This window comes from Gossypium hirsutum, chromosome D03 (assembly GCF_007990345.1).
Source record: "Gossypium hirsutum isolate 1008001.06 chromosome D03, Gossypium_hirsutum_v2.1, whole genome shotgun sequence".
Classification (NCBI taxonomy): Eukaryota; Viridiplantae; Streptophyta; class Magnoliopsida; order Malvales; family Malvaceae; genus Gossypium; species Gossypium hirsutum.
In genome coordinates this window covers 45,340,188-45,412,276 of record NC_053439.1, presented here as the reverse complement: position 1 = coordinate 45,412,276, position 72,089 = coordinate 45,340,188, and the positions used below count along the sequence as shown (strand labels likewise).

The following is a 72,089-nucleotide window of genomic DNA, read 5'->3' as shown; positions in this document are numbered from 1 at the left end:
GCTCGAGAAGAGGTATCCTCCCCTGATGTGATTACGGGTACATTTTCTCTCTATGATACTAATGGTATTGCTTTAATTGATCCAGGTTCGACTCATTCCTATGTTTGTATGAGATTGATGCCTAGTATGAACATGCCTATAAAATCCACTGAATTTGTAATTAAAGTATCAAATTCATTAAGCCAGTATGTGTTAGTAGATAAAGTATGTAAGAGTTGCCCTTTGATGATTAGATGTCACTGTTTTTCGGCCGATCTCATGCTATTGTCATTTGACGAGTTTGATGTGATTCTTGGTATGGATTGGTTGACTGCCCATGATGTGATGGTGAATTGCAGAAAGAAATACATTGAGTTGAAATGTGAAAATTGTGATATTATTCGGATTGATTCAGATGAGTCAGATGGTTCTCTCTCTATGATTTCTGTTACGTCTGCTCAGAAATGTTTAAGAAAACGGTGTGAAGCCTATCTTGCTTTTGTATTGAACACTAAAGATCCAGAGTTGAAAATTGAATCAGTGCCAGTGGTACGTGAGTATTTAGATGTGTTCCCGGAAGAATTGGCAAGTTTGCCTCCTGTTAGAGAAGTTGAATTTGGTATTAAGTTGGTTCTAGGTACAACTCCCATTTCTATTGCTCCTTATAGAATGGCCCCGTTGGAATTGAAAGAATTGAAAGCTCAGTTGCAGGAATTAACTGATAAATGTTTTGTAAGGCCTAGTTATTCTCCGTGGGGTGCACCAGTGCTTTTTGTGAAAAAGAAAGACGGTTCGATGAGGTTGTGTACAGATTATCGGAAGCTTAACAAAGTAACAATAAGGAATAAATATCCACTGCCTAGAATTGATGTTTTGATTGACCAATTGAAATGAGCCACTGGGTTCTCCAATATAGGTTTGAGATTCGGTTACTATCAGTTGCGGGTTAAAGAGTTAGATGTTCCGAAGACTGCTTTCCGGACTAGGTATGGTCACTATGAGTTTCTTGTGATGCCATTTGGTTTGACTAATGCTCCTACCATATTCATGGATTTAATGAACTGAATTTTTCGACTGTACTTGGATAAGTTTGTAGTAGTTTTCATTGATGATATTTTAGTATATTCTCGAGGTGAAAATGAGCATGCAGAACATTTGAGAATAGTGTTGCAAATTTTGCGTGAAAAGAAGCTTTATGCTAAATTTAGTAAATGTGAATTTTGGCTTTGAGATGTGGGTTTCCTCAGACATATTGTATCTACAGAAGGCATCAGGGTAGATCTAAGTAAAATCTCAGCTATTGTCAATTGGAGTCCACCGAAGAATGTATCTGAAGTTAGAAGTTTCTTGGGTTTAGCTGGCTATTATTGGAGATTTGTACAGGGGTTTTCTATGATAGCTTCTACGATGACCCGTTTATTATAGAAAGATGTTAAATTTGAATGGACAGATAAATGTCAGCAAAGTTTTGACCGATTGAAGAAATTGTTGACGGAAGCACCTGTGTTGGTACAGCCTGAATCGGGTAAGGAATTTATTATTTATAGTGATGCATCATTAAATGGTTTGGGTTGTGTCTTGATGCAAGAAGATAAAGTAATAGCCTATGCTTCAAGACAACTTAAGCCATATGAAAGAAACTACCCGGTACATGATCCTGAATTAGCTGCTATTGTATTTGCATTGAAAATATGGCGGCATTATTTGTATGGTGAAAAGTGTCATATTTATACTGATCATAAAAGCTTGAAGTATTTGATGACACAGAAAGATTTGAATTTGAGACAACGCAGATGGCTAGAATTGATAAAAGATTATGAATTGGTTATTGATTATCATCTGGTAAGGCTAATGTTGTAGCTAATGCTTTGAGCCAAAAATCTCTGTTTGCTTTACGAGCTATGAATACCCGGTTGTTACTGACTGATGATAGTTCAATCATAACTGAAATGAAGGCTAAATCGATGTTTCGTCAACAAATATGTGAGGCTCAGAAAAATGATGAGAAGTTACATGCTAAACGGGTACATTGTGAATCAGGTAATGATTCAGAATTCCAGATTGGGAGTGATGGTTGTTTATTATTCAGAGGTAGAGTATGTGTACCGAAGGGTACAGAGCTCATACAGAAGATTTTACACGAGGCCCACAGCGGTACTATATTTGTACATCCGGGGAGTAATAAAATGTACAATTATCTGAAAAAGATGTATTGGTGGCCGGGTATGAAACGTGATATCTCTGAGTTTGTGTCAAGGTGTTTGGTATGTCAACAGGTTAAAGCTGAACATCAAGTGTCTTTGGGATTACTTCAACCAATCACTATACCGGAATGGAAATGAGAAAGAATCACTATGGATTTTGTATCTAGGTTACCGATGTCTCCGAAGAAGAAAGATGCCATTTGGGTAATTGTCGACCAATTGACAAAGTCCGCACACTTTATTCCGGTATGTATGGATTATTATTTAAATAAATTGGCTGAATTGTACATATCTGAGATTGTCAGACTACATGGAGTGCCAGTCTCCATTATATCAGATAGAGATCCCCGATTTACGTCTCGTTTCTGGGACAAATTGCAAGAAGCTTTGGGTACTCAGTTGCGTTTCAGCACTGCATTTCATCCTCAGACAGATGGCCAATCTGAGCGTGTAATTCAGGTATTGGCAGATATGCTCCGATGTTGTATATTAGAGTTTGAAGGTAATTGGGAAAGGTATCTACCTTTGATTGAATTTACTTATAATAACAGTTACCAGTCCAGTATTAAAATGGCTCCATATGAAGCTTTATATGGTAGAAAATGTAGAACACCGTTATATTGGACAGAGCTCAGTGAAAAGAAGATACATGGGGTTGATTTGATCCGGGAAACAGAAGAAAAAGTAAGGCTGATTCGGGATAGTCTAAAAGCAGCTTTAGATCGTCAAAAGTCATATACTGATCTTAAACGAAAAGAGATTGAAGTTCAGGTGGGTGATAAAGTATTATTAAAAGTGTCTCCTTGGAAGAAAGTTCTCTGGTTCGGTCGAAAAGGTAAATTGAGTTTAAGATTTATCGGACCATATGAAATCATAGAAAGAATTGGACCGGTTGCTTATCAATTGGCATTACCACCGGAACTCGATAGGATTCATAATGTTTTTCATGTATCTATGCTACGACGGTATCGATTAGATCCTTCACATTTTATTACTCCGACAGAAGTGGAGATTCAACCGGATATGACTTATAGTGAAGAACCGGTTAAGATATTAGCACGGGAAACAAAGGAGCTTAGAAACAAAAAGATAAAATTGGTTAAAGTATTATGGCAAAAGCACGGGATTAAGAAAGCGACATGGGAACCGGAAGAGAAAATGAGGAAACAATACCCGAATCTCTTTACTAGTAAGATTTTCGAGGATGAAAATCCTTAAAGGGGGGAGAGTTGTAATGGCCCAAATTTAAGGTTATCGGAACAGTGGTTTCAGGACCACAAATCTGATGAGGAAAAATTTATTTTTATTATATTTCTATGGCCTACAATTTCACAGAAAGATTTTGTGAAAATTTCGTTCAAAAATTTTGACGTTTGGGCACTCAATTTAGTCAAAAGGACTAAATTGTAAAAAGTGCAAAAGTTGAGTTCTATATGTTAAAGGTGTCCAATTGTTATGAAATTTTAAAATGGAGGTCTTTATATGGTAATTAGACCATTGGTTAAGTTGGTGGACAAAAATGGACATGGTTAGGCATGTTTCCAAATTTTTTCATTAAGGGCATTTTAGTCATTTAAAATTAAAATGAAGTAAAAACAAAATTAAAAGCCAATTTTTGATCATCTTTTTCATTAGGCCGAATTTAGCAAGGGGAGAAGACATATTTAGGGTTTTCAAGCTTCCAAGCTCCATATATTGTAAAGCTACTTTCGGGAACTTAAAGACATCGGAGATCGTCCACACTATCAACGATAACAACTCGGTATTTTATGATGAACCATGTTTAGGTTATGGCATGTATAGGGACTTAGTTATTTTGAATGTTTGTATTTATGATTTTGCTAAAGAATGATATGTAAGTATTTGATGATGAATGGTTGTTAAAATGGCTAAGTATGAAGGTGTTTGTTGTTACAAATGTTTAGGTGATGAACCATGCATAGAAATCATGAAAGAGTAAAATTTGTAAAGAAATAGATTTCAAGCAGCAACAGTGACGTGACTTTGAAAAATCACCTAGGATAGTATAAAATGAATTAGAAGGTGAATGATATATAGAACTAAAGCTTATTGAGTCTACTTTCATAGAAAAATAATGGTGTAGCAAAATAAATTTTATATTTTAAGATATGTGAATTTTAGTGAGACAGTGTCAGAACTATTTTTGGAGTCCTCTGTTATGAGTTTAGAAAATTATTAAAAATTGTACAAAAATGGTTATGAGTTGTAGTTTATATTTATAGATTCCTTGTTGAGTCTATTTTCTGTATAAACAAGTGAGAACCCATATGAAAATCATACAATGAGAAAGCTTATTTTTAGTGACAAGAGGTCAGGATAGTCGAGTGGTGAAACAAGGGATATTTAACTAATAAATTGTACTAATTGGATAAACCAAAAATTCTGAAAAATTTATGGTAAGAAGAAATGTGAGTCTAGTTTCAGGAAAAATTTACGGATTTAAATTTTGAATTTCGTAACTCGAGTTATAACTAAATTAGTAACTGCTGCGCAGGTGGACAGCTTTGTTGTGAATAGTGAAATTAATTTTAAAAGTAAAATTTTATGCCCTGAATTTTTAAGTTAAGTAAAGTAATGCCTCGAGCTCGACTCTGGAAATGGTCTCGGGTAAGGGGTGTTACACTCTTCAAGGATCCTAAGTTTATAAAAGAAATCTGAGAAACTTGAGAGTCTAATCCATGCCTTCACAACACTCGGATAAGGTTGCATCAGATTAAAGTCCGTAGTCCAAGACTGCACTATAAGGTATTCCCGTAAATGATCCATGGACCTTGAGATAAAACTTTCTCAAAATCATCCTTATTCTAGAATTTCACTAGAAAATATCTATTTTCTATATCCATTAACTGAAATGGAGATGGGGGTCGCTAAAGACTATTGATTTTGTTTTGTAGGGTTGTATATTCGATGGATCGTCCTAAGAGCTTGAAGACCACCGTGGTGGCCATGTCTTTAATCAACAATTGATTAAATCTTTCAGAAAAGTTAATCGCATGAATTCCATTCACCATAGATCCCGTCCTACAATTCGATCTCTTCATCATCTCCAAAATCATAATGATTCTCTGACGCCTAGCTCCACTTGCTAAACCACCTAACAATTTGTCTTTTTAGGAAAGTGTTGACTTGGGTTCCAAATCCACTGCCATATCGATGGCCCCATCTGTATTCGATTCATTGAATCTCACTTTTTTGGTTGATCGATGATACGCCCCGGCCTCGGTGATGAGAGTCGAGTCGTTGATGTGCCCGATCGTGAATTGGAGTAATATCAAGGTTTGTCGAAGATAGGTTAAGAAAGAAGGGATAAAGGCTCAAATTTAGTTCAAAAGGGGTTATGAAGTGTATTGAGGATGATAGGTGAATGAAAACCAAGTATTCAAGTTGAACCAACATAATATAAGTGTGTTAACCCGGGACTTATACGAATACTTAGGAAAGGTTAAATGTTGTATGGATGGAAAACGAATAAAATGGAACCTTGACCCACTATCAAAGATGATAGGAACCTCGGTATAACTTGAACGCCACACTTTGGATGCAAAGTGATAAGTTCGGATAAGAAGAATGGGTTGACGCCACAAGGGTTACTTGATAAGTCAAACGAGTCTTTGGAGAACAATGAGAGTTGTAAACAATCTCACAAAATGTAAAAACATTAATTCAGGGTTCTTTTCCCTTTTCACAATGAAATTTAACACATATTTATAGGCAAAACAAAAGGGTAGCCGAATGGGTAAAATTGGAAGCCAAATTCGGCCATGGTGCTTCCTCAATTTGTTCCTTAAATTATGCATGATGTTGGCCAAATGCTTCCTTAAATTCTTCCATGAATTATGCATGATGTTGGTCAAATGCTTCCTCAAATTCTTCCATGAATTATGCATGATGTTGGTCAAGTGCTTCCTTAATTTGTTCCATAAATTATGCATTATGTTGGTCAAATACTTCCTTAATTTCATGCCGTTCACCTCCACATTAATTCGGCTTTTATGCTTGTTGCAGTCCACCTCTTCTTTGCCGTCCATGTACATTGTCCTAGCAAATTCAACAAATTTACTTAGCTTAAATCGCACACATTAAATAATTGTAATAAGGCAAACGCATTTATGCTAGGTAATAATTAAAACAATTTAAACATGCAATAAACAAACATAATTAAAATGTCCAGATTTCTTAATTAAACACTTAGTAATTATTTGAGCTAAAATAACTAACTCAACTAATTAATTTATTCCGGCAAATTTAATTAAAAGAGCTAAAGAGCTAATAACGAGCTCAACGAGTTAAATTGAGCTTGAATGAGCTGACTTGAGCACGAATGAGCTAACTTGAGCTCGAATGAGTTGAACCACACGAAAAGAAATTCAAATGAGCTAAAAATTAGCTTCATTTTGCACTTGGGGCCCTCGTGTTTAGGCCAATCTCGACGGCGTTGGGTTGTGACATTACATGATGCGATCAGGATCGCATCATACCCTCCCTCTTGAAGACGATTTGTCCTCAAATCGGGCCACTTGCTCAAAAATTTTTTTTCAAGATCTCGAACCCTTTTGTTCATGACCCGAATAGAATCATTTCCAAAACTTTGAAAATCACGAATGGTTCGAGAAAATTTTGAATTATTTCCACGCCCTCCCTCTTTTGGAGGGAACCATTCTGAAGTGTCACCTACACAAGAAAGAGATAGGTTAGTGACACTAGAAATCATAAACTCAAAAGAATTTTTAAAGATCTTATTCAACAAGTGAACATATGAGTCAATACCGGGATCAAAAGTAGAAGTTGGTCTTACCTTATCAAAATGAATTAAAAAATTCATTGATTGCAACAAACCTGGGTCACAAGGCACTTGATAGCTATAATTTTTGAAGTCAACTTCCCATAGTTCGAATCCTTTTGACAACAATTTAAAATGATATGCACCGGGGTCAAAAACAAAGTTTCCTCTTGCCATTCCAATTTGATATGACAATTTCAAAATCGGTATCATAAAAAGGAAACGATGTAATTTTAAGTAATGATTATGCAAAACATGTTCAAACCTTTTAAACCACGACATGGAGCAATTTTCAGAATCACAATTTAGATAATTCACATGATCAACAGAAGCAAACAGATTTGATGTCAACTTTTCATCACACAATCCCAAATTTTGTTTGTGTTGTTTTAATCTGGTTTCATCATCAAACTTGTAAACATCAGAAATATCATGAGGAAAACTTTTCAATCCATCATCCCAATCAAAGTCATTACCAATCAAAAATTGATACTTAGACATATCAGGATAGGAAAGTCTTCTACTAACTAATTCTTCAGCAATCTCAACATTATCATGCATATGAATTTGTTGAAGTTCGACTAACATAGAACCCTTACCATGCTTACCTTTAGGCGCTGGTGGAATAGAGTCATCTATGATTTTACCTTTCTCAACTAATCGAAATTGTCTCTCCTCAGAAAAGTATTGAAGTTGAAATTGATCGATGGGATTTCGAGAAACCTGAAAAGTAGAAACAAAACAAGGAAAATTCATAGGATGGTTAGTAACAACACTCCTTTCTTGTTCACTTTCATCTTTTCGCTTATTTCTTTTTCCAACTCATTTTCAAATCCTCTTTCCTTTACCATATCACTCATTTATTTTGCACTCTCATTTCTTCCTTCAATCTCACTCTCTTTTTCAGTTTTCTTTTCTTTTTCACACTCGTTTTTATTCTCAATCTCATTTTCAATTTTCTTTTCTATCTCACACTCATCTTCTTTTCTTTCATTTCTTTTTCATTTTCATTTTCTCGCTCGCGCTCTTTTTCTTTTTCACATGCTATTTCAATTCCATTACAAAAGTAGAAATCATCAAAATGAGAATCCTTTTGTTGAGAATAAGAAAAGGATTCTTCATACAAATGACAATCATCTCTTTGTAATAAATATTCCGTAGCCGAGTACTTTGACACTCTTGAAACACGTTCGCCTATTCGTAAATAATCCTTCGTAGATGAATAAATTGAGGCACTTGTAGAGACATGTTTACCTTTTCGTTTATTATCTCGAAAGGACTCAAACTCGGAGTTTGCTTCTCTTGGTCTCGAACGCATTGTTGAATAGAAGTCTTGATAAGAGTCTCTTGTTGAGTAGTGTCGTCGAGATGATCTTAACTCCGTCTCTTGACTCGATGAAATTTGCTTTCGTTGGGCTCTTTTTTCTATTCGATCCAATCGATTATGCAATTTATCAAATTTTGATTTCACCATTCTACGCACTTCTTGCATCAAATATTGGAATTCTGACTCGGAAAATTCTTCTTGAGACATTTTTTTTGCTAAAAAGAATAAGTGTTTAAAATAGAAAGTAAATACCTCACCACAAAACCTCGCAAGACACTCGGAAAGAAAATTTTCACTCCACTCGCGTTTACGCTCGCTTTTGGCTTTTCTTCTCTCGAATGAACTCACACCAATCACTCTTGCCTTTTTCCACTCGATTTTTTTTACCTCTCGAAGTTCTTCGCAAACTAAATAGACGAATCAATACCGTTTGTCGTCGGCTTACAAAATTGAGTTGGCTTGGTGGGCAATGATGTCGGAAATGGTAGGCTATCAAACAAAACTTAAAATGAATTTCAATCACTTTTTTTTTTAATTCCGAATTTTTTTTGTTTTTTTTTGAATTTCTCTTTTTTTTTACGGATCTTTTACGTTCTTTTCGTCCGCACCAAGACCGTAGGCAAAATTTTTTTTTTGATTTTTTTTGATTTTTTTACGGATCTTTCACGTTCTTTTCGTCCGCGCCTAGACTGTAGGCAAATTTTTTTTTGATTTTTTTACGGATCTTTCACGTTCTTTTCGTCCGCGCCTAGACCGTAGGCAAATTTTTTTTTTTGATTTTTTTTTACAAAACAATAATATCAAAGATGATGATTCTTACTCCGATTCGGCTAGCTCTGATACCAGATGATACGCCCCGGCCTCGGTGATGAGAGTCGAGTCGTTGATGTGCCCGATCGTGAATTGGAGTAATATCAAGGTTTGTCGAAGATAGGTTAAGAAAGAAGGGATAAAGGCTCAAATTTAGTTCAAAAGGGGTTATGAAGTGTATTGAGGATGATAGGTGAGTGAAAACCAAGTATTCAAGTTGAACCAACATAATATAAGTGTGTTAACCCGGGACTTATACGAATACTTAGGAAAGGTTAAATGTTGTATGGATGGAAAACGAATAAAATGGAACCTTGACCCACTATCAAAGATGATAGGAACCTCGGTATAACTTGAACGCCACACTTTGGATGCAAAGTGATAAGTTCGGATAAGAAGAATGGGTTGACGCCACAAGGGTTACTTGATAAGTCAAACGAGTCTTTGGAGAACAATGAGAGTTGTAAACAATCTCACAAAATGTAAAAACATTAATTCAAGGTTCTTTTCCCTTTTCACAATGAAATTTAACACATATTTATAGGCAAAACAAAAGGGTAGCCGAATGGGTAAAATTGGAAGCCAAATTCGGCCATGGTGCTTCCTCAATTTGTTCCTTAAATTATGCATGATGTTGGCCAAATGCTTCCTTAAATTCTTCCATGAATTATGCATGATGTTGGTCAAATGCTTCCTCAAATTCTTCCATGAATTATGCATGATGTTGGTCAAGTGCTTCCTTAATTTGTTCCATAAATTATGCATTATGTTGGTCAAATACTTCCTTAATTTCATGCCGTTCACCTCCACATTAATTTGGCTTTTATGCTTGTTGCAGTCCACCTCTTCTTTGCCGTCCATGTACATTGTCCTAGCAAATTCAACAAATTTACTTAGCTTAAATCGCACACATTAAATAATTGTAATAAGGCAAACGCATTTATGCTAGGTAATAATTAAAACAATTTAAACATGCAATAAACAAACATAATTAAAATGTCCAGATTTCTTAATTAAACACTTAGTAATTATTTGAGCTAAAATAACTAACTCAACTAATTAATTTATTCCGGCAAATTTAATTAAAAGAGCTAAAGAGCTAATAACGAGCTCAACGAGTTAAATTGAGCTTGAATGAGCTGACTTGAGCACGAATGAGCTAACTTGAGCTCGAATGAGTTGAACCACACGAAAAGAAATTCAAATGAGCTAAAAATTAGCTTCATTTTGCACTTGGGGCCCTCGTGTTTAGGCCAATCTCGACGGCGTTGGGTTGTGACATTACATGATGCGATCAGGATCACATCAATCGATCTTTAGAGAATTCAAAATTTTCACCACTCGCCTTGATCGGTAACGAACGTCTTTATACAATTTGAAGACTTTTTCCAGATTGTTGCTAAATTCACTTCACTTTTAGTGTACAATATTTGATGTGTAGTTTCTCTATATGATGAAATTTGAACCTAAGTTAATTAAATTAGTAAAACCTTAAATTTATCATTCAATCAAAACTTCATTTTTATACTTTTACAAAATTTTATTTTAATATGTACAATTTATTATCTTCACCAATTAAGAATAATGCAATTGATTAAGTTGGTGTTACGAGTCAACTCATCACCAACTCATTCAAAGAAATCACTTTAATGCCATTTTTAAAAAAGGATGGAATATATTAATATAATGGTATTTTCGTCTTTTACTATTTCTATATTAAATGTTTACACAAATGAACTAAAAATACCGTATTTAAGATTTGAACCTAAATTTTAGAAAAGTATTCATTTTGCCTAAAACTCAATTGTTGTTATTCTTCTTTTGGTTTTTTTAAAAATATAATTTTAATATTAAAATTTATTTTCACCCACATCTATAAAATTTAATATTTAATTATTGGCTCTTACTTGCATGTATTTTTGTTGATTAGAAAATGAGAAGTTGGAAAATTTTTGGCTACACCAAAATGTATTATTGCCGCCATAGTTCCAAAAAACTATCCAGAACCTAAGCAAAAGTTAAATTGAATCTTGTGCCTGTTAAATTAGATTGTTTTTACATTTCTATTAATTAATATTAATGAATTAAAAAATATTATTATTTTTTAACATTAATCTTAGTATAGATTTTTAATCATATCTGCATTTTTTTATACAATACCTAAAACTACCCATAATCACTCCTCAACTCTTAAATAAGAGAATAATGCACTTCAGCACACTTGAACTCACGTTCTTCTACACTGACAACAATATTGATGTAAGAATCGTCAAATTACATCCGTGATAATATATATATCATTTACTTTGAGAGTGAAAGTCATTTTTATAAATTTACCCTTTAAAAAATATACGTCATGAGAAAAATGTTAACTTTGTTTCCCCTCTTTTTAACGCTTTAAACAATCATTGTATCAACAATGGTATTATTTATAAGAATTTGTTCTAGATCTATTTAATCCTCGATAAAATATATCCACTCTTATATCTAGTAAGGTTAGTGTTGGGAAGGGAAAGAGACCATCCACATCAACTAACTAATAATTAGATTGTGGCACATAAAAAATTATTTTAAAAAATGATTTTCTCTAAAACAAACCATTCTTAACAAAGAAGGTTTACAACTAATACAACACAATTGTGTCTAATACCTTACTTAAGTGCCCTCTACTTGCCGAAATTTGAGATTCCTTGAATTCATTTTACTATTATTATTCGATTATACAATTAAAATTCATATGAAGTTAATTGTGTTTTAGCTCGATTGGTATGGGTATTGTTGTCAAAGCAGGAGGATGTGGGTTAGATTACGCTGAAGCATATTATCCTCCTATTTATGAATTGAGGAGGGACTATGAGTAATTCTAAGAATGGTATCAAAAAAAATAGATATAAGATATTGCAAAAAAGAAAAAAACCACCTGAAAATCTAAAGAAAATTACAAATTACTCATAAAAGGATGCACGCACAATAGCCCATTATTTGGGAAAGACAAGATAGCCCAAATTAAAGCCCATAAAACCGTAAAAAATCCAAAGCTAAGGCCCTACTGTAACCAAGCGTGTGGCTACCAATCAGTTCCAAACATGAGGTCGCCGCTCAATCTGAATCACACGTCACAAACTTCTATGAAATCCTCCAAACACCAAGGGTTAATTCCATCAAATATCCTCAAACTATTGCTCAAAATCTAAATTTGATCTTCAAATTTCAAAATATTCTAATTGAGTCTTTAAAGGATAAATATTATATAATCAAAGCATTTTTTTAGCCTAACCATTAATTTAGGCGTTAAATACTAATTCAGCTTCGATATAGAGTATCTTAAAACATATGGATCGAATTGAAAAATTATGCACCTATCACATTTAATCAAAATTGTCAATGCATTAGATGCACACATGTTAATAAAATTTAAGAAGACTACGCATTTATTTTTTAAATTATCAAATAAAAATTTTATAAATATATTTATAATTTGATTTACTTATTTTAAATATGATATACTCATATTCATATTGGAATTTAATGCCAAAATTGATGTGTATAGTAACTAAAAGTCATAATTGATAAAATATTAATACTTCAAGAACACAAATAAAGGATTTTAAAATTCAAGGACAAATTTAAAATTTAGATAGTAATTTAAGGACGTTTGGTGCAGTTAATCCCCTAATCTTTGTCCCTTTTGCTCCTGATGAAACGAAGACTCGATGATTTTTCTCTAATCCAACGGCTCAAATTCTCCCATAATAATATCTTTCGCTAATGCTCTATTATCGTGTCTCTATCTCTACGAATTTCTGCAGATAAAAAACGCTAACTAAAACGAACATATAAATGATCCTATTTTTAATTTATATTTTGAAAAAAAGATTGTTCCTGATTTTTTTAGGTTTCCGGCAATGTCATCTACTGAATTTCTACGACCGGCGACGATAACATTCCACGGTAAATTCAGCACAAATTCTTACTCTAATCTTCTTTATCTACATGGATTAAACTTCAAAGCCATTCGGTTTAGGGTTTTGCAACAAAAAACGAACCGTTTCTTCCCCAATTCTATCACTTCCACCCTAAAGAACGTCGCTGTTGTGGGAAACCACGAGAGATTAAAGCTTTATGGAAGAGGTAAATTAAGGTTCAAAGAGAGCAAAATTTTGGCTAATTGTACGGACAGCAGCGATTCGAAGGCGAGCTCCGGCGAGAAAAATGAAAGCGAAGGTGGGCAAGGAGTGACGCAGAAACAGAGTCCGTCAAATTCGGGGGGTTCGACCAATCAGAGAGGAGAAAAGGGTGGAAGAAGCGGGTTGTGGAGGTCCAAAGGAAAGAAATGGCAGTGGCAACCGATAGTTCAAGCTCAAGAAATTGGTGTTTTGCTTTTACAGTTGGGTGTTGTTATGTTCGTTATGCGACTGCTCCGACCCGGGATTCCGTTGCCCGGGTCCGAGCCTAGGACCCCGACGACTTTTGTCAGCGTTCCTTACAGCGAGTTTTTGAATAAGATTAATAGTAATCAGGTTCAAAAGGTGGAGGTTGATGGAGTTCATGTAATGTTCAAATTGAAGAACGAAGGGAGCGTTCAAGAGAGTGAAATTGGTAAGTTTCAGGAGTCGGAGTCCTTGTTGAGGAGTATGGCGCCTACAAAGCGAATTGTATATACAACAACTCGGCCCAGTGATATTAAGACTCCATATGAGAAGATGCTGGAAAACGATGTGGAGTTCGGGTCTCCCGATAAGCGATCTGGTGGATTCTTCAACTCTGCATTGGTAAGTTGTGTTTTTTGTTTGTTGTCATGATTTGAATGAAACTAGCTTAATTGCTTCTTTTAAAAAAAAAAAAAGAAGAAGAAGAAGCTTTTCTTAGAGTTCTTAATGAGTTAACCGGTTAAGTGGTAATGGTTTTGTTGGGGGTAGCAGTTTTTTTGTGGTAGGCTGCCTGATTGAAGTATGTAATCTAGAAGAGGAGAGGATCTTCTCTCGCCTTCTTTGGACTAGGAATCTCAAAGAGTGATCTGATGGGCCCTCTATTATTGGGTAATCTATTTCCTCTTCAGGTGGCAGGAATGTAGAGGTTGTAGTTGGTGGACTATGATTGGTTATAATTTGGGACAAGAATACCTTCAGTTACTCCGTTCACTTGGTTCTTTCTAAATCATGTGTTTGTATACGTCTGTGGAATTTTATCGATTTGACTTCCTCTCTTTTGCAGATAGCTTTGTTCTATGTTGCTGTTCTTGCGGGACTTCTCCATCGGTTCCCTGTGAATTTTTCTCAGGTTTGAATTTGCTTGTAAGCTCTTTGAGTACATTAATGTTTTTGTAGTACTGATACGTTCTGATTTAATCATGCATGTATGCAGCATACAGCTGGTCAGATTAGGAATCGCAAGGCAAGGAGTTCTGGGGGTTCAAAAGTCTCTGAACAAGGTGAAACAATAGCTTTCGCTGACGTGGCTGGTGTTGATGAGGCAAAGGAGGAGCTTGAAGAAATTGTGGTATTTTAAATATTATTCCACTTAATATGCTACCAGTAATTGATATTTGCTGTGAATGCTCTCTTGAAGTTCTAGTATTGTCTTTATATTCTTATGTTTACTGCCCAGGAATTTCTTAGGAATCCAGACAGGTATATACGGCTTGGTGCTCGTCCTCCACGAGGAGTTCTCCTGGTGAGTTGATACTAGGGACATTAAGCATGATGGCCTTTCTGGAAAAATTAGCTGAAACTTTATTTGATATTGTTGAAGAAGCTTTTGGTCTAAGAAGTCAGGGCCTATGTGAAAAACTTCATTAATATCTGAAAATTCTGGCATTAAGTTTGCTACTTCTGTCTCTTACTCTTAGAATGTCTTTAATCAAAAGCTTTTGGTCCTCTAAAGCTTTCTACTTGTCATTCTTGTCAAGATAAGTTCACAAAGTTTCAGATGGATTTCAGCATGTTCACTGTTTCCACTTAGTTCTCAGATGCTAGTGTTATATGATGGTTTCCTTGCATGGTTACCTCTTTTCTAAAAGCTATAGTCAGTATTTATGATTTTATTTGTGATGCAGGTGGGTCTTCCTGGGACAGGCAAGACTCTTCTAGCAAAAGCTGTGGCTGGTGAGGCAGAAGTTCCATTCATAAGTTGTTCTGCAAGTGAGTTTGTAGAGTTGTATGTTGGCATGGGTGCATCACGAGTTAGAGATCTCTTTGCACGAGCTAAGAAGGAGGCACCATCAATAATTTTTATTGATGAGGTCAGCCTATGAGCATTATAATTTTGTTGGAACAATATGTTTAACCTCTTTGTTGTACAGTAGAGTTTTCTAACACCTTTCCTTGCACACAGATAGATGCCGTGGCTAAAAGTCGCGATGGTAAATTTCGCATTGTTAGCAATGATGAACGGGAGCAAACTTTGAACCAATTACTCACTGTAACATTCCCTGCATCATAGTTTTTCCTGCTCATGTGGACCTCTTCGCCATTACCCTTTGAAGCTAACATTTCTGAACTACATTGCAGGAGATGGATGGATTTGACAGCAATTCCGCTGTGATTGTTCTTGGAGCTACAAACCGTTCTGATGTCTTGGATCCTGCCCTTCGTCGACCAGGGAGATTTGATCGTATTGTTATGGTTTGTATCATGCACTATATTTCAATTGAACTTGCAGAATGTTGGAATCTGCCGTATCAACCAGTTCCTTTTTGCTTAACTCGTATCTCATGGATATTATGTCTGGAATGGTTTCCAGGTAGAGACTCCTGACAGGATTGGAAGAGAAGCTATTATAAAAGTGCATGCCTCCAAGAAGGAACTTCCCCTTGGAGATGATGTTGATCTTGGTGACATTGCCTCTATGACTACTGGTTTTACTGGGTATTTTCTCTTTTACATTGTCATATTTAAGTACACTGCTTCCCAATCTCCTCTTCAGCTTCCTTTCCTCTTCATAAATTTCTACTTGTTGATGATGTGGGGATGACTTAATGATTTTTTTTTTTCATTTTGCAGGGCTGATCTTGCAAATCTGGTAAATGAAGCAGCCTTACTCGCTGGAAGAAATAATAAAGTTGTTGTAGAGAGGATTGATTTCATTCAGGCAGTAGAACGATCAATAGCTGTAACTCTCTCTCTCTCTTTGATCATTGTTTTGTTTATTTGTTACAGTTTTCTGTTGTGACTATGTTACATCCATTGTTTTCAGCTGTTTCCTTCTCCAATGTTTTTAAACATTTTTCTTCACATTTTCCCTTGCCTTGAAAGTTAATTTTAATTATTATTCCCATAGCCAATGATGCTATGCAATCTTCTCAGTCTAGTTATTGGCTTTGATTATTGGTTTTACTTTGTACCATACATGTTTTGAATTACTTTATCACAAAACACAGATATTTGAGGGCAAAAAAAAAAAAAGGAGTTTTCATGCAATCCTTTTATATTGCTTTTTGCACTTTCTAATGAGACTATCCCTAGGGAAAGGATATTCTCCAATGTACTGCGATTTACACAGTTCCTCTTAGACATTTGTCTCTCAAGATGTGTAATTTTACTAAAGAATTATGAGAAAATACTAAACTAAAATTGAGTGACAAAAAGAATGATATTTCATAGGGCATAGAGAAGAAAACTGCCAAATTGAAGGGATGTGAGAAGGCTGTGGTTGCAAGGCATGAAGCTGGCCATGCAGTAGTAGGTACAGCTGTTGCAAACCTTCTTCATGGACAGCCACGTGTTGAGGTAAACAATGGCAATAATTTACTTAATCACTTTTTTTTTTCTTTGTTTGTTCTTCTTAACACAATTTGAAATTTGAAAATGATAAAAGAAAATATATGAAATTTGAATGGAATCTTAAGTTCTGAGCTTGTGCTGTGTAGCATTTGGTTTAGGAGTGTGTACTGTTCACGTCATGTACCAGAGACGGTCCCAGGGCAATAATTTCTATCTTCCTTGTTAAGAAGATAATTGGCTTCTTAGCTATTGACCTTCCTAATTGTTTGTTTCTCTTTTGGTACTTGGGAAGGTCTGTCAAGACCTAGAGTAAAACGCTGACCTCAGAAACAGTAGTATACTATTTTCAAATTTTCAAGCAACATTTTGAAAATTAGACTGAAATTGAAGTATTAGATTTCTTTACTTGTTATGCAAAATTTTTAATCTTGTTTGGTACAAGCGGGAGGTCCACTTGATCTTTGGTTATACATGGAATTAAGAACAATAATGTTTAACTTATTAAGGTTGGGTAGTTCAATAGTTGTCACAATGGACTTAAATCATCCCTGCGGCTTTGTTCACTTGAAATGGATAATATGGTAACTAGTCAACTCTTTTTGTCTGCAGAAACTGAGCATACTGCCAAGATCTGGAGGAGCATTGGGCTTTACTTATATTCCTCCTACCAATGAGGACAGATATTTACTCTTCATTGATGAGTTACGTGGCCGTTTGGTTACTCTTCTTGGTGGACGCGCTGCAGAGGAAGTTATCTATTCAGGTCGTGTTTCTACTGGTGCACTTGATGATATTAGGCGGGCGACAGACATGGCATACAAGGCAGTAGCTGAATATGGTCTTAATCAGACTATAGGGCCTCTCTCCTTAGCTACGGTTTCTGGTGGAGGCATGGATGAATCCGGGGGTGGAGTTCCTTGGGGACGAGATCAGGTCCCTTTTTTATACTCTTTTTCATTAAAGTTTAGTTGATCTTTTTTGTTTCCAATTCCTACAGTGTCTGTAATGAAGACTGATCAAGAACGGAACTTGCAGGGACATCTAGTTGATCTTGTCCAAGGAGAGGTGAAGGCATTATTACAGTCTGCCCATGAAGTAGCCCTTTCTGTTGTACGTGCTAATCCAACTGTTTTGGAAGGGCTTGGTGCTCACCTGGAAGGTAATCTGTTTTTGCTACCTGTTTTGTATGTCAAAATTCCTGATCATCCAATTTGTTTTTTCATTCTTTGCTATAAGTTATAGACTTGACGTATTTTTCAGAAAATAAAATCTAATGAAAACTTACAAGGGATCTAATAGGTAGATGATTCCGATAGCTGACTTTCCCTACTTGTTTGCTGTTTGATGAAATATGTATTGCTATTTTGACAATTTTCCCTGATGAACTCTTCAGTACTACTTGTCAGATCTTTAATGCTATTCAGCATTGTTTTGTTTAAATTATCTTAGTACTGATGTAGTTTATATCCTAGTGTAGATAACATCCACACTATTCAAACAGTTTAATTTTTGTTGTGAAATCAATATTCTGCATCTTTAAAAAGGGGAAAGGAGAACAAATGATCACTCTTTACTTCATACTATGGTCTAATGCTTCGCTTTATTCAGAAAATGAGAAAGTAGAAGGAGAAGAGCTACAAAAATGGTTGAAATTGGTTGTTGCACCAAAGGAACTAATCATCTTCGTTGAAGGCAAGCAAGAGTCTCTTCTGCCGGTTCAAGCGGGCTCTGGATAAGTGTTTTGCTCATTGCTTGTCAACATTGAGCATTGCATTGAACCAACTGACTATATCTTTCCTTGCACCTTGTCAATGACCATGCTGTGGCTACCGGCATCAAAGCTCCCTTGCGCTTTTTTTTTTCGTATTTCAGCAAGGTGAGTCCTGGCTTTAGTATTAACACTACGAAGTCTTTTCATTATTTTATTCTCACTACACTTACCAGAGGAAACATAGAGAAGGAAGTGGTGAAGCTGAATATTTATTTCCCGAAAAATCCTTCAAGCTTGTCTCCCCGTTCTTGATATTATGGTGATAAGTTCAGGTTGGTCTCCGTCTGTTCTGTTGTACATTGGCTATTATTTTTATCAGTCATAACGGGTGGAGTTTTAACAGTAATTGAGTTGTACAATAATTATTATGTGAAATATAATATAAGATTATTGCACATAATAATGTTGGGTTAAAAAATGTTTTGTCTTCAGAAGAACATTGTACATATAGTATGCTGTAGAAAATACATGCTGTTAATAATAGTTTCCCAAAATGGAACTAAACATTATTTTTGAGCTTTGACATGAAACCAGAAGTGTAATTTCCTTTGTCCGAGAACATGACACATCAAATAAAAATATAAAAACAGTATAATTAACAAACTAATATGATATGCTCAACACTCATGTTTTGTATTTAGGATTTTGATACATTTAATAATTGATCTTATATTATATCTGTCAATTCAGCAGGTCAGGTTGGTTTTGGGTATTGTTAAATTATCAAATCATTTTGGTTTGGTCTAATTTAGAGTTTAAGTGATTTCAGGTTTGATTCTTTCTAGTTTGGGTTATTTTAGTTCATGTTGGTTCTTTTGGGTTAATTGTTCGGACCATTTTGAGTTACGATTGTTTTGGTTTGTTGCCTTTTAGTGTTAAATCAGGTTAAATCGGTGTGAATCAAAATTAAAAATCTATTTATGTTTATCCAAATGTTCTTAATTGATTTATTTTAGATTTTTACATAGGAAAGCATTAGGGGGTATAAGTCTATGTTTGATAATTGAAAAGTTTTATAAAATATGTTAAAATTAAATATTTAATATACTTAAATTGTTTAATAAAAGATAATATGATCTTAAATGAAATAATAAAACAATTGAATTTATTGAATTTAAGTCTGTCTAATTATTTGCATTCTGAGTTAAAATTTAAGATATTGAAAATATTACTTTTCAGTTAATTGAATCTTTTTAACGCATTTTAAAACTGAGCCTAAATTAGAAGTTTTACCAACTGAAAGCAAAAGCCATCATCTAATTAAGGGTGGGGTTATGGTATTTTTGACTTTTGCATTTTAAAGTATAAATTATCAAAATATCTTGTTTTTTATTAACTATTTAAAATGTATATAAAATTTTGGATTAATTTATATTTCATGTATCATCATATTAAATTAATTAAATATGATTTATTATTATATTTAAAATTTTAAAATATTTCATGTCTAATTAAATTTACAAATAATTTATTAATTATTTAAAAATATATTTTATGATATCTAATTTAATTTAATTTTTTAATTTTTAACATTAGACATTTTAATTTTTCATTTGAAAGTTTAACTTTAAATTAAAACCGTCCTTTTTAAATTGAACTTTTCACAAACATATCTTAGCAATAGGCGAAGCTGGCCCTAGAACATGAGGAGTTGAGAAGAATGAAGGGTGGTGAGTAGGTTGAGGTTTGATATTTTGGCCCTCAAAAATATCAATGTTGCTTTCAGATCACAGTTTCGTTCTTTCGTCCGCATTCTCGGGAAACAAACAAAGAAGTCCACTTGACCTGTTTACCAAGCAGGTGGCCCAATGTCATCCTTTAATTCCCTATCCTTGATTTCAACAATAAAATAATTAATTCAAGATTAACGTAAAATAGTACGAGTAGGGATTGAGGTCTTTTACAAACATTCCAATTTTAAATGTTTGGTTTAATTTGAGGAAAATCTTATTTATAATATTCATATTATAGACATAAAATAAAAAAATAGTTAGTACAGTTTTAAATTTAAAAATAAAAAAATTAGTAAAATTTTTCGTAAAAAATAGACCTCTTCAAAATAAATAAATTATTTTTTCTTTTCTTTACTAAAAATAAGGTACGGGAATGATTAAATCTTGCCAAATGAATTAATTTATTATTCACTCGTATACTAAAACATGCAGAAAAATAATACTCCTACCAAATGTAGCTAAAGTGTTTTATTTGAATTCTCAAAGTATCAAATATTGTATCAATTATGTTTTTTCATCAGTCTAATATCAAATTTGGGTGTTAAATGTCAACTCGAATTCAATATGAAGAATATTTAAAACATATGGATCAAAGTTTAATCATGTCTATACCAAATGCATTAACAATAAATTTGATGCGTTAAAAATATTATTATTAAAATTTAAGAAAATTATATTTTTTTTCCTTTTAACACATTATATCTAAACTATTTATATGATAAACACAGATGTATTTAGAATTTGACATATTTGTTTTAAATATGATCCTCGTCAAATTTGAGTTAACATTTATGTCTATGTTGACAACTGGGCTGATGGAAGGAAGCAATTGATACGATGTCGATGCTTTAAAAAATTAAATTAGAATGATTTAAAGTTTGAGGACTAATTTAAAATATAAATTATAGTTTAAGGACATATAATGAAATTAACTCTAAAAATGTATATAGAAAATATCTAATAAATGCACCACGTAAGCATGCGCTTTTTCATTATTTTTGAGAGGGAAAAAAAATGTTTCTGTCGCTCTTTTACCTATATAAATGGAAGAAGCCAGTGAACGACGAGTGCTCAGTTCTTATTAGAGAGCTCTCTCACGCTCCACTTTAGAGACGCTTAAAAGGGATAAGATCTTCCAGGTTCCTCCTCTTTCTTCACTCTTTTTTTTTTTTTTTAAATTTCTTTTGTTTGTTTGGCTGGTGAGAAAATTAAATTAAATCTAAATAAACAGCACATTTTCTTTTTATTCTAGATCACTGCATGCTGGTTTAATTCAAACATAGGCTTGTAATTTTACGTGTTTTTCTTTCTTTCTTTTTATTTGTACTGCCCTGTTATTCAGATACACTGAACCACTAAGGAAGCTGTTGTTTTTTCTTCTTAATTTTGGTAACGTTTTCTGCGATTATAGTAAGTTAATTATTTATAAGTGATAATGGTAAGTTATAGATCAGCGGTTGGATTTGTATGAGAAGTCTTCTTAAATCTTAATGGATATGCTTTGTGCTTATTAATTTTGAATGCCTTTCTATTTTAGTTCTGAAGAAATTCAAATTTTGATCTATACGAAAAGAAATGTTTACTTGTGCAAAATATCTAAGATTATGCGTTTTCTTTAGCATTTTATATGAATACACAGCACACTGAACCAGGAGACATATATATTGCATATATATTGTAGATCGAGGGTTTTCACTGAAATGCATAGAACTATGTAATCACATTTACGTCCATCGTGGTGTCCCTTAGATTATTATTTATTAGAAACTAGACTAGAATTCTTCTGTTTATCTGATGAAAACTTTATGAAGTTTGAAAGACTATAGAGTATAGACCTTTTGTCCTTGCTGGTAATGCTGATTAACGCGGCATTTTTTCTTTTTCATTCTAGATTTATCTTTTATGCCATTAGTTAATTTATTTGTATATATAATGTGTACAAATTTGTTATTTTTATTCTCAAGAGTAGGCAACGATGATTGCTTTTTTTCTAATCAAATTCGACCTTCACGTGCTGCATTTATCAATTATGTTTGTTCTCGATGTTGTATGTATAGTTAATCATTTGATGATTGTGTGGTTATGATTTATTGATAACTCACGACATGCTTGGACAATCCAGATATGGCATCGGTGCATGCTAGCTTCACATCAGTTGTATGCAAGAATGGCAACCATTCTGCTCCTTCAAGGTTTCCTTGTACGACCTTCTTACCTGGCTTTGATGTGGTTGGTCGTGTTTCAAATGCTTGTAAGAAGGAAATATGCCCTTCTATGAGCTCAGGTCCTAAAGCCACATTAACTTTTGATCCTCCAACAACCAATTCAGAGAAAAGCAAACAGAAGAAGCATACCATAAATCCTGCTTCCCCTGACTTTATGCCACTTCCATCATTTGAAGAATGTTTCCCAAAGAGCTCAAAAGAATGCAGGTTAATTTAGTTATATATATGCAATTTGTTGGTTCTGTTTTCTTTCCCTTTTGCTTGAAAATATTTTTTATGCGTGATGAACCTTTCAGGGAAGTTATTCATGAAGAATCTGGCCATGTACTCAAGGTTCCCTTTCGAAGGGTTCATTTGACTGGAGATGTGCCAAACTTCGACACATATGACACCAGTGGTCCTCAAAACATCAATCCACGCATTGGTAGGATGCTCAACCTTACTCTCAGCTTCTTGCTCCTTTTTGAAGGACATTAGCTTTTCTTCACTTTGTTTTGCTTAGCCAACTCCCCTCTTATATGTTCTTGATAAATCTTTGATTGTTTGTTTGGGTCTTTACTCCACTCTGATTATTTTATGTTCCTTTCATATATTGGATCTTTTGATATTTTTATAGTTTTATGGTTAAGTTAAATGCTAAGTTTTGTACTTGACATCTTTAAACAGGACTCCCTAAATTGCGCAAGGGCTGGGTTGACAGACGGGAAAAACTGGGTGCACCTAGATACACTCAGATGTACTATGCTAAGCAGGGAATCATTACTGAGGAAATGTTATACTGTGCTACTCGTGAGAAGCTTGACCCAGAATTTGTTAGGTCAGAGGTTGCCCGTGGGAGGGCGATCATTCCTTCCAACAAAAAGCACTTAGAGCTGGAACCAATGATAGTTGGACGAAACTTTTTGGTCAAAGTAAATGCAAATATTGGAAACTCAGCCGTTGCAAGTTCAATTGAGGAGGAAGTTTACAAGGTCCAATGGGCAACAATGTGGGGTGCTGATACTGTTATGGATCTCTCAACTGGGCGCCACATTCATGAAACCCGTGAATGGATCCTACGTAACTCTGCTGTGCCTGTTGGGACCGTGCCAATCTATCAAGCACTTGAAAAAGTCAATGGGATTGCTGAAGATCTTAGTTGGGAAGTCTTCAGGGACACCCTGATTGAGCAAGCTGAGCAGGGTGTAGATTACTTCACAATCCATGCTGGGGTACTGCTGCGGTACATTCCCTTAACAGCAAAACGCATGACAGGAATAGTTTCTCGAGGAGGATCTATTCATGCAAAATGGTGCCTGGCGTACCATAAGGAGAATTTTGCTTATGAGCATTGGGATGACATACTTGATATCTGCAACCAATATGATGTGGCGCTTTCAATCGGGGATGGACTAAGACCTGGATCCATATATGATGCCAATGACACTGCACAGTTTGCTGAGCTTTTAACCCAAGGGGAACTGACTCGTAGGGCTTGGGAAAAGGACGTACAGGTATCTCAATGCACCTTGGAAGTGCTCCTTTAGCATTCTGTTCATAAAATGTTTCTAAAGTACTGCTCAATTTGAAGCGTATTACTGGCTTTACATGGTTTTGATTATCTTATAACTTCAGCATGATTTTTTTTTGGCGCTTTTCAGGTAATGAATGAAGGACCTGGACACATCCCAATGCACAAGATTCCAGAAAATATGCAAAAGCAGTTTGAGTGGTGCAATGAAGCACCTTTCTATACCCTTGGTCCTTTGACAACTGATATTGCTCCTGGATACGATCATATTACTTCTGCAATTGGTGCAGCCAATATTGGGGCTCTTGGCACAGCACTTCTGTGTTATGTAACTCCAAAGGAGCACCTTGGGTTGCCAAACAGAGATGATGTAAAGGCTGGTGTAATAGCCTATAAGATAGCTGCCCATGCTGCTGATTTAGCCAAGGGTCATCCACATGCTCAGGCATGGGATGATACATTAAGCAAGGCTAGATTTGAGTTCCGATGGATGGACCAGTTTGCTTTGTCACTGGACCCCATGACTGCCATGTCCTTCCATGACGAAACCCTGCCATCCGAAGGTGCCAAAGTGGCTCACTTTTGCTCCATGTGTGGACCGAAGTTTTGCTCAATGAAGATAACAGAGGATGTTCGAAAGTACGCTGAGGAGCATGGTTACGGGAACCCCGAGGAAGCTATGCAACATGGGATGGATGCTATGAGTGCTGAATTCCTGGCTGCTAAGAAAACAGTTAGCGGTGAACAACATGGTGAAGTTGGTGGGGAAATCTACCTGCCCGCCAGTTATGTGAACTCTTCTGACAGGTGAAAGTAAGTACGGTGTTTTAATTTATTATTATTGAAATTCTAGAAGGATTAATGGCAAGGAAATTAAAGGTTGTCTTCTTCCCTGACGTAGTTTGTCTTATCGGGATTTCCTTGCAGGCTTACATGAATAAGGGGAATTGCTTCAGAATTTCTCGGACCCCTGATGCATCACTAGCTCTATAATAATAGCTATACATGCCGTCTGTTTACTATAATGCTTTAGGTGAGTTACCAGTTTAGTTTGTAGAATAATACCCTCTTGAGACATCTATATATTGTTCTGCTTTGTCTGTTGTGAGTCTCAATTAATAAAAAAGGGTTTCCCCCACAATTTCCATGTCCATTGTAAATTATGTTATCGATGTTGGTATTGACATAAAAACGCACCAGGGGTGCCTGTATCTGCCATTTAGCTCTTTGGCATTTTGGCAGAATGAGGCTGAGAAAGTCCCTTTGAACCTGAACAGGATAATTCCTGCGTAGGGAGTGTGCATTTTTGTTGCTGTTGCTTGAACAGGGATGGAGCTCCCATGTCCAATCGATGGTTTGGGCTACCTCATCCTCCAGGGCAGATAAGGCTGCTCTATGGCCCAACTCACTCCGGTATTTGCCTTATCGATCATGGTTTTAGTAAATCGAAGATTTAATGTTATATTTTAATTTGACATAATTTGATCCCTTATCTTTATAATATTATTAAGTCTAAATTGATAATAAAGTTGTTTATTTTCATGGCTTTGATTTTTCTTTATTATTATTCTGGATAGAGCTACGTGAAAATTTAATCGATCATTATCAATCAATAATAAAACTTACATATCAATTGAATTTTTAAAGTCAATTTTAATAAAAATTTAAGGTTGTCACTTTAACGAAAACTACTAACAAGTGTTATCAAATTTGTAGTAAATTACATTTTGATCACTAGACTTTGAAAATGTTTTCATCTTCAACGTAGAGCTAACCCAAAATCCAGTCTTACCATTACCACCTCTCGACTCACTGTTCCACCACCATCATCAATCCCCATCGGTCAATCTCATCCTACCCCTGAACGAACATCAAAATCACCATACTCAACTCCCGTAGCTGAGCCTATAAAATATACCTTGTGTATTTGAAGTGCAATTGCTATATTTTGATTGACTTCTGATTTTTTGTTTTAACTACTTGATGTACTTTGAATGCATCTACTGCAATTGATGCTTTGCTCATTTGCCTTATATTTACGAGTAATTAGATTTCAATGTATTCCTCCATAAGATACAACATATATTAGAGTTTTCATCAGATTTCAAATATAACCTTTGGTTCCAAAAAACTTCTCTTTTTCTTTTTGGTGAATGGAGAGTTCAGAGAAATATTCAAAGAAATATTATAATAGATATATATAGATTATGATAAGGCTGTAAAGATATGATGTATGTATGCATGTATGAATAAATTATAGACATAATCGAATTTTAATTGGTATGGTTAGAAATATGATGAGCAAACTTTTATTATTTATATTATTGTACATGCATGCATTAAAAATTGTTATATATCTATTAAATAAGGTTTTTAATAAAACAGTTCTTAAAATTTTTTTTTTTAAATTGTGGACCAGAAAGAAACCTAGATTAAGACATTTACATGTTTGAGGTTGCCAAGCGAAAAGAAAAATATATAGTCCACGAAAGAAAATTAAATTATCATACGATAGATGGAGACTTGACAATGATCGTAAAACTAATAATATCAGATTCCTTGACAATGATGTAGTTAGTGGAAATGCTTCAAAACAAGTTGTGGATATTCAAGAAATTAATTAGAAATTTCTACACATATAAATGTTCGTTTATCTACAACTATCACAAATATTATTCTAGCAATTAAAGAATGTCCTAATAATGTTGTACGATATTTAAATAATGAAATACTCGTAGAGAAAACTAGCTCACCGAGGTCTGATGAAATTGAACTTTAAAAAATGCCATTAAGAAGTTCTTAAAAAGAGAAAATCTTGTATTACTTATGATTATATGATTTATTTATAAGAGTCTAATTTTGATATTGGAATCAATAGTGATGAATTTAAAAAATAGTTTGATGCCTTGTAAAATGCGATGAAATTTATGGAGCAAAATACAAGTTTGAGATATTGTTGAATTGTCAAAAAGTTTAAAACAAATGGTTAGAATTTAGTATACTGGCAACATACTTTTTTATTTTATAAGCAGCCTTGAAAAATTGACATGCATCTCTTTTTTTAAATATATACATATTTAAATATTTTATTATACATTTGTCAACCTATTAACCCTGCTTGTGGAGTCTAAAAACTCCACTGATAGCATACTCAATAATTTCTCCAAAACAAATTGGATGTGAATGGGTTTTCAAAATCAAAGGTGATTCAAATGGCAATATCGAATGATATGAAGCTAGGCTTGTTGCATATGTTATATCCAAAAAGATGATATTGATTATAATGAGACTTTCTCGTTAGTCTTTAAGATAGATTTTAAGAAGTATTATGACATTGGTAACTAATTATAACTTAGAGTTACACCAAATAAATGTGAAAATAACCTTTCTAAATAGAGGTGTTGAGGAAGACGTTTATGTAGACCAACCTACAAGATTTTTAGTTGAAGGAAAATGCCATATGGTGTGTAAACTAAAGAAGGGCCAATATATAGACTTAAACAAGCTTCACAAGAATGATACATCAAGTTTAATGATACAATAAAATATTTGAGTTTTCAAGAAAATATCGTTGTTCGATGTATATATTAAAAGATCGATGAGAGCAATGAATTTATTTTTAGTTTTATATGTTGATGATATTTTGCTTGCTACTAATAATTTAACAATATTGCGTGAGACAAAAAGTTTTTCTCTCAAATAACTTTGAAATAAAAGATATAATAAAGACATCCTCTGTAATAGGAATTAAAATATTTCATAATAGATCACAAAAATTGTTAGGATTATCTAAGAAAATCTTATATCAAAGTAGTTTTAGATCTTTAATATACATAATTGTTCAATAAAAATTGTTCATATAAAAAAAAGGATAAATTTAATCTTTGCAGTGTCCAAAGAATGATGCAAACAAAAAGTAATAGAATCAATTCATTGTGCTTATGTTGTAGGTAGTTTGATATATATCAAGACCTACACAAAACTCAATATTAACTTTGTAGTTGATATACTTGGCAGTTATCATCAAAGTAATCTTTTGATAAGTGCTAAAAGTAACATGTTTTAATCGCATTCTTAATGCGATTTTAGGTGATTATTCGATGTTAATTGTGAGTTTTATGCTCACAATCCTTTAAAATCATGTTTTTATGCTTAGGAGAGCATTTGGGAGCAAAAAGGAGTGAAAAACGAGCGAAAATCGAAAAAATCAGAGTAAGATATAGGAGCCACATGGGCTGATCCCTTCCACACGGTCATGTGAGCCACACGGGTTGCCATATTACCATGTGGTAGGCTATGTCGATTCCGCAAATTGGAACTCCAAGCTATGGAAAAACGCAATTTTTAGGTTTTAGGACATTCTAAGACGTACATATGACAAAAATAAAAAGATAAAAGTGAGCCGTCAATGGAATACTCAACAAAACAACTCGAAAAATACCATTGAAGCTGATTCTGAAGCAAATTTTTGTCAAGATTGAAGATTATCATGAGTTTCTTTATTTCTTTCGGTTATACTGTGTCTTGGATTTTTTATTTTTAAGCATGAACTAATTTTCTAAATACCTAAGGGAGATGAACCCTATGATGAATTTTGCCTTTTGATTTTTATTTTACACAATAAATACTTAGATCTTGTTCTCAATTATGTGTGCTTAATTCTTGGTTTGATATTTCTAGATTATTGGTCCATGTTTAATGTGCTTAAATCAAAGGAGGAATAGACTCTGTTTAAGAGTAGATCTTACGTAATTGAGTGGAGTTGCATGCAATCCTAGAAATAGGACGACATAAATCTACCATATTAGAGTCAAATCTAATAGGAGAATCCATAAATTGAGTTAATGTGATAATAGGGGTTTTAATTAGAAAGAAATTTCAATTAATCAACCTAGAGTCAGTTGTTCTCACTCTCGAAAGAGATATTAGCATGGTTTAGGGATTTCTACGGATCAAGATACTAAGTAAAGAAATTGCGTAATTTAGATTGATAGTGATATATGAAATCTAGGTGAATTATTTCCTGGGTCTTGTTTCGCTTCTTGGTTGTTAATTGTTTATTTTCATGTTTTGTTCTTTGCTCGTGTTTGTTAGCTATTAATTTTAGTTTTCAATCAATCATTCGAATTTATTGGTTAAATAATAGAAAGACGATAATTACTAGTACTTTTAGTCTTCATGGGAACGATATCTTTGCTCACTGTAACTATACAATTAATTGATAGTTGCACTTACCTTAGTCAAATTTTTAGTTAATTCACGACGCATCATCTTTGAATTGATCACTAGAAGGTTGCAAAAAAGTTTTACTTTATCTACAAAGAAAAAGAATTATATACTCATGTATAAAAGATTTAGTAAACTAAAAGGAACAAAATATTCAGATTTAGATATTTCTAGTTGGGTAGAAAATTCATGTTTAGCTATTTGTTTTTATTTGCTAAAGGAGACAAATCGTGGAAAGTGTTAAAGCAATGTGACATTACATCATCTACAAGGAAAGTAGAGTTTATGGCATGTTTTGGGCCACTAACTATGCATTATGGTTGTGAAACTTTATTTTAGGACTTGGGGTAGTTGACATTATTATTAAGTCATTGAAAACTTATCGTAATAATTTCGTAACATTGTTTTTCTCTAAGAATGACAAATAATCCAAATATGTAAAACATATGGAATTAAAATATATTAGTGTCAATGAGGAAGTTTAAAAATAAAAAAGTGTTTGTAGAGCACATTAGAACTGGGGATGACAAACCTCGAACTATCTCATCGATTTCAAACCAAACCCACTCCATATGGAGTGGATTTCTTTTTTGTTTTGTTTTTTTTTTAAAAATGGATGTGGGGCAAGGCGGGGTGGATTTTTCTTTTAGACATGGGTATGGAGTGATTATGATAATTGTTTGCCCTACCTCGCTCCACTATATAAAATTATCATATTATCCTTTTATATATATATTAAAAGGATACAAATGTAATAATGTGTTATAGAAAAAAATATTTTATGTTGAAATATTTTTTGAAGAATTATGCTTAAATATTTACTTGAATTTAAAAATATTGAAAATATTAAAAATAAATTGAAACGGAGCGGCGTGAAGCTGAGATGGATGCATCTAACACCCATGGAGGCAGTAGTGAGTTTCATAATTATACATCCACAGTGGAGCGGAGCGGATGGTGGAGCAAAGCGTATTAACTATGGAGTGATGGTGGATTTAGCAACATCCACCCCGTCCCGCTCCATTGCCATCCCTAATTAGAACTGATCTTATAATTAGAAACTCATTAACTAAAGGTTTACAACTAAAAAAACATGTACATAGAATGTGTCTTGGAATTGGTTGCATCATGGGATATTTTATGACAATAAGACACTTTGACTCAATTGCTATGTTTTTTTTTATATAAAATTGACATATTTCTTGTTTATTATGACTATGAAAATAATTTATTCAAAACTATTTTAAAACAAGAAAAAAATTATAAGATATTATTGTGACGATGATGTAATATAGATGTTACTTAAAAATCTATTATATTGAGTTGTAATGTTGTAGTATATTAAAGGACATTATTTGACTTAAACTATGTAGAACTATCAAAACTCACATTTGCAATTCACCATAATATGACAATAATGATGAATATTATATTTTGTTATGCTATTAATGTTTATATATGCTTTATCACATTGGATCAAGTGGGAGAATGTAAGGTTTTAGCCCATGTTATAAATCCAATTAAGTCTAAAATTAAGTAGATGAATTTATAATGATTAAATTATGTATTTTAATAGAAATTAAATCATATTTATTTTTTCAGTACCGACTTGAAGTTGATCATGTATATAAGGGTTATACATTTAAAGAAAAGATTACTATTTAGAGTACTGTGGGTGAAAAAGAAAATTTTCACGAATAAGGGTTAAATTATATAAAAGTAAATAAATAGACACATGTAATTATCCTAATAATAACTCATAAATAAATAAAAAATTATAGTCTGTTAGAGAGTTTGTGTATCAAAAGGAAAGAAATCAATTCATTATATATAGCATATTTTCTTCACTGATTCCTATGTCATATAACTTTATTTCTTTGTTATGTTCTAAGTGTAATGCTTGTGTGGAGTACATGGTGCAGATATAACTAGAGAAATTGTCTAATTGGTACTCTAGTATATACTCCTGTGGCCTGAGAGTACAAAATATCACATTAATTAATACTATTATAATTGAATTATTGGAACATTTTTGAAATATATACAGTGTTTTAATAGTTGCAAATGAAAAATTATAAGTAATCAAAAATTATTAATCAAGAGTTATCACATTTCATAGTGAAGAGTTAAATTTCTTAAATTCAAAAATTATATCACTTGATTATTAATAAGGAATCGTGATTATTCAAGGAGACATCTATTGAATAATTATGTTTATTGTTGAAAGATGTGACTATTGATCATTTAAATAGTTGTGTTCCTATGAAGAGACATGAGAATTTCTATAAATAGGAGTTAAATTTCATTTGTTTGACACACACCAAAAAAAAAAAGCATCAAAAGTTTTTTTCTATTCTCCTCCATCTCCTAAATTGTTCTATAAAGAATCACACTAGAAGTTCTTTATAAAAATCGATATTCTTGCAATACTCCACTCCATGCTTAATGACTGTTTCCGTCAGTGCAATACATAGACAGTCATTAAGCTTCATTGTATCTTCGAGTATCATTTTTCAATAACTCTTTTGCATACCAAAATATAGGTGGGGATGAATAGAACCTTAAAAAAATTGACATTGATACACGCCTTGAAGCCTTCGTTAATTTCTTAAAAGTTTATTTTTATCCCCATGCATGCACCAACAGTTGGATTGGTCTTTATCTTGATTCTGGTACATATCGGTACCAATATATTTCGATGTACCGTTTCGAGTTTATTGATGTTTTTAAATATATTTTTACATATATATATATTTATAGTCTAATTTTTTAGTTTCTTGATAAATTATATATTGTTTTAGCCAAAAAGAAATATTATATTATACATACATGCAAATTCATGTCAATTACATCCATATAAATATATTTATATGTAAATATAAGCTTTAAAATTATTAATTAGGTTCAATAATTTAATTTAATAACCATTAATTTTAAATGTAATTACGAAAAATATTAAAATGATTAAGATAAAAAATTTAAAAGCTGATTTAAAATATCAAAATTTTGTATCAATTGATACGAGCCAATACAAATTGATATTAATTGAAATGGGTAAAAAATATAAACATAATTGAAATACACTAAAATTTTAATCGAAACAAAACATAATGGGTTTAAAACCAGAATGATATGTACCATTTTTTGCCCTTAACCATATATTTCTGAAATCCAGACTCCATGCATGCTTGAAAAGAGAGTAGGAAGAATCTGAGCTTTCGGCACAGCATTTTAGCCATTGGTTAGACTGTCATTTTATGTCCCCACTGTCATGACCTCAATGGGGGCCTTAATAATCTTCAAACATATTGAATGTTTTTACATCCAACTTTTGCACTCCAAAAACAAAACTTCTACTTTTATGTATTATTATTATTTTGGTTCTATTGTTGATTGTGATTTTGAATTTTTGACACACTACAAAAACACTACCAATATGGTGCTGTTGTATTTGTAATTTTCCTTTTGGATTTTAGAAATTATTAATATTATAAAAAAAATACGAATATATTAAATATGGATACAGTATAGATACATGAATCGTTAATTTGTGATTTTTAATTTTTTTTTATATTTTATAATCTTCTCTCTAAAACACCTTTTGACATCTATTTTGTTTTACTTACTGTCAATCCTACTGATGGAAAATACCAACCTCCAAATTCCTTTCTTCTTGAGCAAGCACCAAAAACAGCAAAGCCCCCCACCCCCCTAAGAAAAGCCTTCCATTACCTGATTAATATATCTATATATCTTTGTTAATTTTTTCAATAATATATATGCACTAAAGTCATAGATTTGCTGATCATATGTATATTTATATCATACCTATAATAAAAAAAGAGTAATATATATCGAAATTATGTTTAAGCAATCCTCCCCAAATCGTGGGGCTGGCTGAGGTTATCTTCTTGGCTTAATTATTTTGCTGTTACTGTGAAGGGTTACTGGCAACTTTCTCCAACATTTTGCTTTTATTTCCTATTAGATATTAATGATTTGACATGGGTACTAGTTTTAGTTATAGCCCCCTCGTGTGTGCACAAGAATTTCAGGTCACTTCCACCCTATATTTCACACAATCATAACATTTCCTCTTCCATTTGTAGCTTTGTTGAGTGGGGCATCCTACTTACTTCTCTTATCACCACAACTCTTTTTTGTATTTAAAGAAGTCGCAAGCATCACATAAATCAATTAAATTAAGGCCGAATATTATAAATGAAGAAAAAAATGTTTGAATCTTATTTAAAAATTTGATCTAACTTAATTTTAAATTTAATTAAAATTCAATGTGACTATTAAACACGAAAGACTATCATATCAAAATATATTCATGTATGCACATGCAGCTACATATATTTATGAAGGGAAATGATGTGGATTTTGAAGCAGTTGGATAGAAATGGACGTGAGAGTAGATTCATGTGCAAACGTTTGGGAGGTACCTGACAGGCATTTACAACCAGCTGCTAATGTTGACATTTCTCTTCCATGTATAAAGTTTTTGCCTGCCATTTTCTATCTAATTAATACCAGAAATACAAGACCCTTCATCACTTCAAATCGAAACGTATTCAATATAACCAATAAGATCAGGTGTTATCTAATGGTCCTAAAATTTGAATTTCAGCTATGTGTTTAACTCTATTTTGCTTAAATACGAGTGGATTATAAGCTTGGTTCAACCATTTTTAATTTTGATTCTATTCCTTTCAAACAAACAATTGTTCATATTATTTTTTGAATTATTCGTGTCTTACAATTATATTTGGTTCACATGATTTCCAAGAATGAAAAGACCTGACAAAAAGATTAATTTTATTTGTGAGAGAGTACATTAATTAAGCTAATGTTTTTAGGAAATAAAATTTATCTGTGTAGGAGGTTTTTAGTTTCCTTTTATGGCGGTTGTTTGATTTGTTTTTTCAATAATTAATATGCTACAGCTGTTTTACTTAAAAAAATGTTGGGTCATATTTATTTATTCACAACTTTTTATTTCAATGGTTTCCTTTTAATTACATATCCCTCCTTGCCTTCAACTTTTTCTTTTTTTTGAGCTCAACAGCTTCAACATTCTCTCCTTTTTATATTCATCCTCTCCCCTCCATTCCACAACCCATTTTCAATCTTTTGTCTCTCAAACAAATATGTCAACTAAAGAGAGCAGCAAAGGCAGTCAAAAAGACAAGGCAAATGGCTCTGCCATGGACAAGTACAACGATACCAAGTTTTGTGGGTTCATGCGATGCAGACGACGTGAATCCACGGCGGTAAGGTTTCTGAAGCACCTTGGTCGTAAAGTGGCAAAGGGTTTACATTTGATGTCAATGAGAATTAGGGCTTCTTCACATCCTAAAGTAGCTGCCTCCTCTTCTACTTCCTCATCAAGAAGATCAAAGCCATTTGTAACCCCTGTTGATTCCCATAGAAGTGCTGCCATTGAAGACTGTATCCAATTCATCAACTCTTCTGCTGCGTCTTTGCCTAGATCAAATTCGGTTTCTGCTACTTCTCGTTGAACTCCGGTTGTCGATAATCGTCTGTTCTATATCATCCGGCACTCCGGTGAGTGTTTGATATAGATATGTGCCAAAAACGTACCCATAGCCACGTTCAAATATATGTAGCATAGGTGATATTTAGGGGTAAAGATAGTTTGATGAAAATATTAAGCATCATCCTAGTAGCTTATGCGTATATTGTCTTGCGTTCTTTTTAGATAATGGATTAGTTTTGGCTTTGAAAGTACGGTTTTATTCCTACTTAAACATTCTGTTGGGGTGCATATTTCAGACAGGGACTACCAGGTAGACCTTAAATTGCGTTAAACTCTGCGATTTAACTCGCTTTCTTCTGATTTGACATAATATGAATCACTCTACTCCTATAATAATAACTTGAGAGTTTGAATTTTGGTTTGATGCTATGTCATTAATTTAGATTCACAGATAAATTAAATTAGAGGAATTAAATCTCAAATTCCGACTAAAAATCATAATTAGTCTGCCCCGTTGTCATAGGTTTCCAAATCAGTCCCATTTGTAGGCTTCATATATGTGTACAATATGTTATTAAATCCTTCTGTTTTAGCTACATAGATTCAAGGTGAAGAGCAGCAAATTTTCTGTACCAAGAAATTTAATGGATATTAAAGTTATTACAAGATTCAAGGAAAAAAGAATCAGATGATAGTGTTTGCCAAATGGAATTGGCTGAGCATTAATCTTACCTTTCTTTAGGGTTCCTCCTTATTGTTTGTCCATTGCCACCCAATAACCTCACTCATTTTTCATCATCTAAACGTATTTTTTTTAGAAAACAGAGATTATTTTGGTCCAAATAGAAAATGATTTAAACTCAAACCCTAAATTAGAAGTAGATCGTTATTAGAGTCAAAAGCCTTGGCCTTCCAAAATTTTAAAATTTTTTCATAATTTTTTTTAAAATTTTTGAAAATTTTTATTAGACCCTCTTAAATTTTTTTTTAAAAAAAAACCTATGAAGCCTCTAAAATATGTAAAAATTTTGATTAAACCTTCATTTTTTTTAAATATTCTCATTAAGCCTTGTAAAAAAATTAAAAATTTTAATTAAATCTCTCAAAAGTTTTGAAAAATTTAATTAGGACCCTTCAAAATTTGATGCAAAAATCTGCCACTATCTCAAATGATGAAATAAATAATCTGAAATGTTTAAAATCTAAAGTGACAAAAAGTTAAAAGTGATTAAAACTCGAAATTATTTGAACCAGTAATGATCCAACTTAAAAAATCTAATAACCGAAAATATCAAAATTCAAATAAAGTGAATCCAAATTCATTCAATATGAAATTAATGCAACCCTGTCCAAGTGACATTTATTTGGGAAATTAAATTTTACATCCTTGTATATGTCATATATTGTGATTTTTAAAAGCAGTTGAATAGCCCTTGATTTGAAACAAACAGTGCCTAAAAAGTTAAATATGCCAGCTAATATGATATTTCGATTATGTCGACTATGACACAAATGATTTAGGTTGTAGTTGTAATTGGTTTTTATTTATGGAAATAAAATATATTTTATGATCCATTATTTATTTGGTTAGAAATTATTTGTAATTTCAACCAAAAGAATATAGCAGTATTTCACAAATCTTTGCGTCGTCAATTTTTTGCATTTGCCCTAACATCTTCTCCAATCTTACGATAAAAAAAATTTAATTACGCAAACCATGATTTATATTTCACCCAATCTTGATTGGGTTTATAATGATTTGCTTGTGAAGTTTGATATGATTTTAATGAGTATAATGATGACAAATTTTACTAGAAAATGATAACTCTATAATTTATTTTTTAAAGGAGAATTAGATCATAATTTTCTTTTGAATAATTTTATTATAGTTTCTAATCATATTTACTTTTTTTTACACAATACTTAGAACTATCCATAGCCTTTTTCAACTTATAAATGAGAGAATAATACGTTTCAACGTACTTAAACTCACATATTTATTCATTAACAACAATGCTCATGCCAATCAAACTAAGACTCATTCAATTATTGAACTATAATTTTCAAATCCATAATTTGTTAACTTTGTAGACAGCACATTTAGACCTATATTCTAACAAGAGGTAAAGCAACTAGGGACGTAGGGCATTGGCCTCTTAGTTATAATTTAAGTTTTTTAAATCCTTTAATTAATGAGAAATTTTTACTTTTAACCTTTCCAAAAATTAATAATTTAAATTTTAGATATTGTATTTTTTTAATTTTTGAAATTTTAGCAAAACTTAAACTGTTGTAATTATAAATTTTAACGGTTGTAGTTAGAATTTCAACAAAAATACCAACCCGTTTTAAACTCACTTTTTAAATGACTTGTGAATAAAAATGAGCTCAGAAAATTTGTTTAAGCGAATAAAATTAAATTATTAAATTTTATAAAAATTAAAATACAATTTCGTGTTTTTAATGATTTTAATGGTTTACATAGAGAGACGAATATAAAAGAATAAGAGCTTAGTGTTGAAGAAACAAGATAGATTAAACAGGGGATACCATAGACAATAAGCCCAGTTTCCCCCTTTAGACGACTTGTAAGTTGCAAATATAATTTCATTTCTTGGCGAAAAGTCCACCAAAAACACTGCCCTTCTTCTTCTGAGGGACTGAAACCGAGTCTCTGCGGCCATTGGAAGTTCGAGCATTCCCATTTTTGTCTTCAACTTTCTTGAGGAGAGGATCGGTTTCGTAAAACTGATCTTCTTTCTGCAGGTTCCCGAGGATCCAATCAAGAAACCCTTTTTCCTGTTTGGTTCCACCTGCAGCTGAACTTTTTGCTGCGAAAACCCTTGTTGTGGAAGGAACAAAGGGAATTAGCAGTGACGCCATTGTTACTTAGCTTAGATGTTTACCCTTTCCTTTTGAAATGGTGATGAAGGCTGTAGAAGCTTAGGATGTTTAATTACTGTGGAAATATATATATATCTGTGGGGATGTTGTCTGCTGTTAACTTTGGACCGTTGGATTGGGGTTTGAGATGATGAATGGGGAAAGTTTTGTAGCATGAGCTCTCCACAAGTGTCTTATCTTCATTGATGGATTTTAATGGTTTTTATTTTATTTTAATTTTTGGTTTGTGATTTTTCATCTTTTTGAGAGGAGGAAAAATAAAGGAGTGGGAGGTGATCGATCTTAGCAAGTATGGATATGGGATTCACACGTGTCAAAATAGTAACAATGCACATTGCCCACGCCCATTTCCCCAAAACAAGTAAATTTTGTAATGCTAAAATTCAAAGTTGTGAATTTAGTTATTTTATTATAATTTGGTATTTTTATATATTCTAATTTTTAGTTCTACTCAATTGTAGTTATTAGATTTTTTTATTTTAAAAATTTTATACTTATAGATAGAACACGAGTTGACTTATGATATCAATTGTTGAGAAAACAGTTTGGAGAATGCAGCAGAAAATAAGTTTAATGAAAACCAGAATTTTAATTTTTTTTCCAAAAATAAGAAATTGGTTATGATATCTAAACTAATAAACACTTAATCAAAATGTACAGTTTCAATTCGTTTAGGATGAACTTGGTTGTGGGCTCGCTTCGAATTAAAAAATTTCTCACAAAATTATCAGTAGGGTAATTTCGTAATTTCTCTAAATTTTTGGGTCAAGTTATAAATAATAAAAATATCTCTAAAAATTTTCTGAAATAATTTTTTTTAAGGAATTTGCTCTCTACAACTTTATCTTAAATTCAAGTGTGTGAAAAATAATGACTCGTGGCTTTCTTTATATAAGGAGAGTTTAAAAAGTTTAGCTATGATTAAACTTAATCACTTTAATATTAAATTAATATAATACTTATTATTAGATTAAATTTAATATTAAATCTATTAAATTAATAGAATATTTATGTATAAGATAAGTATTAAATTTAATTTAATATTAAATCTATTAAAATAATATTATTTTTGAAAAAGTTAATCTGAAATCAAATTATGTGGTAAAGTCCCAGTAGGAATGTGATTCCTCCATTGCTCGCTAAAAGACCACCCGTCAGCCACCGACTACCAGAGTGTTATTGTCATCGCCGTTGGCACCGTCGTATCCAGTGGTGCCATCGCAGGTGCGACACCCTTACGGCACCCCGAGTCGGTTCAGCTATTGTCGGTTTAGTCCAGGCCAATAAAGGTCCAATTGGTCTGGTCCTACCACTGGTTGGATCGTCAGCTCGGTTTCACATTCCAAACCCAATTCAACCAGTTTTTGGATCTCAGTTTTGGATTCTTGGGCCCAATTTTTTATCTGAGGTCCAATTTTCAAGTTCAATTACCTATTGTGCCAATTGTCTAACGTGAAAATTAATTTCCAAAAATATCATATTTATTTTAATTAATTTGATTGATTTAAATTTACTTAATCAAAATTAAAATTTCCAAAATTCACTAAGATTTTTCTAAATTAATTTTTCAAGAAAAACTCTTTAATCAAATTCTCTAGTTGAATAATTCTCACGATTGGCTAATTTAATTTCACATCGAAAAAACCGACTCAATTAAATTATTTCTAAATTTGTAGAATTTCCTTCTGATTCAAATACAGTCTAATCGAGTTTTTGTTGAGCTAGCAGAAGGATCAATCAGACATATACAATTAGGCTCGACTAATTGTAATTATGTCCAAAAGTATCGTTCCAACAATTCACAATTTACTTAATCATGGAGTCAGTCCACAAGAAGTACCATTAGGGGTGAGCATTCGATCGAATCGAATCGAAAATTTTTGAGTTAATCGAGTTTTCGAATCTCATTTTATCATCCTAACTTTATTTGAAGTTTTCTCGAATCGAGTCAAGTGAGATGGAATTCGAATCGAATCGAATCGAATCGAATCGAATCGAATATATCTGTTCGAGTTAAATTTTAAAAAATAATTTTGAGTCCCTGTAACTATTGTCACCCATCGTAATAAAATTTGTCCACCTTAATCAATTTTTTTATTAACTTTCATCACCTCATAATTTATTTATTAATTTTTTATATATTGGTTAGCTTCTTTGCTTGCTTAGTTGTTTCAATTATCTTCAGATTCTTGCCACTATATATTTTGGGATTAAAAAATATATTAAATGTAAAAATATAATTTTTTTAATAAAAGTTATTTTAAAAATAAAATATGAAATTATTGATACCAATATAAAATTTTAACACGAATATTTTATGGCATAATTAATAATTCAATTTTAATATAAATATTCAATATGACTAAACAATTCAATAATATAAATAATATAAAATGTGAAATTTAATTTAATAATATAAATAGTAGATATAAATAAAATTATTACTATTTATGTTTAGTGATTTTTTTTGGATAATTTTGATTTTTTATTTGAGAGTAAATGGTAAGAAGTAAAAGTTTAGGGGGGAAATAAAAAGTTTTTGGGGAATAAAAGTTTGAGGAAAAGTAAATAGGGGAGTAAAATATTGGAGGGAAAATATTAAAAAAATGGAGGGGGGAGGGTTTGGGGTAGATGGGAGGTGGGAGGTGGGAGGTGAGATGGGAAGGGAATAAAAGTTTTAGGGGAAAAGTGGGAGGGAGTAAAAATTTTGGGGAAAATAAAAGGTTTTGAGGGTTTTGGGGAGTACAATTTTGAGAAAAAGTAAATGGAAGAGTACAATTTTGGTGGGAAATAGATTTTTGGTAGATTGGGGGTTTGAGAGGGGAGGGGAGTAAAAGTTTTAGGGAGAAAGTGGGAAGGAGTAAAAGTTTTGAGGGAAAAGTAAAAATGTTTGGGAGTTTGGGGTAAAAATGTAAAATACTATAGTTTGATATTCGAATTATTCGAATTCGAAAACTCAACTCGATTCGAACTCGAAATTTGAAAAAAAATCAAGTTGATTCGAATAACTCGATTAACTCGAATAACTCGATTCGTTTAACTTGAAATTCAATTTTTTTTTCGATTTTTTCGAGTCAAATCGAGTTTTTCTCACCCCTAAGTACCATAATTAAAAACTCCGTATCGTATACTATTTACAAAAGCAATTCATCCAACTATTTTGTCCAATAACCTCGTCATGTGTGTGTTATCCTCATATAATATCATTGATTCTTTTAAGTTAAATTCGTTCACTCAATACAATCATATTTTATCTCATTGTCACCATTGTGTCTTCTTAATGATTAATATTGATTAATATGACCACTACCAACAAATGACTGTGATAAATTGCTCGTTCGATAACAAATAACTCATGGCCACATTCCATATTTATCAATCCACACAATGCAAATGAGAAGATATCATTAACTCTTTAACCAAGCTATGAATTCTATTGTTGCTAATAAAGCTATGCTATACACAAGTCATGTACCCAACATATCGGTTATGGGCTCGATCATCTTTAGAACATAAGCCACCACTTATATTAAAACACATGAGTTACACTACGCATGGTCAGTGACTAACTTAGGATTTAGGTAAATCACACCATGAATGTCACAAGTGAATTAATTCACAAATGGATTCAAAATTAATTCATCTTGGGTCCAGTCCAATGTATCATTCTTTTAATGAATACATTTATGTCTCTACCCATGAAGTCAACAGCTCCGATAGCCAAATTTGCTATCTCTCGAATTGGAATTGTAAACGACATAATAGTCCTTCTAAGTATTTGAATCAAATGCTCACTTTGGTTCTTTTAGGGGATTATAGACTCGTTTAGATTATCTACTAAAGTAAGTTATCTTTCTCGCAATGTAAACGTTTTTATAATGTCACTTATCATCAGTTTGAACTGAGACAATCAATGAACTAATATTTGTTTGTCACAATTTTGCTATTAATGCAAAACATGAAAGACAGAAACACAAAAGACATAATAGTGAAATGTGAAATTACATAAAAAAATAATTACATGTTTACTACAATATGGACACATTTCCTAACAGATATTTGTCCACTTTGTACTCTCTTTCACAACTAGGAATTTTATGTCAATATTCTTAGACTTAGATGAGCACTTATTGTTGTTGAAATATAGTACTGCTGACTTATTGCCACAAAATAATTTAAGTGGTGGTCTTTCTACATTCTCCAAAATGCGCATCCTAGTGACAAAGTTTCACATCCATATTCCATGGTTTGATGCCTCATAGCATGCGACAAACTCTGCTACCATATTGGAAGAAGCTACAAGTGTCTGTTTGACACTTTTCTAGGATATAGCTCTTCCAACTAACAGATAAATATTGCTTGATGTAGATTTTCTGCTATATTGGCACCCAACGAAATCAAAATCAGAATACCCTACGATCTCCAAATGATCTGATCTCTTATAAGTGAGCATGTAATCTTTTGTTCTCTGGAAAATACTGTACAGAATCAATGAAAAACGTACCAATGATAACATCTGCGACATCTTTGTCCTCGCGGTGCCTAGCCGCATAAACCAGTGTAGGCTACTCAGCCTTAGTCTGATTAGCACCTCTACTTGGTGCTCTCTGACCTCTACTAATACCATTACCACCCTTGGCCAGACCACGACCCCTAGGTAGCTGTTGTACTACCCTCTAAGGCTAAACCAAACTCGAAATTGGAGCTTGCACCTGATTAGAGCACTGTGGACAATCCTTGATGTAGTGCTCCATTGGCCCGTATCGCAGACAAGCTCCTAACCTCCTTCAACATTCGCCCGGATGGTATCTACCACACTCTCCACATGTCTGACCCACAGTAGGACAACAGGTACCTCAACCCTCGGAGGCCCATCAAATCTAGCCCATTTCTTATGACGTTGAACAGAACTAGAGGGCTTTGAATCCTTCTTAGTCTTACCTCTCTCTCTCTCTGTTCCTCTTTTCGTGCTTAGTGCACTTAACCTCATCAACAATCTTCGCCTTATCTACCCAGATAGCAAAAACTCGCTCCTTCTATGGAGCTATTAGAACCTTGAGGTCATACCTCAGCCTTCCCTCAAACAAATGCTCTTGTCGTAATTAGTTGATACAAGCTCACGAGCATATTTGTTCAATCTTAGAAACTTGGCCTTATACTCGGTAACAAACTTATCTCCCTGAGTAAGTCCCATAAACTCGGGTCTACGAGCCTTCACATAACTTGCCCCACATATTTGCTCTAGAAGATGCTCTTAAACTACTACCAAGAAATCTGATCAAGTTGAGTACCCTCCTCAATGGTCAACCACCATTGATAAGCTTTATCGCGAAGCAGAGATACTGCACCCTTCAACTTCTGCTTAGGGGTGCAGTTGATATCATTCATAATTCTTTCTGTGGCCTCCAACCAATATTCAACCACAGTCGGAGCGACTCCAGTGACACCAGTAAATAGTTTCACATCGTTGGACCAGAGTCGTTAGTTACTGACCCACGGCTCCCAAATCCACTAGGGTCTTAGCGACCCTCTCAAGCACTCTTAACATGGCTTGGGATAATGTGTTGTCCCCAACCGTTTAAGTCTAAGAACCAATCTCAGTAGTAGATGTACCCAGTGTTTCACTTGTATCTAAATTGGGCATGCTGCCCATCGAGGATGGCTCAACACGAGCCCCTCTTCGGCACCCGCCGCGCCCACGAGTACCTCTTCCACGTGCACTCATTGTAGGTTATCTACATTACAAAATTTTATGTATCAGTTTTGATATTTATTAACAGATATTTTATGCTCAGAAAGTTATCAAAACAATTTACAAAGTTTGCTACAATCCAATTATCATAGAGTAGTTCTAATCGTTTTAGAGTTTTTCTAAACTATAAGTTTAACTAAGTTAGAAGTACTTACAGGATCAGTGCCAGAGACTCAGTATTCCATAAACTTTTTTTTCAGATTAAAACAGAAATAAATTTTGTTCGGAAAATAGTTTTCACAAAATTTTAAAACCCAAAATTTTACTGCCTGAGTTTTGCAACCTAACTTTGATACCAAAAAAATGTAACACCCTAAATTCAGCCTAGACATTATGGCCGTATCAGATGATATTACTGCAAGTTCATTCGAAAACCCAGAATTCGTTGGTTCTGAAAAGGCGTCGTTAGCTTTTGTTATGTGAAAATCAGATTTATTCGAGAACATATCTTTCTTAACCGATTTGTGACTGACAAACAGAGAGTGAGTTTTTGAAACTTGGTGTGTAACTAATTAAATCAATATTATAGATTAAATTTCATACATAACTCATAACAGAGCATATACATAACATATATCACATACAGAAACAGAATTAGATACAAATTAATGATATTACCCCCATCCGTTACACACCATCTCCGACCATCCCTACACACCATATAGGGTATTAAATACCCATTTAACCCTACACACTGCTTGGTGTCGGTATGACACTTTTTAAAATATTTGCAGCTTAGCTGCTGGATCATTAGGTGATTTATCTCCATTTACAGAAATATGTGGCTGAGCCACCAAATACGACAAATTATTATACTACCCACACTTCCTCCAAATACACAAACCCCATCCTAAATGCATATATATAGCATATTACAAATTTTACTTATCTTATATCATTTCAAACATGCGTATTTATATCTAATTTTATGCAAACAGATGGTTAGAATTCGTGTTTTATACCTTAATTTATAACATACCGACCTTACGGAAGGCTTACGATCGTTCCAAACGATGTTTACGGTCCTAGGGAAAAATTCAGAATTTTGGGCTCACACGCCCGTGTGTCTCACACGGTCCAGCATACGGCCGTGTGTCTCACACGGTCCAACACATGGCCGTGTAGCGTCAACAACTCAGATTTTTGACTTTCGTTGTTTGCTATTTTCTCTGGTTTTCGTTACACACCTGGTTCGATTTTGATGTGGAAGCAACCACGAGACTTCCAAAACCTAAAAATGATATTTAACATGTTCAATCAGCAACGATCCTCCTGAAATTAAACCCTTTTTCTCAACCCTAAACTCCAATTAATAAACTTAAGCTCACCAATTAACTTCAAGCTTAACAACAATTACCTACCCGAAACGAATCAACAACTCAAAATCACACTTAAACTGTCGGACGAACGTTGATCCTGAGATCCTCACCTAACAAAGATTCACGCACAACAAAAGTACGCCACGTAAAGAACACAATTCCATCCATCAAAATCCTCCAAAATAACTTAAATAAAGAACACTTACTCAAAGACCGACGAAATAGCAAAAAGAATTAAATTCCCAAAAGTAAATTCGTAGCAAAGGAGGAAGGTAGAAACTGCATCGAAATCAAAAGAAAGAAAAGGGAAAAACTTGAACAGGAAAAATAGGTAAAACAAAAGAAAGAACTGCCAAAAGAAAAGTGGAATTTTTTTATGAGGAACAAATTGAAACGCAAGAATGAGAACAATTGGGGAGAGAGAAAAGGGTAACGTGACTTTGAGGGGCAAACTTTTAAGAACCAGAGAAGAAAAGAAAAGAAAATAGAATGAAATAAAATAAAGGCAATATTATATTAACTAAAACACTACCCCACTTCATATAAACTGCTTTCAGCCATCCCAATTTGACTCAAACATCCCAGATATGCTGCACAAACAAACGCTCACAAAAATAATACTTGATTGCATGGTCTCCAACACACCATCGATGTCCTTAACCCTTCAAACATCTACATATTTAAATAAAATTTAACAAATAAAAACTTTAAGATTTCGGGGCGTAACAGTTTCTATCAATATCCACGCAAAAATTAATGGATTATTTAATGAATATAAAGAAACAAAATCTTTATTAATTGCTACACCAAATCAATAATTTAATTCCTTGAAATATTAAAACGAAATGATACATACAAAATAAAATAATCAATTTATTCTCAAATGATTTTACATTATGAGGCTCGGACACTACTTGTTATAATCGAAAATCTGATATAAATATTAACAAACTAAGATTTGTCATGTCAGATCATTAACAACAAAACCACTACCTTTTTTTTTCTAAATAACTAATTATTAAATCAGTTTTGGTATTTATAATTTGGCCCCTCAGCAAATTATAAATACTACTCATGGTATCTACATATTATTTCCATAACAGTTATAACATAATTGGTAATCTAATTTTGTATCACACTTTATAATAGCATTATACATTATACATATGTGCAGATTTTAATCCAACATTTAACTTAATTAATTTAACTATTATTGTCTGGTTAATGATTGAAATTTCACACTTCAAAAAGTATAAACAAAATATTTGAGTTGAGTAATTTAACTCAAATTTGAATTATACAACACAATTTATTTGAGTAACTCGAATCTAATCTTAATTTATATGCACAATTTTGATCAGGTCAACAATTGAAAAGTCATTCATGATCCATTAGAGATGACCTTTTAACAATAACCAGAAGACTTGCAGATGGTAGTTTTAAATGGTTGAATTAGTCATCAAATCATATAGCTTTTTTTATGTATAACCTAAACTAAAATAATACATTTTGTGACATTTCTCGACTTTTCTCATTGTTTTCTGAATTATTTGTTTATAGGTAAAAGTAAAGTTATGTATTCATTATTATTGCTAAAACACTATGATTATAAACCTACTTGATTTCGTTAACACTTTTTGTATTTTTTTTGGTAAATTGAATCATTAATCACCTCATTTATTAAATTATAATAATTTTCAATTTCATCACTCATATTTTCAATCGGTTTTATTTTGGTCACTCTTTGTTAATTCTTTGTTAAAATAATTAACGGTGAGTGATGTTATGACCTTTTTAATTGGTATAATAACATATTTAGTCCTCAACACTTACACATTTTATCAATTTAATCTTAATTCTAAATAATTCAACAAATTTAATTCTCACATTTATAAATTTTTTCAATTTAATTCTCAAACACATCTCCGCCATAAATTAGAATTTTCATTGACAATGACATTTCTGAAAAAAGAAATCCATTGATGGAAGCTCCTGATAGAATGCCATGAAATGGGAAGAATGTTACCATAAAGGCAAAACGAAGAACTGAAATGATTCCAATGAATGCATAAAAAAAGAAAACACATCAAAGCATTCAATTGCCATTGGACTAAATGACATTCATTGGAATTAATTTATTATCTATATAAGAAGGCATAAATCTTAAGAACACAAGTCATTTAACCCTTTTTGTATTAGATGGTTTTAGAAAATAGTAAATAATATGGATAATGACAGGTCAGATGTGGGTCACTTTTACTAACAACACAAGCCTTTTGTATTAGATTTTTGTTGCTGATCGGTTTAATTGAAATTTTTGATAAAATTTATAAATATAAAAAGTTAAATTTGTTGAATTATTTAAAAGTATGACCAAATTGATAGAATGTGTAAGTTTGAGGACTACATGTATTATTATACCAATTAAAAAAGGTCATACCATCATTTTCTGTTAATTATTTAATGAAGAGCAACCAAAACAAAACCAATCGAAAACGCAAATGACAAAATTAAAAGTTTTTATAGTATGATGACCAAAATAGAAACACACTAATAATTGGGTGATTGATTGTGTAGTTTATCCAATAATTTTCTCATATAGTCATCAATTTGATTAATTTAAATGGTTTAAGGGTAAAAAAATAAAAAATTAATTGAACCATTATAAAAGAAGTACACCTAATTGAACTCTAATAAGAAAAAAGTTGATCAATCTACTGTCAATTGATTAATTTCACCGTTAGATCAAAAGTGATGAAAATGAGCAAAGAAAAGATGGGTTTGTTGAAAAGAAGCATAATGAATATGAAATGAGTCCATGAGACGAAGGATTTGCATGTTGGGTTTGTTGTTTAGTCTGCAAAATGAAGGCAAGTGTGGAGTTGCATTGGAGTTATTAAAATAATCTAAAAGAAAAAAACTTCACAAATATATTCCAATAGTTATTCAATTGAATTTGCTAATACAAAATGACAATTTATTTTTAAATAAATAATATTTTTTTAGTATTTATTTATATATTAGAATTTTTTAACAATATTTATTTATTTAGAATTTTTTAATTTTTCTAATTTTACATTCATTCAACATGAATTTGAACAATTATTTGTCCAAATTTAAATTGTCCAGATTTATTCTACATGCACATTTTAATTATTTTATAAAAATTGATTTTTTTTTATTTTTTGCTAACATGGCATGCCATGTTAGCATACTACCACGTAGAAGTTTTTAGTGGCTTCCATCAACCATATTAATGGTCAAATCGGTCAATTGACGGTTTCTGATACCACTTGTCATGGGGCTAGACCTTTCGTCTCGCAATTCGTGCGACCTTAGGCGATCCGTTCGTCCAAACTCGCCCAAGTCAGCCTTTACTCAAGTGAGGATTCTTTTAGAACTCCTCCAAGGCACCAAATACAAGAGCGGAAGCGATTTATGCCAAAAGAAGAACAACAAAGAATAACAGAAAGAACGCTCGCAAAGTGTTTGAGTAAATGCTCTCTATTTCTCTTATTCACAAAGAATAATGAAACAATGAATGGAGTGAGTACAACTGAGGGGGAGGCTCTCTATTTATAGTTGAGCTCCCCCAAAACCGACGGTCAAGATACATTTACATCGACGGATGAGATTTAACCATATCCCTTAATTTTAGGGATTTACAAGATAAGCCTTATCAAATCTAATCTAATCTTTACAAGATATGATTCCCTCTATCTTCTAAGATTAGTTGCCATCTCTTCAAATCGGTTTTATACATTATTTGGCACTTAAGTTTGACACTTTTTTCTAATGTATTACTTATGCTATTTTTTTGTCCAATGCGGTATCTGTATTTGACAAAAGTTATACAATTTGGTACCTGAAGGCAACACTACTATTTTTTCTAGTGTTCAATTTAGATTTTAGTGTTAATTTGATGAAAATTCATAATGAGCTAATAATATTAGCAATTAACTTTCATCAAATTAATCTTAAAATCCGAATTAAATCACATTCATCAAACTGTATTTGAAAAATTAAACATAAAATTAAACAAATTCACAATTAACACTAAATTTATTCTATTAACAAAATCATTAAAAATTCAAACCTAATAATATTGCAATTAACTTTCATCAAATCAATCTTAAAACTCGAATTAAACACTAAAAAGTTAGCATTATGAATTTTTAATACCAAACTATATAACTTTTTATCAAATAGAGATACCAAATTGGACAAAAAAAAAAACAACAACAACAACTATTACATTAAAAAAAAGTATCAAACTTTGTTCTTTTCAATGGTATACCAAATGATATATTAAGCAATTTAAATTTAACACAATGGTATACTCGGCCCTATTCAACATATCAAGCTTTGTTCTTTTCAATTTAACTTTTGGGGCTAAAAAGGTAAATTGGATAAAGAGATAAAAGGGATCCAATACTAAATATATAAGAAGTATTAAAGAAAATTCATCATGTATTTCTAACGAATTTTTTTATGATTTAGTTTTCGAGTAGAAAAGAAACAAAGTTTAAGGAACTAGTTACAATAAGGTTGATGAAAGCTTATATTAACCATTGCTCAATGAACATCTTCTTCAAATAAAGATCAAATATGATCAGGTGGGTCTTCAAAAGTCGATAACTTATTAAGACCACTATGAACAACTTTAACCATGTAATCTGCCAGTCTATTATGCTCTTGCGAGACATGCCGAAATTTAAATTGTCAGATTTGTTTGAATAAATCAAATATTAAATGAAGTTCAAAAAATTTATTATCAACCGCATAATCATTCCTAATTATATCAATCAACAATTTCATGCGAATCAAATATCACGTCATTTAAGTGAAATTGTACTTAAAAAGAACTTAAATGATGTGTGATGATGTTATCAATTATAAATCCTTTAATTTAATTTTTAACCTTAGCTTTGTTTAGTTGGAAAATAGTTTTCCTTTGAGACGGAGGGGTTTTGATGTGGGCTTAATGTAGCACAATGCTAAAACGGAGCCCAAAGTATGCCCACCAGCAAACACGATGATCCGTCCCTTGGGCTTAAACTCATCATAAATTTCAGTTTTTGTCCTATTACATTTCAGCAGGTAAAATTAAATTTAGTGAAAGTAACTGTCAAATTCCTCTATTATTAAATGAATCAATTTAATCTTTTTACTACTAAAAAAATCAAATAAAAATTGAGTAATATATACTATTTAAAAATAACATATATTTTTTTTTCATTTATAGTTCAACTTTAAACAAAAAAATTCATTTGTAGGACCAACAAAAACTTCTAAAATTTTAACTCTATTAAGCAATAAATGACATTTTTTTTGAAATAGTAAATATTAACTCTATTAAAATTTGATACCATCCTTATAGTTGAGGCAAGGTGTGTTGAATGAGTTGAGTGGCACTCAGTAGTGCCCACTATAGGCTATCACAGAGGCAATAAAACTCTTGCCTTATTTGAGTTGACAATTTAATGAAGAAAATCTTTAGACCTGTTAATGTAATGTTATATTGAAGATACAATAGTCTATCTATGGAAACCAATCTTTAACTACTGAAGATTAGATTGGATTCAAGTGAATCAATTCAACTCTTGGAATGTAGAGATTTGATCGAGATTGTGTTGCTAATTTTTGAAGATCATATCTTCGATTGGTTATGCTTTGAATGCTAATGTTGTAATAGCTACTTTCAAGGAGTTACTTTGTGTTTACTTAGATTCTCTGTTAGCAAGCTAAGATTGATATATGCTTTGAGGATTGTCTAGATTAAGTATGAGAGCTTATAGAGAGCACTTGAATCTATTTATTGAGGAATTATTTTGTGAAAGAGTGCAAACTAAATTGGAAGCATTAAATGTTTACTGTCCAAGTTCTGGGAGGGGGGGGAGATTTAGAAGTGAGTGTTCTACTTTTCAGGTACAAAGATGAGATCTCTAAACTTGGGAAGTAATAGAGTATGACTCACTTATTGTATTTACAAATAAAAATAGTGGAGTTACTCATTGAGCTAGACTCCGCAAACGTAAGGAAATCGAACTGCATAAACAAATCTATGTAATATTTAATTTTATTTGCACAATTTTCCACCGTGGCTATTATAGTAAAACACTTTCATAAACTGTTTTGAGTTTTAGTAAACAGCAACTATAAGTAGCAACACTCATTCATCAATTAAATTTATATAAAAAATAAATCATTGTAGTGTACTTTTTTTTCTTACTTTCACTTTGTTTTTTCTTGCTCGGGGATTTAGATAAATTCTCCAATTTCTCTCAATTAAGTTATGAAAAAGTAAAATGAAAAACTTACTTTTAGCTATTGGACATGGGGTTAAATATTTTACATAAGCTTCATGGGTTACCTCGAAAGTTATTGTTGATAAAAATTATAAGATGTATAACTAAATATTTTCAATTATAATAAATATATAATACATAATTGATTTATATTGCACCAATTAATTTTAATAATATTGTACCGTTACTTAAGTTATGATTCCAACTTCTTTGATTTATTTTAAATATTATTTGCATGAAACATATGGTAAAATTATTTATACATATATATATTAAAAAACATGTAGATGAGCTAAATGGTGAAGTTATACTGACAAAACATCCATTATTGAAAATAATTAAAACAAATAACATCAACATCGCAACAATTTCAAAAAATAATATGAATACAACAAAAATTCATGAATATAGTAATATATGAGCATAAATTTGGTATATTACATATTTCCTATTAAAAATCATATACACATTGTACCCAAAATAAAGGTATAACTGATGCTATTAAACAACGCCATTCCAAAAATACAATTTGAAGGTCAGAGAGTTTAAATAACAAATATAGCATATTATTATATACTGGGCTACAAAAATATTAAAACATTCCCATAAATACTGGGCATATAAATGTAAAAAGTTTGACTAAGAAGTCAGATCTTCAAGTTATAAATGAGAGAGATGTATTATTTTTTATAGAATACAAATCAAAAGCTATATATTAATAGTAGTACATCGGAATGGGGTCTTCTATTAATCTTAACTCAGTTATTTTGTCACTAATTGTCTTTACAATATTATCTACGATTTTATTCTCTTTTTGAGGAACATGTTGGATACTCCACTGACATAGGAGTTTCAATAAAGAATGAATTCTTCTTACCAAGGCGGAATTAGAGTTCTCTCGGTCCCCATCTTGAATGATGTTGACAACTTCAAGACTATCTGTCTTAATTAATACTCTTTCAAATCTCCAATCAAGTGTGAGTTTCAACCCGTCCTTAATGCCCCAAAGCTCAGAATCAAGGACAACACAATTACCCAAATACCTAGTAAATCCAATTATCCACCTCCCATTATGATCACGCAAAATCCCTCCAGCCGCAACGAACGCGTCCTCTGCTCTAACCAAGCCATCTGTATTCATTCTTACCTAACTATTAGACAAGAAAAACAACACACTTTTTTGAAGGCTTGAGTGTACTCGGATTCATCACTGAAGTATACTGTTTTGCCCAATTTAAAGAGACTTTGATAACTGTATCAGCATTCCAAGATAGACCTTGAAAAATGTAAAGGTTCTGATTCTTCAAAATGCGTCATTTTAACATCCCAAATAAACATTGCCAATTAACTTCTTCTACAAGGTCGGCAAATTGATTAATACAGAGATTATGCTTCATCTATTCTTGCAAAGTCCTTACAAAAAAAGCAGAAAACATACCCGTAGGAATGATTTCAAATGTCTCTAGCTGTAATACAATCACGAAGGACGTGTAAAACCGTTTCTTACTCATGACCACAAATTCCATAAGCAGAATTCACTCATATTCCTCTTCTTGTCCTCTCTCCATTAGTAAGTAGCTGATGTTTAAGGACAAGCCATATGAACACTCTAACCCTTTGTGGACCCCTGAACTTCCATGATAGTTGTCAGACTACTTCCTTCGAATTCCATATCCCTTCCTGTAATTTCTCATACACATTTTTAATAGAAAATAAACCGAAAGAAGTACCCTCCTAAATGACTGTCTGAACCCAAGTTTGGCTGAGGTGGTGGAACTCCCACAATCTGCTGAATGACCTCTTCAGAAACCCAAAGTTGAAGAAATTCTAAATTCCAATCTTATTCTCTGTAATCATCTCATAGAGAGTGCATTCTATATCAAGATTAGAGTTAAGAGTTATCTTCCTACACAGAGGCTCAATATTTGGAACCCAAGGGTCCCTTCAACAATTAATACACCTACCATTTCCAACAAACTAAAGAAGGTTCTCACGAATAAGCAGCCATACCTTTGAAAGTGATCTCCATAAAAAGGAACTTTGACCCCTTGATAAGGTTTCTAGTAAGCCACTTTGAATCCCATATTTTGAACCCATAGAGCAGAGGCATTAGACACAATACTAAAACCCATTTTTATCATAAATGAAGTATTTTGATCCCGTAACGATCTTATACCAGGCCTATCATGCGCTTTGGGTTGGCAAACCGAGTCCCAATCAACCAAGGTGATTTTTTTTAAACCATTAGAAGATCCCTACATGAACTATCTGACAATGCTTTCAATTTCGTCACACAAGCCCTTTGGAATAATCATCAGTTGCATAAAGTAACTAGGTATTGAGAGCAATACCAACTGCGCCAAATTTATTTTGCCAGCTAGAGAAAACTGCTTAGCATCCCAACTACAAAGTTTGCTACACACCTTTTCCACCATAAAGCGCAAAGTATTATTAGTCAAGTTGTCATGAAAAAATGGAATTCCTAAATATGTACCGAGATTTTAAACTGTGCGAAACCCAATCGACCTGCGTATACCCTTTTTGAGGTATTCCTCCACCCTTTTAGAAAAGAAAATACTTGAATTTTGCATGTTAACCATATAACCCGAGTACACACAAAACGTATCCAATACATCTTTGAAAACTTTCATCTGGCTTTCCTCTGCCTGAACAAAAAGGATTAAATCATCTGCAAAAAAAAAAGATGGGAAAGCAGCAGACCATTTCTAGACAACCGAATAGGATTCCACTTGCCATTAACTATCTCAGCCCAAATACTATGCCCCAAGATACGGTCATAATGGGCTAACTGCCTCTGGACGTACTAAAATCCAGAGTGTGAATACTACAATAAAATAGAGAGTTATGAGGCGGTATCTGCAAGTATACAGGTCGAGTTGTAATATAGATTTTACAATGAAGTAGGTAAGTACTCCGAGGATTGTAGCCAAGGGAGGCGAGTACTAAATTAACCTTAACCTAAACAATTAAAGATCTAATTAATACTTTAGGTCAGATATAGTACGGGATTAAAATAAGAAATTTGTTTAGGGTTTGTAAAATAATAAATAAAATAACATAAAAAAAATAAAATTGCAAGAGGTAAAGATAAATAGAGTGAATCAAATCTTAGAATGGGTGATCAGCTCGCTTCAGCAGTCCCAATTAATCGTTGTCTCAGGTTCTTGTCAACCAACTAGTCACCACTCTAGGAGGACCTTCCGATCTTTCACCAACATAACGAGTTAGTAAGAACTACTTATCTTCCGACCTCACAGTCCAGACTAGCTTGAGGTAAAGGTGTTCATGAATGCGCAATACCAATTTTGAGTTAATTCCCACCTTGATGACTTCTCATGGTTGTCTGGCCTAGGGTTTATTTCACATTTTTCCTTTTTCAAATAATTGATCTGTTGAGTAACCTTACAAAACAGTTAAGAGATTATGCCTCCACTTGCTAATCCCTTATAGAAAGATTAATTCCTCATGGCTTTAATAAACAACGTGGAAAGAATGGAAGAATGGATCATGGGAAATGAAGCAGAATAGAGAGTTTAAGAAAGCCTAATTGATATTGAATAATACGAATCCATAGAAGTTGATCTTGCTTTACAATCAGATCTCTATAAGAAACAACTAAACTAAACTATAAAACCTAAGAGAAATAAGAAAACAAATTTAAAAACCTAATAAAAGAATCTAAGCTAATGGAATGGTGTTTATAATGTGTGCCAAAGAGCTCTATTTATAGCCTTTAGGTAGCCGTCATCCTTAACCATAGGTTAGCTGACGTGTTTCATCTTCATGTTTTATTCTCGTCACAGAGTTGATGTCACAACACACCAGGACCTGTGTCGTGACACAGCAACCAGTATGCTCCTCTGCAGCTATATTCAAGGGTATGTCGTGACATTCTTAGCCTGTGTCACGACATTGAAGGCAGTTTCTCACTTTCTCTATTTTGCTCTCTATCTATGTTGTGGTATTAGATCTCCTATGTAGCGACATAGCGTCTAGTGACAAAACCATATCATAATCTCTCTTACTCTGAAATCTAACAAAGAAATACCTATTTTCTACGTCCATTAGATGAATAGTTAGGATGACTTCCAAAGGCTTGAAATCCAGTTAAGCAGTGTAAGGTAACCCATGTTCCTACCTAACAATTTCACTACCACAACTTTGTCCATATCTTTGACCAGAAGGTGTCGAATTCACTCCTAGAAGTCGATGGTCGGAGTCCTGTTAACATTGGAATGCACAACATCACCTTTTGTAAATTCAAAGTCATCTCCATCTAAGATGTCAGATCCTAGAGAAGTCATCAACCTAGGAGGAACTTTATTTAACAATTTATCTTTCCAAGAGTGGCCTGTCACTAGGGTTGGATCTACAACCATATTACCATCAAGCTCTTCTCCCCTCTCTTTAAATATGAAATCATTATTGACACTGTCACCACCTCCTCTCTCATCAGGAAAAATCAAATCGTTCATTGGAAAAGTTATATGTCTATGATCACTTCTAATTGATTGTTTTGTTAAAGAATGATTTCAAAGCTTTCTTCTTTGAGTGAATGGATCGTATCCAATCCAATCATAGGCCTATTAGTAATCCTTTAACATGCGAGTAGGAATGCAGAGATGTATCTTTCATATATATATAAAGAACCACAAGCGTTGATTTCTAAGTTAATTATTTGAGTTTCAAAATATTTTCTTTTTTAAGTATATTAAATGAATCCCATTTTTAATATATATACACAATATAAAAGAAGGAACAAAAATATATGTAGAAAATAGAGTCTGGTGATGAAAATTTATGGGCCAAGGTTATCTGTGCAAAGTAGCTGAAAGGCAAGAGTTTATTTGAATTGATTAAACAACCAGTGGCTTCACACACTTAGAGGAGTATATTGTGGAGTCGTGACGTGGTTAACATGGGTATGAGGAACTTTGTCTTTAGTGGTGAAAATAATTCATATTGGCTTGATAGGTGGCTTTGTGAACTACCTTTAACTAATTATGTTGTTAATTCAGTTGTTGATATCTGTCGGGAGGAGTGGGTTTGTGATCACCTTGAATCTAGTGACTCTTAGGATTGGAACATATTGCGGGACTTACTTGAAGATATAAGAAATTGCAAGTCCAAATCTTACAACCTGGCCTAGATGATCAAATAGTTTGGTCGTTACTCTTAATAGTTTGATTTCAGTTTCATCTACTTATTCACTTCTTCAAATTGGTGCAGTAGAAGATATGGCTTGGAATAAAATTTGGGAACTTGATTCTCCTCCTAAAATTAAACATTTTTTGGGTTAGTTTTCCATGGTAGAGTGTTAACAAGAAGCTTGTGTTACAAAAGGCATTTTATTAACCAATACATGCTCGAGATGTAACGTTTATCTTGAATATCTCTATCATGTTTTGCAAAACTGAAAATACTCAGATTTGGTTTGGTATAGGTGGCTAAATGGGGCTAAATGGGATCACTGTTGTTCGCTAAACGTTAAAGATTGGATAATGTTTAATTTGCCACGACCTTAAGTCATTGTTGCATTCCTTGGCCACTTTTATTTGTATTTCGCTACTGGAATGCATGGAAATGGAGGAACAATGTGATCTTTAATCAAAGCTATGACGTCCTCTCAATGCTTCTATGTTGGTTTTGGAAAGAGAAAGGGAGTATATGAGCTTACGGGAGAACTGCAAACTTTCATCTTTCAAGACTGTTCATTTGGTTTTGTGGAAGACTCCACCTTGGTCTATCATTAAAATTAATATCGATGGTGCGACTCAATCTAATATTGGGAATCTTGTTGTGGGTATTATCACAAGAGACCGTGATGGTGCATGGTTAGGGGGATTTTTAATACATATATGACAATATATAGCGCTAAAGGCTGAGGTTCGTATTATCATGTTAGCATTAGAGATGGTGATAGAGAAAGGTTGGCAAAATGTATTATTTGAATCAGATTCCCTTTTAGCTGTCAAGAAAGTCGCTGGTGCTCTTAATATGTGTGATCCTTTTGCTCCTAACACTTTGAAGTGTAAGCAGTTGATGTTGTTGTTGTCTTTATGTAACGTCGTCCATATTGTTAAGAAATTTTGATGTTGGCATGAGTAATTAAATCAAAAGGACTAAATCATAAAAAGAGTAAAAGTAGAATTCTATTAGTTAAAAGGGTCAAATGGCCATAGAATTTTAAAGTGAAAAGACTTAGATGGTAATTAGACCATTTTTTAGTTAGTTGATATTCATGGCAAGGTTTTGTTGTAAATTTTAATAAGTAATAAGGCTAAAATAGTAATTTGAGAATTAAAAAAATAAGAAAAAAAAAGATGAATTAAAGTTATCATCTTTTCATTCTTTCTTCTTGCTTGGCCGAATACACCATTGACAGGGGGAAGCTTGATTTTGAATTTCACTTGCATGGTATGATTTTTAAGCTCGTTTTTAATAATTTTTATATTTTCGGGATCATTGTAGCTTAACCTTGTAATGGCCTAAATTCAAGGTTATCGGAATAATGGTTTTGTAACCAAAAGATCGATTTAAATAGAAATTTATTTTAATATTTTGCATGAATATTGATATGATAGGAAAATCATATGAAAATATCGATAGAAAAAATGTTACCGATTTAGTTGTTAGTTAGAAAAAGAAATTATTGAAGAAATTGGGTAAAAACAAGGTATCGAGACCTCGATCTCGTAAAACTGAGTTGGAAATATTTTTATAAATATTTATGAAATGTTAGTAATGTGGTATTAAAATTTCGTTAGAAAATTTTAATGTTTGGGTAGTCAATTAAATGAAAAGGATTAAATTGAAAAAGGTGTAAAAGTAGCTGGGATGATTAAATAGCTTAAGTGTCTAATGAGAAATTATTTAAAAGGCAATTAGACCCAAAATTTATTTGGGCTGGACGGCAAGGGCATGAAATTAGCAAGAAAACGAATGATTTAAGGGCAAAATTGGAATATTACATAATTAACTAAATAAATTTAGGACTAATGTCGAAATATCTAGATTTCTTGTGATTTCTCTTCATTCTCATTAGCCAAAACACCATAGAAGGGGTTCTTTAAGCTGGTATTTCATAATTTTTGCACCAAGTGAGTTAATCCTTGCCCTTTTCTTGTAATTTTTGTGTTTTAAAGACTTTTACACCTAGGTTCTACTATTAAATTCATTAGTTTTTTATTTCATGGATGAAATTGAAAGTCACCATGGTTGAGTGCTGTAAGTTTATGATGAAATAGCATGAAATTGAAGCTTTAATTTGTTTATGAGAAGATTTTATTAGGTAATTTCAATAGAAATTGATTTTTAGGACCTAATTGTGAAAAAGTTGGAATAAAAGTCTAGTGCTGAAATTCTGATTCCCAAAGGTTATAAAGTAGTTTAAAGTGATAGAATAAAGTGTTAATTGAGAAAAATCAGCTCAATATAGAGGTTAATTGAGCAGTGACGAAATTATCATTTATTAAAAGCTTAGGGGAAATGGTAATAAATATCTTGCACTAAAATAGTTTTGGACAGCAGCAATAGGCTAACTTTGAAAAATAATCACAAATTTTGAAGATCAAATTAGAGGATAAAAAAATATGAAATTAAATCTTATTTAGTCTAGTTTCTCATAGAAAAACGGTGCAAGTAATGAAATTATAAATCATGAGATATAATAAATTTTGTGAGACAAGGTCAGAATGAATTTGGGTTCCCCTATTCTGACTTTGTAAAATCATTAAAAATTGGAGAAGAATAATTAGGGGTTAAAATTTACATGTTTAAAAATGAGTCTATTTTCAATAGAAACAAACCAAAACATCATCCAAATTTTTTACTAAGGGTAATTAATTTTTAGCAAAGAAAGGTCGAAGCTATCAGACAGCAGAATAAGAGTAAGTTTGAAGATTTTATTGTACTTATTGGCTGAACCAAAAATTCTGAACATTTTATGGTGAAAAGGTATTTGAGTCTAGTTTCAGAAACGTGGAGTGGTTTTTAATTTGGAATTCTGTAGCTTGAGATATAAATAATTTAGTGACTACGACTCAAGTAGACAGCTTTTAGTGAACTATAAATAATAGTAGAATTATAGAGAATGTTACATATGAACATGAAATGTATTAAATTGATGATTAAATTTATTTATTTAGATCCAGAAAATTCAAATACAAAGCTAGATCGAGGAAAAGGAAAAAGTTTAGGATTAGTAGATTTTTGTATACTAACAAGTATCGAGGTAAGTTCGTGTAACCTGAATTATATTCTTAAATGCTTAAAATGTATGTTATTGATGTGGATATGATTTAAATTTTCATTGTATGAAAATTGATGAGACATTAATATATTTGATAAAAAAGGGGGAAGAAATCTCGGTTGAATGAATGGAAAATTCGCTGGATCTTTAAAAAGGAATAGACGGTAAAAATAAGATCTAGCCCGGACGAGTGATCCTATCCTGATATAACCCTCCCGAAGAATATGTGTAAAATTGATTTAGCCCGGACGGTTAATCTGAATTAGAGTCTGAATTTAGCTTGGACTGGTAATTCATATCCAAGCTCATTAGAGTAAATTATCATTGTAGGGGATTTAGCCTAGACTGGTAATCTCGGCAATACTCTATAAGTTTATATTATAGGGGATTTAGCCTAGACTGGTAATCCCGCTATAAGGATGAGGTTTACGGGAGTGTTCTCTCTGAAATGGAAATGTGCGCACATGAATATGAATTGACGGACCCGAAATAGTACGCTAAAAGTGTACCTCTAAAAATCCATCGAAATTCTGAGAAATTCAACGGGATAAATATGGGAAATAATAAGGGTAATAGAAAATATGGAATTGATGAGCTTATGAATCATTAATCTTTGTATTAAACCCATACGATGCTATTTGATTAATGTTTTGGTTGAGTTTTTTTTATGTGATAGGTAAATGGTAAATTGAATGGATGTATGAATATTTATTGTATTGTATTAAAAATATTAAGTAATTATAATTCTTGTTACATGAGCTTACTAAGCACAACGTGCTTACCCTGTTTCATTTTTTCCTGATTCGTAGTATTAAGAGATCGGAGGTCGAATTCGGTCGGAGACACATCATACTATCAACTTCAACATTTTGGTATATCAAGAAACTTTATTTTGGAATCAATGGCGTGTATAAGTTGATAAAGTAAATGTTAATGTGAAATGAATGTAAAGTTAGCCATTGGTATGGCTATCAAATCCTGGTTTTGGTATGTGATGAAGTTATCTTATGGATATGCGTAAATCTATCATGAAAATATGTTGAATTGGATTGATTGATTTGGTTTGATATCAATGTATGTTTTGGACTTCGGAGGCCCATCTAAGGGATGTCATAATATGTTTCAAAAAAATAATAGTATTTAACTAATAACGAAAAAAATTAATTCGAAAAACTCCGGTAATGCCTCGTACCCTATTCTAGCGACGAATAAAGGTTGGGGGTGTTACAAACCTATCTAGCCTGGAATCAATTTGTAAAACTATTAAAGATTTAGGGTTGTGCCATGAATGCTCTTGTGTGATTCTTGATGTTTTATGATAAATTATGAATCCTTGTTGATAAATAAATAAGTTTTATTAAGTGATTTTTGATGAAAATTTTATTTAGAGACTTATTTGTAAAAATAATAAAATTTCATTGTAAATTTGTGAAATGATGGTTTGTATGGATTGATTTAGGTCCCTAGAGAATTTGGTTAGATTGAGAAAAGGATTAAAATGCTTAAATTTCAATTTACAAGATTAAAAACTAAATTGTGAGAAGTTAAAATGCTAGGGGCAAAATTGTAATTTTTGTATAAAAATGAATTATGGATTAAATTGATGTTTAAAAGTACTCAATTGAATGAAACTATTGTTTTAGATCATGAATGAGGTGACGATCATGGAAAAGGAAAGATTTTGGAATAGTTTCCGTGGTTTGCAATTTCTACAATCTAGTTCGGTAAGTTCGTTATATGTTTATTTTTAGTTGAGTTGAATACCTTTTTAGTGAGTAAGCTTTCAATTCTATTATGAATGATGTTTATTTAAATGTTGAATTATATTGTTATTCAGGCTTTATGCCTAGCAGGCTTCGTGCCGGTGTTATTCAGGCTTTGTGCCTAACAGGCTTTGTGGTAGTGTTATTCAGGCTTTGTGTCTAGTAGGCTTTGTGCCGGTGTTATTTAGTCTTTGTACCTGTGTTATTCAGGCTTTGTGCCTAGCAAGCTTAGCGCCGGTGTATTAAAAGTTAACATCCTTTAGAAATTTGGTAGTTGATAGCAAATGAGTCTATTATCGAACTTCCTAAGCTCCCTTGTGCTTATTAGTTTGATTTGTTTTTGTAGGACTCATGGAATCATTGGTTTGATTGGATCAACTCGGAAGCTCACACACTATTATCATCATCTTGGTAGTCATTTTCATTCTTGTTGTAGTTGGTTAAAGTGGCATGTATTAGGAAGGGTCCTTAGTAATATGATATTTAGGTGAATATGTAAATATTAAAAGTTGGTATGTTTATACTTCTTGTTATAGAATGGTATTTTGAATTATGTTGCTTAACTAGGTAAGCCTTTTGGAACACTTATATGTAGTAGATGTATAAACCTTTTTAGTGTAAAGTGTTAGAGTAAGAATGTTTCAATTGTGGTGTGTGTTTTCGCTTAGTAAGTAATGAGATATGATGCTTGAATTGTGATAGGTTTTTGACATGTTTAGGTAAGTTAAGGGGAATGCATTTGAGGTGCTTTGCATGTCATATTGGTTGAATGATCTTGGACTATTGAAATGGTCATGCCACATAGGTTTTGGTCAAGTTTTGATGTCTTCATTTTGTGCACAAAATGTTTTTAGATACATGTTTGATTTGGAGGTGGAAATGGCTTGTTTTTGGGCAAATTCATGCCCACACAGCCTGAGAAACAAGTGTGTGACTCAGTCGTGTGTGACACACGGCTAAGCGACATGACCGTGTGTCCCCTATAATTTTTAAGGCATTCAATTCAGATTGTTACATGGCCTAGCACATAGGCATGTGTGGCTATTTCGAGAGTTACACTGTCTGGCACACGAGCGTATGGCCTGGTCATGTGACCCAACTCAGAGAGTTACAGGGGCACGAACACATGCTGGGACATGGTCATGTGTCCCTTTTTTATTGTTACACGGCTAGAGACACGAGCGATTGTTTTAGTCGAGTGAGTCACACGGCCTGGTCATACGGTCGTGTGACCCCTACAGTCTAAATTTTTTAACTTTTTTCTTAAACTTTCCAAATGACTTCAATTTTGTCCCGGATTGTTTCTAAAGTACTCTTAGGGCCTCGATGGCTCGATTAAGGGACGTTATGTATGTGATTGAATGTAATTATATTATGTTTGTATTAATGTATGAAATGAATGATTTATTATTCCGTTGGTTCGATAATGCTCCATAACTCTATTCCGGTGACGGATACGGGTTAAGGGTATTATATAATTCTATTTCAAGTCAATAATAGCCACAACAATTAATTCATTCTTCAAATGAAAATTAGATTCCATTGGAGCAAATTTATAATAATGATGAATATTATCAAGACTTAAAAAGAAGTAAAATGATTAAAAAGGTCAAATATTTTCATTATGTTCCTTGTAGAAGGTAAAGGTGAAAGTGTAACGTCCCAAAATTTTAAGAATTTAATTGTGAGAGTTAGCAGTAATTAGATTTCTGTATCTCTGGTTTTGTGCTCTACTTTTGTGTTTAAGGTCTTGGGTTCAAGTTGCATCGTTAAAAGTTTTATTGGTTTTGAAATCAACCTATAATCACGCGTTACACGGTTAAGTTCAATTCAGTATGAAACTGTGCCAAGAATGAGCTTGCTAGTTCACTAGTTAAGCATCTGTTTGTATTTTATTAGGTCCCATGATCGAGTCCCAAAGGTTTTCAATAAGGAAAATTTTGTCAAATGTTAGAAATCTGTTTGGAAGTTAGGAAATTAATTAACTGTAACAACCCAGTTTTGACTCTAATCGGACATAGTGGTTTCGGGACCACAAGTCCGAGTCAAAAAAATATTTTAATATTTTTTTGTGTGTTTATTATGTGTGAATTTAATTGTGTGAAATTTTCGTGTTTTAATTTTGTCATTTGAGTGTTCGATTAAATAAAAAGGATTAAATCGCTTAAAATAAAAATTTAGGGGTTAAATCTAAAAGTACCTAATTGTTGTTGTCTTTTTAAAATGGGGGATTAATGATGCAATTAGACTAAAACATAGATAGTGGGTGGCAAAGGACTAATATAACCTTATTACATATGTTTTGTTTATTAATTATTAAAGGTTAAATAAGTAAATTAATAAATAATGTATAGAATAGTAAAACAAAACATAAAACAAACCATTATCATCTCTTTTGTTGGCCGAATGTTGCAAAGAAAGAAAACATCCATGGCATTTAGGGTTTCGGCACTTTACTAGCTTGATTAAGGTATGAAATTGTTTCAGTTTTTGATAATTTTTACGTTTTTGAAATCGTTGCTTTGAATACTGCAAAACCCATGTATTAATTTTGTGAATTGTTGATGATTTTGAAATGTGCCATTGATGAATGTTTGAGTTTTGTCATGTTAGTTGATGAAATATGAAATATATGTGTTAGATTAACATGTTTTGTCTTTAAATTTTTAGTGAATTTGTGTAATTAGAGTTAAATTGTGAAAATAAATTTTTGAAGGACTAAAATATGAAATAAATGCAATGTGTGGACTTGTATGAGAACCATGAATATTCGGCTCTTGTGTGGTATGGGCAAATTTTGTGTATTTTGTGTTTTGTGCAAAAAGGACTAAATTGCAAAAAGTGCAAAATGTTAGGGGCAAAATGGTAATTTTCCCATTTATGTATTTTTGGACTTAATTGAATGTTTTTATGAATAAAAAGGTTAAATTTGATTATGTTTAGATCAAGAAACGAAGAAAACAAATTTGGATCGGGGAAAAACGAAAGTAATCGGATAGTCGATCATGTCTGCTGATATCCGAGGTAAGTCTATTAGCCACTAAAAATTATTAAGTTAATATTTATACATGCATATTAATTGTATTTTATGTTAAGTTATAATTGAAAGTATATTAGTTGAATAAATTTTGAAGTGTAGATTTTATATATATATAATAATCGAATATACAAGTATGATCTTGTATAAATTCATGGTTTGAAATGAAGATATGAAATGTAATCAAGAATGGGTGATGTTCGAATAAGCATGAATATATATATAAATTTCTTTTCTTGAAATTAGGTAAGAAAGTTATATATATATACATAAGATAGATCAAATTTATATATGTGAATACATGATTAAGTCTTGAATTTAGACAAAGATATGTATATATATATATTATGTATAATACTCGAATATATATATACGTATATACAAGTATAAACTCTTGGATTGGATTAAAAATATGTAACTTATAATTGTATATGTATAGTTTCAAATAGGTATATACATATATATATGTGAGTTATAATTTATTTGTATATGCTGTACTCGAATGAGCATGTTTACATATATATATATATATGTGTCCTTTTATTGAATTTAATTAGGACATTTATATAAGCTTATATGAAGTTTGATTATACAAGAGTATGTGTATATGTTATTGTAATGAATTTAAGTATGAAATTTATAAATGTATGTGAAAGTTTCGATTATGTATGTATGTTCATGTAAAAGTTCTTAAATGGAAGTGAAGATATGAATTTATCAATTTGGATCATTATAAAGTGAGCGAATGTAATACAGACTTTACGTCTAGTAGGCTTGATGCCGGTGAAATAATTCAGACTTTACGTCTAGCAGGCTTAATGCCGGTGATACATTTCGGACTATAGGTCTAGCAGGCTAAAAGCTGGTGTACTGAATCAGGTTTTAAAACCTAGCAAGCTAAGTGCCGGTGAATCTATTTAAATTATGTGAAAATTGAAATTGTTATATCTATGATTTTGGTTATATGAAATCGATGAATACATAAACATTAGGTTTTTATATGCTTGGTGAGTATACATCTACATTCCGGTTTTGCTTTGGTTAAACATAATTGTATGCATTTGGTAGATACAAATAATAAAGGCATATGTACATTAGGTATATGCGGTTGTTAAATACATATAAGTCGAGCCTATGTGTTTGATAATTATTTATGTATGCAATTGGGATATATATATAAATGTACTCATTTAAATGTATATGAAGAATATGTATATATATATTCGAATGTATGTATTAGCTATGTATTCGAATATGTATATATATTCGAATGTAGGTATTAGCTATGTATCCAGGTATAAATTCAAATGGGTCTATATATATAAACGAATATAATAGGTGATTGGTATATATGAGTATGATCAATTTTATGCACATGATAAGTACATATGTGAATTCGAAAGTGTGCAAGTAATAAAGTGTATATACATTCGGTTTTAATTGTTGATAATTATGTATGCATTTGTCTATAAGTAATTGTTAATATATATATATACTTTTGTTGTTATGCTATAGACTTACTAAGCTATAAAAGCTTACTTTGTTTATTTTCGTCCATTTGATTTTATAGATTTTGGAGACGCGTTACGAGCTCGGGGATCATCAGCATAGTCCATCACACTATCGACTTCTTTTGGTATTTTGTTAAATATTTGAACTTAATCTTATGGCATGTATAGGTTTGAGTACGATGTTAATTACATTTTGATTGTAAATTATAATAGCTATGCGAAAGTAATTAAATTTTCATGTTGTGATCGGTTTGGTTTTAGAAATGGTTGTGTTTGTTCGGTAATGCCTCGTAACCCTAATTCGGCGACGGAGACGGGTTAGGGGTGTTACATTAACGATAGTTCATTCTTCTCCATTTTTTTATTTCTTTCTTCTTTGTTGTTTCTATCTTCTTTTCTTCTTCTTTTTTATTTATTTTTCTAATCAGATTCGTGGGGGAATACGGGATTAACAAAAATTTTGTTCTTAGTCACTGGTCAAAAGGCTTTCGGGTAAATAACTGTCAATGCAAGTGTCTCTGCGATTTTTCTTTGTTTCGTAATTTTCTTGGAATGGAGTATTTTTGTGAGTTGCGAGAATCTCTTATTAATGATCATGTCAAAACTTTCGACATCGACATTAAGTGAGTAATCGGGAAATTCTGTTGATTAAATGACTGAATTGTGTTACTGGATGATTGTTTTAGGCTTCGAGGATCTTTTGCGTTGTTGTTTCTTCAAAATCTCTTCAAGTGCATATCAAAAACCTTAATTTCTGCATGTTTCGGTCACCAGAAATGGTGGCTGTCAACGCCACACGGCCAGGCACACGGGCATATGCCCAGGCCGTGTGAGCCACACGGCCTTGTGGCAGACCATGTGATTGGCCGTATAATTTACTGTTCATTAATTTGAGTCCACATGGGCAAGGCATACGACCGTGTGTCTAGACTGTGTGTGGCCATATTAGTGCAGAGACCACACGGACATTTGCCTAAGCCGTGTAACTCACTGTTTGTGGTAAAAACACACACGACCAGGGACACGGGCATGTACCCTGGCTGTGTGAGTCACACAGACGTGTGTCCAAGCTGTGTAACTCGTTGTTTATGCTTCGAAACCATACAGGCAAGGCACATGGGCGTGTGACCAGGCCGTGTGTCATGTTGTGGGGGCCCAAAACCTATTTTTGGGGCCGTGAATGTTATTTAACACTGTTAGTAACTTCCTCATTGTATGAATGGTTGAATTTGATTGTATGAAACCTATATGATATTCTAATATTGATGTGTGAATAAAATAGTTGTATGTATACTATGATACTTATTCTGAGTTTGAACTGTTTTACCTGTTTGTGAAACAAAATAGAATGACTGAATACTCAATATGGGTACTTGTGCTCTGCATTTGCATGAGTTGGGATATTGTGAAGAAGGAAGTAATCTGTTCTGAACTAGTGGCTATGCCAGAATGCGTATAAATCTTATTTTGGCACTTTGTCGCAATCTGGTCTAGCAGCTAAGCTACGTATCTGTAAAGTGTCAAATGGACACTCTAAGGTGTGTAGGTTTGGTTGGGCATTGAATGTCCTTAATGGTGTGTTAGGATGATCGAAAATGGTGTGTAGTGAACGGGGATAGGAATATTACATCTGAATCTAATCTATATTTTATATGAACTGAAATTGCATATACATATGTAACTGATCTGCTTTAAATTTGAACTGAAATTACTTCTGCATCGAACCGAATCTCTGAATTTGAAATTACTCCATAAGTGAGCATTAATTGTGTAAACTTCTTTTATGCACCGAGTTCACAACTCATTTTGTTATTGATTGGATTTTAGGTGGTTCCTAGTCTTAAACGGGTCAGTCCCGCGGGAGCTCTGTCAAGCGTTTATCTCTCTTTAACTAGTACATTAGGAATTTCAGTACTATAACAGTATGACTTTGGAAGATTATAAACTTACTTAATTTTGTGATGAATATGATGTGAAGCATAGTTTAGCTTTATTGTGTTGATCGTGTGGTAATTGATAATCGATGAGGTAACTCTCTAAACTTAGGCTGGATGTCTAGGCCAGGTTTAGGGTGTTACAGAAAGTATAAGCAATAAGATACTTTATTGTTATAATACGAAATATGATCCTATTATATTTGAAGAGACAATGAAATCTCAAGACTCTACTTTTTTGAATAAAGCTACAAATGATAAGATAAATTCAATAATGGGAAATCAAACTTAGATTTTAGTTGATCTTCCACCGGGTTCCAAACCAATAGGTTGTAAATGGATCTTCAAAAATAAAATGAAGGTCAATGGAACCATTGATAAATTTAAAGCAAGGTTGGTAGCCAAAGGTTTTACACAAAAACAAGGTATTGGTTACTTTGATACCAATAATCTAGTAGTAAGAATTGCTACAATTAGACTCTTAATATCACTTAATATCACTTACCACAATGTATAATTTGGTAGTTCACCAAATAGATGTTAAAATTGCATTTTTAAATGGTGAATTGGAAGAGGAAGTGTACATGGAACAATTGGAATGATTTGTTGATCTAGGACAAGAGCATAAAGTATGTAAGCTTGTTAAATCTCTATATGGACTTAAACAAGCACCAAAGCAATTGCACCAAAAGTTTGACAAGATTTTTTCTAGCTAATGGCTATAAAATAAATGAATCCGATAAATGCATATATAACAAATTTGAAAATGGAAAAGGTGTCATAATGTGCTTATATGTAGATAACATGTTTATATTTGGCACAGATTTGTAACAAATAGAAAATACAAAGAAATTCTTGTCAAACAACTTTGCTATGAAGGATATGGGTGTACTAGATGTCATTCTTGGGATTAAAATAGCCCGAGAGGAAAGCACTATAGCTTTATCACAATCACATTACATTGAAAAAGTGCATAAAAAGTTTTATCTTTTCAATTGTATAAAACATCTACACCCATGGATCCTAAAACAAATTAATATCTAATGCTGGTAGGAAAATCAGTCAATTGAAATATGCAAGTCTAATTGGTTGTCTTATGTACATAATGACTTGTACAAGACTAGATATTAGATATGTTGTTGGGAAATTGAATAGGTACACAAGTAATCCAAGTAATTTGCATTAGCAAGCTTCAAATAGATTACTTGGGCACTTAAAGAAAATTATTAACTATGAGTTGTGCTATATTGGATATCCTTTAGTTTTAGAATGGCATTTGGATGCAGGTTGTATTACAAGCTTGGAAGATCATGCTTCTACTAGTGGATGGATGTTCATTATTGATGGAGGAGTCATTTCTTGGGGTTCCAGGAAACAAACATATATTACTAATTCCACCATGGCAGCCAAATTTATTACATTAGCAGCTACATCTAAAGAAGCAGAATGGTTAATAAATTTTCTTTATGATGTACCTCTATGGCCTAAACCAATTTTACATATTTATATCCGTTGTAATAGTGAGGTTACTTTAGCAAAGACATATAGCCAAGTATATAATGAAATGTCTAGACATATTGGATTAAGACATAGCTAGGTTTGACAATTAATCTCTGATGAAGTGCTCACTATTAATTATGTGAAGTCAAGTGAAAATTTGGCAGATCCATTCACAAAAAGTCTTGCTAGAGATGTAGTCAATAAGACCTCAAAAGGGATGAGACTCAAGCCCATTAATTAGAGTCACTCATGATGAAAACTCGACTCAACGCTTGGTATAACACCAAGTCTTGAGTCCAATGAGGCAAAGTAAATCATTAGTATGTCATTGCTAGCACTATAAGTACATTCATCCTAAGATTAAAGTGCTAGGTACCCGTAATGATAAGGGAAGGAAGAGTAATGGACTCTTAATGGACCCATAATATAAATATGTTAGAGTGTTATAATTACAGGAACACTCTTAGTGGGATCTACCTATGTGAGTGTGAAGTGTAGCCACTTCTAGGAGCTTAAGAGCTTGGCTCTAATAGCACTCATGAAAATAGGACACAGAAACATGGCCAGAATAGTGTCCCTAGACACTATGAATTAACCGATGTTGAAATCATTGTGCTAGATGTGTCCAATTAATCAAATGGAATAGATGGTTCAAAGCTTAGTCTACCATACAAGTTCGATTAATTTTAACATGTTTTCACTAAGTGAAGGTTCAATCGTAAGACACCTTCATTTATGCAAATTGATTTCCAAGAATATCAAAATCTAAAATATTTTGAAAATAGGGGGAGATTGTTGGAATGTTTTCAAATATTTATAGTGTTCTAATAGCTATAAATGAAAGGATACAATTAATCAAAAGTTATATCTTTCGGTTATTGGTAAAGAGTTATATCACTTGATTTTTGACAAAGAATTATAACTATTCAAATAATATTATTTGAATAGTTATGTTTAATCAAGAGATATTAGATGAATAGTTATGTCTTTTTTAGATATGTGATTATTCAAAAAAATCACCTATTGAAAAATGTTTTTATGAATAGACATGAAAATTCCTATAAATAGGAGTGAGATTTCATTTGGAAAACATACCAAAAAATTCTCAAAAGTTCTTTCTATCCTTCCTCCATTTTCTTCTATTACTAGATTGTTCTATAAAGAATTACTATAGAATTTCTTTATAGAAATTGATTTTCTTGTTATACATTGCTTAGTGCTTAGTGGACTATTTTCGTCAGTGTAAAACGCAAATAGTCATCAAGTTTCATTGTAACCTCGATGTTCATTTGTTTGAAACTTATTTGCACACCAAGTATAGGTGGGGGTGAATAGAACATTAAAGATAGTGGCTTGATACACGCCTTGGAGTCTTTTTATATTTCTTCGTTTTCTGTTCAAGTTGTTGTTCGTATTTCGTTCGTATATTTGAGATTTTTCTCACCAAAGTTTGCTACTAACAATTGGAAGGCATCAATAATGAATTTTTTTTTTCAAAATTTTCCAAAAATAAATAATTTCAAACAAGTTGATAATTTTTTAATGATTTTGGTGGCAATTATCTATATACAAAAGAAAGGTCCAAACCACCTTCCTTCTATTCACACATGGCTTTTTATAGTGTATTTTTAACCTTTAGATTAGTGGTTAAATTTTAAATTTGATTTTTTTTATTTTTTATAATATTATTAATTAGTTCAAGTAGTTAATATTGTTAACTTTTTTATTACAATATTATGTGGTTATATATAATTTAAATGTCTTAAGAGTTTTAGAGACGGACGAGTGACATTTCAATTTTGGCTCCTATACTATGTTGAAACTTAAGATTTAATATATATATATATATGCTTTAATTTTATATGTAATTTGGTTCCTCTACTTTATATTATCATTAGTTAGTCTTAATAGTTAATATTGTTAATTATTTCAATCAAATGTTTACGTCATTTTTTCTTAAGAACGCTGCTACAACAAAAATTATTTTATCATGACGAGTTTAAATGAGTGTTTTTAAGAAAAAAAATCCTAATCAATATTCTCAACATTATTTTTATTGTTGCATGACTATCGAGTGAATGTAATTTTTTTTTAATTTTGAATTGTTACTTTAGTAAATTTAATAGAAGAATTTTAATAGTGATAACAACTAAACCTAAATTTATAAATTTAAAAAGTAGAGGAATTAAATTCCTGAAAAATAAATTAGGGACTAGATTCCAAATGTGCAAAGTGTATAAAGACTTATAGCATATTTTAACATTCAAAATTTTACTCTATAATTTGACACAAACAAATCTATACTAGCTTATATAAAAGAAATATGTTAAGGCCTTTGTAACACTCTCATCCATCTCGACAGGTAGTAAGAATGAAAGATGCTATTGGAACATATCCAAAAAAAGAAAAAAAAACTCAAAGTTGCTTAAAATAAAATAAAATAATTAAAGGTATAGATACCATAGGAGGTGTTAAAGACTCAAAATGGACAAAACAGTACAGTAAAAATAAAGTGGTGCAAAATACTGGAACAACACACAAAGTCACAACGTAGAACAATTGACGTCATGGCGTCACCTGCCAATGAGGCGAGATCGCTACGTCACCTTATGAGCAACTAAAAAATACTCCAAATTATCCTCGAATACAAACAAAAATCATCCCAAAACATGCTCAACCAAACATTACATACATGAAATCATTGGAAAAGATATTGACAACACATTAAGCCTTCATGGTTTCATTCAAAACAAATTTAATCCTTCATATATCACTTCCCACTTTGTTTCCACATAACTCATAACATAATAGAACTGCATTCAAACTTACAAACTTATTAAGTAAATTCTTTTAACTAAATATTTTAGTAATTTTTTTTATAAATGTGATAAATTTTATAAATAATAAAAAATATTTAAAATGGAAAATTTGATATTATAATATACAACACAAACTATATTAATCATTTTTAAAAATTCC

At 32.4% G+C, this 72,089-nt stretch overlaps 4 protein-coding genes and 1 long non-coding RNA gene across 9 annotated transcripts; 3 read left to right on the top strand and 2 right to left on the bottom strand.

Annotated features, from left to right (window-relative positions):
• Positions 1 to 12,893: 12,893 nt before the first annotated feature.
• On the top strand, positions 12,894 to 19,122 carry LOC107950204 (ATP-dependent zinc metalloprotease FTSH 7, chloroplastic). The gene is made up of 13 exons (XM_016885009.2): positions 12,894 to 13,893; positions 14,336 to 14,401; positions 14,486 to 14,620; positions 14,729 to 14,794; positions 15,177 to 15,362; positions 15,455 to 15,541; positions 15,631 to 15,744; positions 15,863 to 15,987; positions 16,123 to 16,231; positions 16,723 to 16,848; positions 17,452 to 17,775; positions 17,878 to 18,001; positions 18,451 to 19,122. Exons 1-13 carry the CDS (start codon positions 13,027 to 13,029, stop codon positions 18,576 to 18,578), a joined length of 2,457 nt encoding a protein of 818 aa, XP_016740498.2. The 5' UTR covers positions 12,894 to 13,026; the 3' UTR covers positions 18,579 to 19,122.
• A 2,215-nt stretch (positions 19,123 to 21,337) lies between these two features.
• LOC121202937 (phosphomethylpyrimidine synthase, chloroplastic) lies at positions 21,338 to 25,623 on the top strand. Of its 4 annotated transcripts, XR_001697963.2 has the most exons (7): positions 21,347 to 21,485; positions 22,469 to 22,778; positions 22,868 to 22,995; positions 23,238 to 24,064; positions 24,212 to 24,888; positions 25,009 to 25,114; positions 25,282 to 25,623. XR_001697963.2 is itself a non-coding variant. In XM_016885010.2 (6 exons), exons 2-6 carry the CDS (start codon positions 22,471 to 22,473, stop codon positions 25,016 to 25,018), a joined length of 1,950 nt encoding a protein of 649 aa, XP_016740499.1. In that variant the 5' UTR covers positions 21,338 to 21,485; positions 22,469 to 22,470; the 3' UTR covers positions 25,019 to 25,222. The 4 variants fall into 4 exon arrangements, 3 of the variants coding, with proteins under 3 accessions (XP_016740499.1, XP_016740501.1, XP_040946179.1); XM_016885010.2 differs by lacking the exon at positions 25,282 to 25,623 and having other exon boundaries at positions 21,338 to 21,485; positions 25,009 to 25,222; XM_041090245.1 differs by lacking the exons at positions 21,347 to 21,485; positions 25,282 to 25,623 and adding an exon at positions 21,549 to 21,735 and having other exon boundaries at positions 25,009 to 25,222.
• Positions 25,624 to 34,320: 8,697 nt separating this feature from the next.
• Positions 34,321 to 35,058, top strand: LOC107950203 (josephin-like protein). The gene has a single exon (XM_016885008.2). The coding sequence runs from the start codon at positions 34,461 to 34,463 to the stop codon at positions 34,830 to 34,832; it is 372 nt and encodes a 123-aa protein (XP_016740497.1). The 5' UTR covers positions 34,321 to 34,460; the 3' UTR covers positions 34,833 to 35,058.
• A 2,191-nt stretch (positions 35,059 to 37,249) lies between these two features.
• On the bottom strand, positions 37,250 to 37,963 carry LOC107950870 (uncharacterized). The gene has a single exon (XM_016885796.2). The coding sequence runs from the start codon at positions 37,691 to 37,693 to the stop codon at positions 37,418 to 37,420; it is 276 nt and encodes a 91-aa protein (XP_016741285.1). The 5' UTR covers positions 37,694 to 37,963; the 3' UTR covers positions 37,250 to 37,417.
• Positions 37,964 to 41,697: 3,734 nt separating this feature from the next.
• On the bottom strand, positions 41,698 to 45,276 carry LOC107950869 (uncharacterized). 2 transcript variants are annotated; one of them, XR_005911426.1, is made up of 4 exons: positions 44,992 to 45,275; positions 44,828 to 44,895; positions 44,429 to 44,697; positions 41,698 to 43,449 (listed from the first exon to the last, which is right to left on the bottom strand). It is a non-coding gene; the product is annotated as an uncharacterized lncRNA (long non-coding RNA). The 2 variants fall into 2 exon arrangements; XR_001698245.2 differs by lacking the exon at positions 41,698 to 43,449 and having other exon boundaries at positions 43,972 to 44,697; positions 44,992 to 45,276.
• Between the last annotated feature and the right edge of the window lie 26,813 nt (positions 45,277 to 72,089).

Coding starts and splice junctions, on each gene's coding strand:
- LOC121202937 (XM_016885010.2), top strand. CDS start 22,471: ATGGCATCGGTGCATGCTAGCTTCACATCAGTTGTATGCAAGAATGGC. Junction 22,779..22,867: donor AAGAGCTCAAAAGAATGCAG/GTTAATTTAGTT, acceptor TGAACCTTTCAG/GGAAGTTATTCATGAAGAAT. Junction 22,996..23,237: donor AAACATCAATCCACGCATTG/GTAGGATGCTCA, acceptor ATCTTTAAACAG/GACTCCCTAAATTGCGCAAG.
- LOC107950204 (XM_016885009.2), top strand. CDS start 13,027: ATGTCATCTACTGAATTTCTACGACCGGCGACGATAACATTCCACGGT. Junction 16,232..16,722: donor CAGTAGAACGATCAATAGCT/GTAACTCTCTCT, acceptor GATATTTCATAG/GGCATAGAGAAGAAAACTGC. Junction 16,849..17,451: donor ATGGACAGCCACGTGTTGAG/GTAAACAATGGC, acceptor TTTTGTCTGCAG/AAACTGAGCATACTGCCAAG.
- LOC107950870 (XM_016885796.2), bottom strand. CDS start 37,693: ATGGCGTCACTGCTAATTCCCTTTGTTCCTTCCACAACAAGGGTTTTC.
- LOC107950203 (XM_016885008.2), top strand. CDS start 34,461: ATGTCAACTAAAGAGAGCAGCAAAGGCAGTCAAAAAGACAAGGCAAAT.